At 40.9% G+C, this 72,089-nt stretch overlaps 1 non-coding gene across 1 annotated transcript; it reads left to right on the top strand.

The window, feature by feature from the left end:
• The first annotated feature begins 44,845 nt into the window (after positions 1-44,845).
• LOC149008687 (small nucleolar RNA R71) lies at positions 44,846-44,952 on the top strand. The gene has a single exon (XR_016175351.1). It is a non-coding gene; the product is annotated as a small nucleolar RNA R71 (small nucleolar RNA).
• Positions 44,953-72,089: the final 27,137 nt, after the last annotated feature.

Genomic DNA, 72,089 nt, shown 5'->3' with positions numbered 1-72,089 from the left:
CTAGTCACAAAGTCCATGGAAATATCTTCCCACTTCCAACTAGGAATAGGAAGGGGTTGAAGTAATCCAGATGGAGGTTGTCGAACGGCTTTCACACGTTGGCAAGTCTCACACTTGGCAACAAAATCATCAACATCCGCCTTTAGACCAATCCACCAAAAATGTTCCTTCAAGTCCTTGAACATCTTGGTGCTTCCCGGTGTACAAAGAAAGACCGACCGGTGTGCTTCCTTCAATATTTCTTTCTTAACTTCATCGTTTGCAGGCACACACAGTCTTCCTCTAAACAACAAAGCACCATCCATGGATATACCAAAGTCGGGGTCCGACTCAGGATCCGAAGAAATCTTCTCAACTTTGGTCAAAAACTCTTGATCGTAACTCGCAGAGCAACAATCTTATCTCTAAGACCAGATCTTGCCGTCATGGCAGTAAAGAATAAAATCAGAATTCTCAGTGGACGATTTCCAAATCAAAACTCTCAATAGAAGACCACAATGGTAAACTCAAAGCATTCAAATCCAAAGTCTTCTTCTGGTTCTTCCTACTAAGAGCATCGGCAACAACATTTGCTTTCCCAGGATGATACTGAATATCACAATCATAATCGGAGACTAGTTCCAACCATCTCCTTTGTCTCATGTTCAACTCCTTTTGGGTAAAGAAGTATTTCAAACTCTTATGATCCGTGAAAATGGCAATCTTCTCACCGTAAAGATAATGTCTCCAAATCTTCAAAGCAAAGACAACGGCGGCAAGTTCTAGATCGTGAGTGGGGTAATTCCGCTCATAATCCTTCAATTGCCGAGAAGCATAGGCTACGACCTTGCCATGTTGCATCAGTACACAACCCAAACCAATCTTTGACGCATCGGTATAAACTGTCATACCACCGAAACTATCAGGTATAGTCAAAACCGGGGCACTTGTCAATCTATCTTTCAACTCTTGGAAATTCTTCTCACAAAGCGCGACCAAACAAACTTCTCTTCTTTCCCCGGTCAACTTAGTCATAGGAGCAGCCAACCGAGAAAAGTTCTCAATAAACCTTCGGTAGTAACCCGCCAATCCAAGAAAACTTCTTATTTCCGTTATCGACTTCGGTCTCTCCCAATCAGCCACAGCTTGGACTTTTTCAGATCGACACGAATACCTTCGGCTGAAACTACATGACCAAGGAAAACCACTCTCTTAAGCCGTAAATCACACTTGCTAAACTTAGCAAACAACTTCTTTTCCCGCAACCTTTGCAAAGTGAAACTTAGATGACTCGCATGCTCTTCTTCGCTCTTCGAATAGATCAAGATGTCATCAATGAAAACAATCACAAACTTATCAAGCACATCATGAAATACTCGGTTCATGAGGTCCATGAACACCGCAGAGCATTGGTCAATCCGAAGGGCATGACTCTAAACTCATAGTGACCATACCGCGTTCGGAAAGCTGTCTTGAAGATATCACTAGACTTCACTTTCAATTGGTGATATCCGGACCTTAAGTCAATCTTCGAGAACACAACTGCACCCTTCAACTGATCGAAGAGATCATCGATTCTCGGGCAGCGGATATCTATTCTTGATAGTCAACTTATTCAACTCACGGTAGTCGATGCACAAGCGCATACTACCGTCTTTCTTTTTGACGAACAAGACCGGAGCTCCCCAAGGTGACACACTAGGCTGTACGAAACCTCTATCAATGAGCTCATTCAACTGATTTTGCAACTCTTTCAACTCAAGAGGAGCCATCCTATACGGAGCTTTAGATACCGGTGCAGCACCAGGGACGAGATCAATAGAGAATTCGACATCTCTCGTCCGAGGGCACTCCCGATAGATCATCGTGGAAGACATCAACAAAGTCGCAGACAACTCGACTTCATCGACTCTTTTCTCCACTATACCCTTGCCTTCAGATGAAGCATCATCCACTAGGGCATAGACTTGCATCAAGTGCAGCACAAAGACCTTCTTACAAACCCTTCTCTTTTCACCCCGAAATTCAAAGACCGGACTTCCACAAATATGGAACTGAATCTTCTTTGAGGAACAAAGGAACACAGCTTTGTGGGCTGTCAACCAATCGATTCCCAAAATAACATCGAAATCCTTCATGTCAAGAATCACAAAATTGGCTTCCAAGTTCTTCTCACCAATCAACACAGACATTTAGATAACCTCTTATCTAGTTTCACAACAGACCAGTAGGTGTACTAATCAATAAACAACTAGACAACTTCTCGGGGATTAGGTTAGTCTTCTTGATGAATGCAGATGACATGAACGAATGAGATGCACCCGTATCAAATAAGACAAATGCAGAAATAGAAGCGACTAACAATGTACCCGTAATCACATCATGGCTTGGATCCCGCTCAAGATCGAAATACTGAAAACTCTACCAGAGGGAGGAGCAGGAGCACTCTTCACCACCGGGCAGGTCAAGTCAGGCAGCCGCTTCGGACAGCACGAGCGAAATGACCAGCTTGCTTGCAAGAGAAGCAAACAGATTGCTGGATCCAACAGGGGTGGCTGCAACAGAGGGCTTCGACACAAAAGGCCTTGCACTTGCACTTGCACTTGCACTTGCATTTGCTGGTGGTCGGTTTCCGCCATACCGTTTAAACCGGCCGGCTGCTGCTGAAAACCCGTGTTCGACCTACACTCTTAGCCCGAAAGGTAGGAGTGGGGTAGGGTGTAGGTCTCACATAACGACGGTCATTGCGATCCACCAAACTAGAATTCCTTGATCGCCAAGGCTTTTGCACACGAGCACTTTCCTTCTCTCGTTTCTTCCAACTTCTTCGAGTTCTCGCACCACTTGAGCATAGCTCACTATAGGCTGGACCGTGAGGTAAGCTTTAATGGCAGGGCGCAGTCCTTTGAAGAACTTCTTTGCTTTGGCGAGGTCTTCCTTCAAAGAATCTGAGCAAAGAAATGAAGCTCCTCGAACTTCCGTTGGTACTCCAACACAGATAAAGTTCCTTGAGTCGTAATCATAAACTCAGCTTCCTTCGCATCCTTCACCGCCTCGGGAAAGTAGTTCATACAAAAAGCCTCTTTGAATAACTCCCAAGTTACAACTCCCGCATGCAAACCTTCCAAAACAGACGAGTGGAAATCCACCATGCATCAGCCTTCTTGTTGCAACTTCGCGCCAAAGAAACAAAATCTTCCGAGCTTCCGAGCATTGCAGATGTCGGAAAGCCTTCTCCAACTCACGAAGCCACTTGTTAGGAAACAAGGGGTCCTTGGTAACTCCAAAGAAAAGTGGGTACTTGCATCTTCGTAAAACTCTCCATCAAAGTAGTATGAGGAGTTCCAACTAAAACCTCCCGCATTCAGGATCATGGCATGAGGATTCACATTAGCACCAGCCCGGGTCTCATTATGCAGAGTCATGAAACCCACCAACATCCGGTTGAACCGAGCCGCTTGTCGTCGCATCATATTGCCCATAATATTGGCAATATCTCTCAAACTTCCAACATTCGGGGCACCAGGGATCTCATGAGTACCCCGATCAGCATTTGGTATCCCACCACCTCCATGAGGTACTTCACCACCTCCCCGAGGTACTTCACCACCTCCATGACCACCGGATTCACCACGCCCACTTCTCGTAGTAACCATTCTCGCAAAACCGAGAACATCAAAATACCGAATTTCGAAGATTCAACATAAACCACAAGTCCAAATGATTTGAAAACTTAAATCATGCTCAAATATATCCATATAGTCATCAAACAATATTCCATAAGGCAAAAATCACATTTTCCAAAAATTCAACAGCAAATGAGGTCACCGTGACCATTGGTCGAGTGGTTGGTCGAGTGACCCAACGACCAATCAGCCGACCAATGAAGACAGAAATGCGAAAATTCGCATTATAAGCCTCATTTCCACATTCCAACCTCATTCTAACTTCTTCCAAAGGTGAGAGAGCTCTAGGGAAAATCTCCAAGAGTTCCCACAAGTGTTCTTGAGGTGATTTAGTGCTTCAACAACAACACCACAACACACCATCTTCACAAACAAGGTAAATCTCTCATTCCTCCTTCCATTATCATCTTCTCATGCTTGCATTTCAATAAAACCATGCTTTACTTGTATCCAATGCTAGAAATCATGCTTAGGAATGCTTAGAAACATATTCCCTAGGTTTTAAACACAATACCATGCATAGACAACAAGTTTTAACACATTTGGTGCTCATCTCGCAAAGTTTTATACCGAAATCGATATCTTTAGAAAAATTTCGTTTTCTCTCAAACCGCTTGAAATTTTCGCACGAGATCAAATGCTACATGCTCAAGATGACATTGTAGATAGGTCCATACAATTTGATTTAACCAATTTCAACTTTTCAAAAATCCAATTTTGACCTAAATTGCAAAATCCCCAAATTTCCTTCTTGCTGAATTTTTCGCTTTAATCCAAGTTTTCGATCGATTTTCATCAAACCAACTTCATAGACATGAAATTCCAAGTATTGCGCACATGCTAGTATGTTCAAATCAAATTTCCCCCAAATTTGAAATTTTCCGAAAAATTACGAAAATACCCTTTTTGGCTCAAATCTTAAAATAGCACTAATTGGAAATGTCTCTTGTCTCTTCCACAGATACACCATGCAGAGGGGAGGACGAGGAGGAGGTAGAGGTCGAGGTCGGTCGCATCGTAGGTGCTCTTAGGGGCAGAGGTCGGGTTCCTTTCGAGCCTAGAGAGGAGGTTAGGAGACCGGACATGTTTGACACACCTCAGCCGAGTTTCGTACGAGGCCTACTTCAGCTATTGTAACATCGAGATGGGGCGTCTACTTCATTTACGCCAGCTCGTAGCCTTTAGGATCCGGCAGAGGGTTCGACACTTTACAAAGGACTCATCTCTTCACCGAGGATTTGCCGGTATACCCGGAGCTAGTGAGGTTGTTCTTCAAAGAACCTTACTTACACGGAGGAGGCTCGAGGCCGTGGACATCCACTCGCACTTGTCCTCGTGGAGCAGTGGTCCTCCAGCACTCGGATTCGCTTCTCTACCCGGACACCGGCTGAGATCTTGCAGGTCCCTTACTATCCACAAAGAAGCAGTGTGTGGATACCCGCAGGAGCGGATCCGGACAGCCATCCGATGCCGTACGAGCTTCACGAGATATGCTCTACGCTATGGGATAGCCGTCGATGCTACACACCGTGGACTAGCGGACGGATGACGGGCTCTCGCACGTATTATCGGTCGCATAGTCGGCCGAAACATCATGCCGAAAGCCGGACATCACCATCGGGTCACGTTGATGGAGGCCTTGGTCATCTACCGCATCTACATGGGCTTCGAGATCGATCTCTCCTACATCATTCAGCAAGTCATGCTGGACTTAGTTCTCGCGGCCTAGCATGCGGAACCTTTGCTATGGGAGGCTACTAACTTTGATCTTCGGGCATTTCGGGGTGAGTTTCGAGGATACACCGATGGACACTAGATCACAGGATACCCCATTGGGACTCGGACCATTCGACGATGAGACTACATCGCTTAGAGAGATCTCCTGGTCCGAGAGGGTGAGGATGATGATGAATCGTAGGATGAGGATCAGGGATCGAGGATGGAGGAGAGGATATCGGTCCCGATAGTGATGATCAGGCCGGAGATGATGCAGATATGCGCGAGGCCGAGCTCGTGCATCACGAGTTTCCTTCATCACACTTCGAGGCAGGCGGCCCTTCACATGCGGTTCCGGAGACTTCAGATCTTGGTGCACAGATGAGATCGATGACTTCAATGCTAGAGAGGATGGAGGTCGACAGAGCAGATGTACGAGAGGATGGAGTCACGACAGATAGGATAGAGCATCGTGTGACTCAGCTAGCAGAGGAGTTCGTAGCATACAGAGATCGTAGTAGATCACCTAGATAGATCGTACTTTAGGATTTTCCATTTATGCATTTCAGATGTAATCATTGTAAAAACTTTTGAAATTAATGAAGTTCATTTTGTTTCTCTTTAATTATTGTATGTTATGCACTTTTCTTTTCCTTGCATTAGTGTCATTTGTTCAAGTATAATTATGGTATGTTATTCGTAAATGTTCCCGTTATACCTCAAAGGTCAAGTTTCTAATTCAATGTTCTATTATTCACTTCTAAGAGTAGAAGAGTCATTTCGGATCAATGACTCAGAATGTTCAGTTGTTGTCTTTTGTGGTTAGGATCTCCTCGAACCTTGGGCTCGATACCAATCTATCACGCCCTCCCGGCACCGGTACCCTATCCGGCATACCCGAGAGTGTGATCCACAGCCCGAAGATCGGTATCGAGTGATCAACCTCCCACATAAACAATAACATAATCATGAACAATCATAACAAGTGTGCGGAAGATAAATCATAGATCCAATAATGAAAGAATGAATCATAAACGAATCGTAATAATAGATATAATCGTAGTATCAAACAGATAAGTAAAGTGAAGCAAAAATCCCACTTTACATCCAAATGAAAAGTAGCTCTAAAGAATAAACTAGACAAAATCTAATCCCAAGAGTAAGTACATTGGGTAACTAAATTATTCTCCACTTTATAGACGACATCCTTGTATGTATAGATCTCATAAATAGCACAAGGACGCTTCCACTCAATGGTCGGACTAAGCATCGTACGGAGCATAACCACTGCGGGATCTTCGTAGTAATTGTGGTAACCGCAATCACCTTCCCCGGAGATATGCCTCTTCGCCTTGCGCTTCTTCATAGGGACCGTCATAATACTCAAGACTGCAGGATAGTCTAACAACATTGTACAATAAAGGAATGAGTTTCAAAGAAACCCAAGAAGGCGCTTAAAATCCATAATAACATAAATGGCAGGATTCCGTAACAAACATAAATGCAATATGATATGAGACAAACAATGAATGAATGAATCTAACTCTATGGATGCTGGTCTCTATTGGCATATGCTTTAAGTCATAGCACCGTACTTCTTTAGGAAAGTCCACTCACATCCTCAACCATTTAAGATATCTCGGACCACGGATCATTCCGGTCTTGAGCAGCCGCTCGGACAGTAATGGGTCCTTCATCCTCGGACAACCATGGTAAGGGGTTAAGTCAACACACTCTCTCACAACCATTTGGTATAAGTACCGGCGCATGTCGTGGTGAAACCTAGCCAAATGCAAGTCTTCTACTTGGTTACATCAAGTCGATCCAGATATCTTCCATTCCTCGTCCCCGACGATCCTTTCCGGTATCCTTCACACTAGAGTCAGCGTATCCTATGGCACCGACCAACTCGGACTACGGACTCATCAACCCTATTGATCATCCACATATGGTAAACGGGAAGCTCTCACGTCCTCTCACGGGTTGGTTACCGGTCTTAAGCGCCCGTGAGCCCAAGTCTAACCATATGCAACCCTACCAATAAATGGCCCCCACAATGTGATTCCTGTCCTCTCACGGGTTGGTTACCGGTCTTGAGCGCCCATGAATCCCCATTGCTACCACGGGTCGTTCGGTCTCAATACCCCTCCGATTAGGGTCTGACATAACAGGACATCCTAGCCTAACACTACTAGACAATCCTAGATATGTCATCCAACAGTTTAGGAAGGTGTCCAGAGGGCATCTCCGGAAACATCCCATAATATTCCCGTAGTAGTCCAAGGACAGAAGTGTCGAAAGGACACCTCTCCTTTCCAAACCATACTTAAGCATACACATGCATCAAGTCATATCATCACATTAATGGTAACTTCATATATGGAAAGAAATCAATAATTACAATCACTTGTACAACATTGGTAAGTAAATCATACATGAATCAATTTAATATGAATAAGTAATGCTACTGTAATCAAAGTTATGCAACAGTAGTATATCATTGTAAGAATCTAATTTAGGAAACATATTCATGATATTCAAATATAGAAACTAGATTCATGCTATCTATGTAATTAAGGAAATAACCATCCTTACCTTTTATAACTCGCAAAAAGGATCCTAAGAAATCAAGTAAGATCTTGGCAAACTTGAGAAGAAGGTCCTAAACAAGTATATACAACATATTAGGAAAGATCCCTAACAGAAAATATATCAAAACATCCGAAATGCACCAATTTCGGAGTTGCCGTACTCATTGGTCGAGTGGATTGGTCGAGTGGTCCAAGCGACCAATCAGTCGACCAATGCAGAATGATGAGAGCCTATAAAATCAGAGTTTTAAGATATGAAATCCGAATTTGGTGGTTCAAAAGGGTACTAATCAAGGGGTAGACTACATCAGTAGTATTCTAGCATATAGGGGACCTCAAAACACTAATCAAATCAAGGTATCAAGATCCAAATTAGGAAACAAAAAGTTACCATAATTAACTCAAACATGGATCTTGATGAATTTGAAATAGAAAACAAGGACAAGAACTATAGGAGGATGGATCATTGCTTTCGGTAATTAAAACATGAAAACATGCATAGGTCTTCATGGAATAAGGCTTAGAAGCATAAATCTAAATAAGGAAATAAAACCTACCATATATGTAACTATCATGCATCATGAAGAACACATAGTAAGGTAGAAGAGAACAACTAGAATTCTATGGATTATGGATCATGGAAAGAAAACACAACCATTAACCACTAACATGATCAATGAAAGAAGATCCAAAGAGATCAGAATTCAGATTAGAAGATTAACAGAGATTAAATCATGGTTTGATCATGAATCCTTCAAAAGCTTGCAATGATCATGGTTAAGATCATTGTTCTAGCCTCAAATCCTTAGGATGATCATGAGAACATGTTCAGAGATGTTTGCAACAGAGGATGCAGCATCTCTTCTACTGTCTCAACTCAAAAAGGAAAGAAAAACAAAGATGGAGGAGAAGAAGAGAGAGTAGACATACCTTTTGATGCAAAAAGAAGAGTTCCGACGAAGATCCGTCAAGAAAACACCAAGGATGCAAGAGAGATGACTTGCAGAGGTCTTTGGTTCGTTCCAGAGGGTTTGGAGGCAGCAAATACGAAGTGGACTCGAGGTTGGACTTAAATAGAGCAAGAATCAACCTAATTGCCAAAGACAAGACTCATTGGTCGAGTGGATTGGTCGATCGGCCCAAGCCGACCAATCAACGACCAATGCCGACAAAGAAGGCCAAAACAGGGAATTGAAGGTCCAGATCAAATCCAAACCTAAAGGGGTTTTGCACACAAGTCAAGTGACTTACCTAATAGGTAGAAATGCCTTCAAACCAAGATAGAGAGCACTCCAAGTCCATCAACTAATTAGATCTTCATCAGGATTCAGTTTCCATAAATAGAACCTCATCATCAACTTTCATGGATTCAAAGCCAGACACCAAGTCCTCTACTGGGATGGCCCAAAGCTGACTTCTTACTTTACTTCGGGTCATCGGACCTACAAACAACAAGGTTTCCGGGTCAAGGTTAGGGCTGGGTTTCACAATGGCGTCATCATGAGGTAAACAAACGCCTCTTTCGTCCTCCTCACTAAAGGTGATAGAATCTTCACCATTCAGCTTTTTTTGCTTCTGCGTCTCTCCGGTTCCTACAAATTTGGATTTTGTTTTCAAACTCCGGAGTGATTCGGGCTCTGGTCCCCCGAAGATGGTAAGGATCGGTGACCGAGTAGCTTCAATCACCTCCTTGCCCTTCTTAGACTTCGGAGCCTCCCTTGATCGTTCTGAACTAACCGAACGATCCCTTTTAGGAGCAGCCGCGCGTGGCTCACGTGGCTCCTCCCTCCTTCTGCTAACAAAATTGGACAAGTGTCCCTGAGATATTAATCTCTCAATATCTGCTTTCTGATGACGAAAGTCATTTGTATAATGACCATAGTCCTTGTGGAATCGGCAATACTTTTCTCGATCCTGCTGCTCTCCGGGTTTCAAACGAATTTTAGGCGGCCACTTAAAGATATTTTTTCTTTTGATGATATTTAAAATATCAGCCCGAGGAACATTCAATGGAGTGTACTCACTTTTACCGGGAGACCTTTGGCGCCAAGCCTGAGATTTTCCAACCCGATCACAGACATTTTTCTTTGGCTTCTGCTTCTGCTCATGAGCCTTCTGTTCCTTATTGGAGACTTTATTATCTCCTTGGCGCGCATCTAGAATCTCCATGACTTCAGCCTGCTTCTGGCATCTCTGTACCAACTCAGCATAAGTCACAGGCATATCCTGTAGTAATAACTCCAGGAGTTTCCGATTAGTGAGTCCCGTGAATAGAGCAGTTTTGGCTACTTGCTCATCCAAATTTTCTATCTCCATCGTTACTTTGTTGAATCTTTTCAGAAATTCTCTGATTGATTCATTTTTTCCTTGTCTGACAGTAAACAAAGTTTCCTCTGTCTTTTTGACCTGTATTCCACTCTGGAATCGCCCTATGAATTTGCGCGCCAATTCATCAAAGTTACGATCCTTCTAGAGGGGAGGTTCGAAAACCACTTTTGTGCTGCTCCAGTTAGAGATGAACCAAAAACCCTGCATAAAATTTCATCAAAATTACCTGAAATTGCCATGGTCTGTTGGTAATAGCCAATGTGAGCTGTTGGATCTCTGGAGCCATCGAATGTAGAAAAGGTAGGCAAACGAAAGTTATGGGGAAACTCATATCCCGCAATTGGCTCGCCAAAGGGGGTCATTCAAATGACTAAGTAAATATCCTCAGTTATCCTGCCCTTAGCCAACTGCCCTAATTTCTCATTGATGTTGGCCAATTCCTGACAAATGTGGGTCGGGTGATCTTCAGCGATATGATCACGACCTCGATTAACACGATCATCCCGTGCTATCCGATCATCACGAACAGCCCGTCCTTCCCGAACATTCCGCTCGTCGCGAACTGCTTGATCATTGCGAACGATCCTTCTGACAGTTGGTGAGTGAGTTCTTACCCCTGTATCCAACCTTGTATTTGAATCAGTTGTACTCTCTTGCGGTCTGTCGAACCGATCGTCTTGCCTAGGTTGATCGTCAATCCTCCTAGGTCCTCGGTCTCCTTCACAAAAATTCTGACCGATATTCCGGTCTTCAGCCAATCTTTGATCACGTGGCAACGCACGTCTCCCTGAATCGCGTTGATCAAGTTCTTGTGGTAAAACCACTCGTCTGGTGAGCAGGCGGTGTCACGCCCTCCCAGCCGGGCCCCCCCCCCCCCCCCCCCCCCAGTTATCCCCCCCCCCCAACAACCAACCGCGAGATCCCCCCCCCACAAAAAAAAAAAAAAAAAAAAAAACAACAAAAAAAAAAGCGCGGAAGAAAAACCAAAAACCCAAAAAAGAAAGAATGAATCATAAATGAATCAGAATACTAAATATAATCAGAGTATCAAACAGATAAGTAAAGTGAGACAAAAATCCCACTTTACAACCAGCGGAAAAGTAGCTCTAAAAGAATAAACTAGACAAAACCTAATCCCAGTAACAAGTACATTGGGTAACTAAATTGTTCTCCACTTTATAGACAACATCCTTGTAAGTGTAAATCTCATAAATGGCACAAGGACGCTTCCACTCGATGGTCGGACTAAGCATCGTACGGAGCATAACCACCCGCGGAATCTTCAGAGTAATTGTGGTAACCGCAATCACCTTCCTGGGAGATATGCCTCTTCGCCTTGCGCTTCTTCATAGGGACCGTCATAGTACTCAAAGACTGCAGGATAGTCTAACAACATTGTACAATAAAGGAATGAGTTTCAAAGAAACTCAAGAAGGCGCTTAAAAATCCATAATAACATAAATGGCAGGATTCCGTAACAATCATGAATGCAATATGATATGAGACAAACAATGAATGAATGAATCTAACTCTATGTATGCTGGTCTCTATGGGCAGACATGCTTTAAGTCATAACACCGTACTTCTTTAGGAAAGTCCACTCACATCCTCAACCATTTAAGATATCTTGGATTCTCTCACGGATCATTTCACCGGTCTCGAGCAGCCGATTGGTAAAGGGTCCTTCATCCCTCAGGACAAACCTTGGCAGGGGGTTAAGTCAACACACTCTCTCACAACCATTTGGTATAAGTACTGGCGCATGTCAGGGTAAAACCTAGCCAAATGCAAGTCTTCTACTTAGTTACATCAAGTCGATCCAGATACTTCCATTCCTCGTCCCCGACGATCCTTTCCGGTATCCTTCACACTAGAGTCGGCGTATCCTATGGCACCGACCAACTCGGACTACGGACTCATCAACCCTATTGATCATCCACATATGGTAAACGGGAAGCTCTCACGTCCTCTCACGGGTTGGTTACCGGTCTTAAGCGCCCGTGAGCCCAAGTCTAATCATATGCAACCCTACCAATAAATGGTCCCCACAATGTGATTCCTGTCCTCTCACGGGTTGGTTACCGGTCTTGAGCGCCCATGAATCCCCATTGCTACCACGGGTCGTTCGGTCTCAATACCCCTCCGATTAGGGTCTGACATAACAGGACATCCTAGCCCAACACTACTAGACAATCCTAGATATGTCATCCAACAGTTTAGGAAGGTGTCCAGAGGGCATCTCCGGAAACATCCCATAATATTCCCGTAGTAGTCCAAGGACAGAAGTGTCGAAAGGACACCTCTCCTTTCCAAACCATACTTAAGCATACACATGCATCAATTCATATCATCACATATATGGTAACTTCATATATGGAAAGAAATCAATAAGTACAATCACATGTATATAATTGGTAAGTAAATCATACATGAATCAATTCAACATAAATAAATAATGCTACTGTAATCAAAGTTATGCAACAGTAGTATATCATTGTAAGAATCTAATTTAGGAATCATATCAATGATATTCAAATATAGAAACTAGATTCATGCTATCTATGTAATTAAGGAAATAACCATCCTTACCTTTTATAACTCGCAAAGGAATCCTAAGAAATCAAGTAAGATCTTGGCAAACTTGAGATGAAGGTCCTAAACAAGTATATACAACATATTAGGAAAGATCCCTAACATAAAAGATATCAAAACATCCGAAACAGACCAAATCTGGAGTTGCTGTACTCATTGGTCGAGTGGATTGGTCGAGTGGTCCAGTCGACCAATCAGTCGACCAATGCAGACAGTAGCCTAAAAAAAACAGAGTTTTAAGATATGAAATCTGAATTTGGTGGTTCAAAAGGGTACTAATCAAGGGGTAGACTACATCAGTAGTATTCTAACATATAGGGGACCTCAAAACACTAATCCAATCAAGATATCAAGATCCAAATTAGGAAACAAAAAGTTACCATAATTAAATCAATCATGGATCTTGATGAATTTGAAATAGAAAACAAAGACAAGAACAATAGGAGGATAGGTCTTTGCTTCAGGTAATGGTATCATGAAAACATACTTAGATCTTCATGGAATAAGGCTTAGAAGTATAAATCTAAATAAGGAAATAAAACCTACCATATATGTAACTACCATGCATCATGAAGAACACATAGTATGGTAGAAGAGAACAACTAGAAATCTATAGATTATGGATCATGGGAAGAAAACACAGTAATTAACTACTAACATGATCAACATAGAAGATCCAAAGAGATCAGAATTCAGATTAGAAGTTTAACAGAGATTAGATCATGGTTTGATCATGATTCCTTCAAAAGCTTGCAATGATCATGGTTAAGATCATTGTTCTAGCCTCAAATCCTTAGGATGATCATGAGAACATGTTCAGAGATGTTTGCAACAGAGAATGCAGCATCTCTTCTACTGTCTCAACTCAAAAAGGAAAGAAAAACAAAGATGGAGGAGAAGAAGAGAGAGTAGACATACCTTTTGATGCAAAAAGAAGAGTTTCGACGAAGATCCGTCAAGAAAACACCAAGGATGCAAGAGAGATGACTTGCAGAGGTCTTTGGTTCGTTCCAGAGAGTTTGGAGGCAGCAAATACGAAGTGGACTCGAGATTGGACTTAAATAGAGCAAGAACAACCTAATTGCCAAAGACAGCACTCATTGGTCGAGTGGATTGGTCGACTGGCCCAGTCGACCAATCAGTCGACCAATGCTGACAGTAAGACCAAAACAGGGAATTGAAGGCCCAGATCAAATCCAATTCAAAAGGGGTTTTGCACACAAGTCAAGTGACTTACCTAATAGGTAGAAATGCCTTCAAACCAAGATAGAGAGCACTCCAAGTCCATCAACTAATTAGATCTTCATCAGGATTCAGTTTCCATAAATAGAACCTCATCATCAACTTTCATGGATTCAAAGCCGGACACCAAGTCCTCTACTGGGATGGCCCAAAGCTGACTTCTTACTTTACTTCGGGTCATCGGACCTACAAATAACAAGGTTTCCGGGTCAAGGTTAGGGCTGGGTTTTACAGGCGGAGTGCTTGGCTCACCTCCAAAAGTTGAATCTTTACCTGATCCAATTTATCTTGGAATGTATCAGGAGGATTACGTCCTCCCTTACCACCATCTACCTCGATAGGATTTTGGCTTCCCTGAGGAATATCTGGATTATTCGCGCCAGGGATCTGAACACGGGAAATGCTGTAAAACCCAGCCCTAACCTTGACCCGGAAACCTTGTTATTTGTAGGTCCGATGACCCGAAGTAAAGTAAGAAGTCAGCTTTGGGCCATCCCAGTGGAGGACTTGGTGTCTGGCTTTGAATCCATGAGAGTTGATGATGAAGTTCTATTTATGGAAACTGAATCTTGATGAAGATCGGATTAGTTGATGGACTTGGAGTGCTCTCTATCTTGGTTTGAAGGCATTTCTACCTATTAGGTAAGTCACTTGACATGTGTGCAAAACCCCTTTAGGATTGGATTTGATTTGGGTCTTCAATTCCCTGTTTTGGAATTGCTGTCAGCATTGGTCGACTGATTGGTCGATTGGACCAGTCGACCAATCCACTCGACCAATGAGTGCAGTCTTTGGCAATTAGGTTTTTCTTGCTCTATTTAAGTCCAATCTCGAGTCTACTTCGTATTTGCTGCCTCCAAACTCTTTGGAACGAACCAAAGACCTCTGCAAGTCATCTCCCTTGCATCCTTGGTGATTTTCTTGACGGATCTTCGTCGAAACTCTTCCTTTTCATCAAAAGGTATGTCTACACTCTCTTCTTCTCCTCTATCTCTTATTTTCTTTCCTTTTTGAGTTGAGACAGTAGAGGAGATGCTGCATTCTCTGTTGCAAACATCTCTGGACTTGTCTCTCATGATCATCCTAAGGATTAAAGGCTAGAACAATGATCTTAACCATGATCATTGCAAGCTTTTGAAGGAATCATGATCAAACCATGATCTAGTCTTTGTTTAACTTCTGATTTGAATTTTGATCTCCTTGGATCTTCTATATTGATCATGTTAGTAGCCAATTGCTGTGTTTTCTTTTCATGATCCATGATCTATCAATCTCTAGTTGTTTCTCTTCTACCATACCATGTTTTCTTCATGAATCATGATAGTTACATATATGGTAGGTTTTGTTTCCTTATTTAGAGTTATGCTTTTAAGCCTATTTCCTTGAAGATCTAAGTATGCTTTTCATGATACCTTTACTTGAAACAATGATCCATTCTTCTATTGTTCTTGTCTTTGATTTCTATCTTGAATTCTTCAAGATCCATGGTTGATCTAATTATGGTAACTTTTTGTTTCCTAATTTGGATCTTGATGGCTTGATTGGATTGGTGTTTTGAGGTCCCCTTTATGTTAGGATACTACTCATGTAGTTTACCCCTTGATTAGTACCCTTTTGAACCACCAAATTCGGATTTCATATCTTAAAACTCTATTTTTTTATTCTACTGTCTGCATTGGTCAACTGGACCAATCGACCAATCCACTCGACCAATGAGTACAGCAACTCCAGAATTGGTCTGTGTTGGATGTTTTGGTATCTTTTCTGTTAGGGATCTTTCCTAATATGTTGTATACACTTGTTTAGGACCTTCTTCTCAAGTTTGCCAAGATCTTACTTGATTTCTTTGGATTCCTTTGCGAGTTATAAAAGGTAAGGATGGTTATTTCCTTAATTACATACATAGCATGAATCTAGTTTCTATATTTGAATATCATTGATATGTTTCCTTAATTAGATTCTTACAATGATATACTACTGTTGCATAACCTTGATTACAGTAGCATTGCTTAATCATATTGAATTGATTCATGTATGATTTACTTACCAATTATATACAAAGTGATTGTAATTATTGATTTCTTTCCACATATGAAGTTACCATATATGTGATGATATGAATTGATGCATGTGTATGCTTAAGTATGGTTTGGAAAGGAGAGGTGTCCTTTTAACACTTCTGTCCTTGGACTACTACGGAAATATTATGGGATGTTTCCGGAGATGCCCTCTGGACACCTTCCTAAACTGTTAGATGACATATCTAGGATTGTCTAGTAGTGTTTGGCTAGGATGTCCTGTTATGTCAGACCCTAATCGGAGGGGTATTGAGACCGAACGACCCGTGGTAGCAATGGGGATTCATGGGCGCTCAAGACCGGTAACCAACTCGTGAGAGGACAGGAATCACATTGTGGGGGCCATTTATTGGTAGGGTTGCATATGGTTAGACTTGGGCTCACGGGTGCTTAAGACCGGTAACCAACCCGTGAGAGGACGTGAGAGCTTCCCGTTTACCATATGTGGATGATCAATAGGGTTGATGAGTCCGTAGTCAGGGACTATGAGGACTCTAGTGTGAAGGATGTGAAACCCAGCCCTAACCTTGACCCGGAAACCTTGTTGTTTGTAGGTCCGATGACCCGAAGTAAAGTAAGAAGTCAGCTTTGGGCCATCCCAGTAGAGGACTTGGTGTCTGGCTTTGAATCCATGAAAGTTGATGATGAGGTTCTATTTATGGAAACTGAATCCTGATGAAGATCTAATTAGTTGATGGACTTGGAGTGCTCTCTATCTTGGTTTGAAGGCATTTCTACCTATTAGGTAAGTCACTTGACTTGTGTGCAAAACCCCTTTAGGATTGGATTTGATCTGGACCTTCAATTCCCTGTTTTGGCCTTGCTGTCAGCATTGGTCGACTGATTGGTCGACTCGGCCGTCGACCAATCCACTCGACCAATGAGTGTCTGTCTTTGGCAATTAGGTTGTTCTTGCTCTATTTAAGTCCAACCTCGAGTCCACTTCGTATTTGCTGCCTCCAAACCCTCTGGAACGAACCAAAGACCTCTGCAAGTCATCTCTCTTGCATCCTTGGTGTTTTCTTGACGGATCTTCGTCGGAACTCTTCTTTTTGCATCAAAAGGTATGTCTACTCTCTCTTCTTCTCCTCCATCTTTGTTTTTCTTTCCTTTTTGAGTTGAGACAGTAGAAGAGATGCTGCATCCTCTGTTGCAAACATCTCTCGAACATGTTCTCATGATCATCCTAAGGATTTAAGGCTAGAACAATGATCTTAACCATGATCATTGCAAGCTTTTGAAGGATTCATGATCAAACCATGATTTAATCTTTGTTAAACTTCTAATCTGAATTCTGATCTCTTTGGATCTTCTTTTGTTGATCATGTTAGTAGTAATTACTGTGTTTCTTTCCATGATCCATAATCTATAGATTTCTAGATGTTCTCTTCTACCATACTATGTGTTCTTCATGATGCTTGATAGTTACATATATGGTAGGTTTTATTTCCTTATTTAGATTTATGCTTCTAAGCCTTATTCCATGAAGATCTATGTATGTTTTCATGTTTTCATTACCGAAAGCAATGATCCATCCTCCTATTGCTCTTGTCTTTGTTTTCTATTTCAAATTCATCAAGATCCATGTTTGAGTTAATTATGGTAACTTTTTGTTTCCTAATTTGGATCTTGATACCTTGAGTTGATTAGTGTTTTGAGGTCCCCTATATGATAGAATACTACTGATGTAGTCTACCCCTTGATTAGTACCCTTTTGAACCACCAAATTCGGATTTCATATCTTAAAACTCTGATTTTATAGGCTACTGTCTGCATTGGTCGACTGATTGGTCGACTGGACCACTCGACCAATCCACTCGACCAATGAGTACAAGCAACTCCAGATTTGGTCTGCTTTGGATGTTTTGATATCTTTGCTGTTAGGGATCTTTCCTAATATGTTGTATATACTTGTTTAGGACCTTCTTCTCAAGTTTGCCAAGATCTTACTTGATTTCTTAGGATTCCTTTGCGAGTTATAAAAGGTAAGGATGGTTATTTCCTTAATTACATAGATAGCATGAATCTAGTTTCTATATTTGAATATCATTAATATGTTTCCTAAATTAGATTCTTACAATGATATACTACTGTTGCATAGCTTTGATTACAGTAGCATTACTTATTCATATTGAATTGATTCATGTATGATTTACTTACCGATGTTATACAAGTGAATGTAATTACTGATTTCTTTCCATATATGAAGTTACCATATATGTGATGATATGAATTGATGCATGTGTATGCTTAAGTATGGTTTGGAAAGGAGAGGTGTCCTTTCGACACTTCCGTCCTTGGACTACTACGGGAATATTATGGGATGTTTCCGGAGATGCCCTCTGGACACCTTCCTAAATTGTTGGATGACATATCTAGGATTGTCTAGTAGTGTTTGGCTAGGATGTCCTGTTATGTCGACCCTAATCGGAGGGGTATTGAGACCGAACGACCCGTGGTAGCAATGGGGATTCATGGGCGCTCAAGACCGGTAACCAACCCGGTGAGAGGACAGGAATCACATTGTGGGGGCCATTTATTGGTAGGGTTGCATATGGTTAGACTTGGGCTCACGGGCGCTTAAGACCGGTAACCAACCCGTGAGAGGACGTGAGAGCTTCCCGTTTACCATATGTGGATGATCAATAGGGTTGATGAGTCCGTAGTCCGAGTTGGTTGGTGCCATAGGATACGCTGACTCTAGTGTGAAGGATACCGGAAAGGATCGTCGGGAGGAATGGAAGTATCTCGGATCTGACTTGATGTAACTAAGTAGAAGACTTGCATTTGGCTAGGTTTTACCCCGACATGCGCCAAGACTTATACCAAATGGTTGTGAGAGAGTGTGTTGACTTAACCCCCGCCAAGGTTTGTCCCGAGGGATGAAGGACCCATTACCAATCGGCTGCTCAAGACCGGTGAAATGATCCGTGAGAGAATCCAAGATATCTTAAATGGTTGAGGATGTGAGTGGACTTTCCTAAAGAAGTACGGTGCTATGGCTTAAAGCATGTCTGCCAATAGAGACCAGCATCCATAGAGTTAGATTCATTCATTCATTGTTTGTCTCATATCATATTGCATTTATGTTTGTTCTGGAATTCTGCCATTTATGTTATTATGGATTTTAACTGCCTTACTGAGTTTCTTTGAAACTCATTCCTTTATTGTACAATGTTGTTAGACTATCCCTGTGTGTACTGAGTACTATGACGGTCCCTATGAAGAAGCGCAAGGCGAAGAGGCATATCTCCAGGAAGGTGATTGCGGTTACCACAATTACTCTGAAGATCCCGCGAGTGGTTATGCTCCGTACGATGCTTAGTCCGACCATTGAGTGGAAGCGTCCTTGTGCTATTTATGAGATTTACACTTACAAGGATGTTGTCTATAAAGTGGAGAATAATTTAGTTACCCAATGTACTTGTTACTGGGATTAGGTTTTGTCTAGTTTATTCTTTTAGAGCTACTTTTCCGCTGGATGTAAAGTGGGATTTTGCTTCGCTTTACTTATCTGTTTGATACTCTGATTATATCTATTATTCTGATTCAGTTATGATTCATTCTTTCTTTATTGAATCTATGATTTATCTTCCGCACTCATGTTATGATTGTTCATGATTATGTTATTGTTTATGTGGGAGGTTGATCACTCGATACCTGATCTTCGGGCTGTGGATCACACTCTCGGGTATGCCAGATAGGGTACCGGCTGGGAGGGCGTGACAAAGGATACCGGAAAGGATCGTCAGGGACGAGGAATGGACGTATCTGGATCTGACTTGATGTAACTAAGTAGAAGACTTGCATTTGGCTAGGTTTTACCTTGACATGCGCCGGTACTTAGACCAATGGTGATGTGAGAGAGTGGTGACTTAACCCCAGCCATGGAATGTCCCGAGGGATGCCGGACCCATTACCAACTGATGATGAGTGATTGAGACCTTCCTAAAGAAGTACGGTGCTATGACTTAAAGCATGTCTGCCAATAGAGACCAGCATACATAGAGTTAGATTCATTCATTCATTGCTTGTCTCATATCATATTGCATTTATGTTTGTTCAAATCCTCGCCATTTATGTTATTATGGATTTAATCGCCTTGGTTTCTTTGAAACTCATTCCTTTATTGTACAATGTTTGTTAGACTATTCTGCAGGTACTGAGTATTATGACGGTCCCTATGAAGAAGCGCAAGGCGAAGAGGCATATCTCCAAGAAGGTGATTGCGGTTGTGAAACCCAGCCCTAACCTTGACCCGGAAACCTTGTTATTTGTAGGTCCGATGACCCGAAGTAAAGTAAGAAGCCTCCTATTGCTCTTGCCGTTGGGGTCTTGGTGTCAAGTTCATCAAGATCCATGTTTGGGTTGATGATGAGGTGCTGTTTGTGTCCTAATGTGAGATCTAACCTTAGTTGATGGTTTTGGAGGATCCCCTATCTTGGTTTGAAGGCATTTCTACCTACTAGGTAAGTCACCCCTTGACTAGTACCCTTTGAACCACCAGGTTTGGATTTCATCATCTTCAAACTCTGATTTTTGGCCTTCTTGTCTTCATTGGTCGACCGATTGGTCGACTGGACCACTCGACCAATCCACTCGACCAATGAGTACAAGCAACTCCGAGATTTGGTCTGCTTCGGATGTTTTGCTATCTTTGCTGTTAGGGATCTTTCCTAATATGTTGTATATACTTGTTTAGGACCTTCTTCTCAAGTTTGCCAAGATCTTACTTGATTTCTTAGGATTCCTTTGCGAGTTATAAAAGGTAAGGATGGTTATTTCCTTAATTACATAGATAGCATGAATCTAGTTTCTATATTTGAATATCATTAATATGTTTCCTAAATTAGATTCTTACAATGATATACTACTGTTGCATAACTTTGATTACGGTAGCATTACTTATTCATATTGAATTGATTCATGTATGATTTACTTACCAATGTTATACAAGTGTTTGTAATTATTGATTTCTTTCCATATATGGAGTTACCATATATGTGATGATATGAATTGATGCATGTGTATGCTTACGTATGGTTTGGGAAGGAGAGGTGTCCTTTTGACACTTCTGTCCTTGGACTACTACGGGAATATTATGGGATGTTTCCGGAGATGCCCTCTGGACACCTTCCTAAACTGTTGGATGACATATCTAGGATTGTCTAGTAGTGTTTGGCTAGGATGTCCTGTTATGTCGGACCCTAATCGGAGGGGTATTGAGACCGAACGACCCGTGGTAGCAATGGGGATTCATGGGCGCTCAAGACCGGTAACCAACCCGTGAGAGGACAGGAATCACATTGTGGGGGCCATTTATTGGTAGGGTTGCATATGGTTAGACTTGGGCTCACGGGCGCTTAAGACCGGTAACCAACCCGTGAGAGGACGTGAGAGCTTCCCGTTTACCATATGTGGATGATCAATAGGGTTGGTGAGTCCGTAGTCCGAGTTGGTTGGTGCCATAGGACGGACTCTAGTGTGAAGGATACCGGAAAGGATCGTCGGGGACGAGGAATGGAAGTATCTGGATCCGACTTGATGTAACTAAGTAGAAGACTTGCATTTGGCTAGGTTTTACCCCGACATGCGCCGGTACTTATACCAAATGGTTGTGAGAGAGTGTGTTGACTTAACCCCCTGCCAAGGTTTGTCTCGAGGGATGAAGGACCCATTACCAATCGGCTGCTCAAGACCGGTGAAATGATCCGTGAGAGAATCCAAGATATCTTAAATGGTTGAGGATGTGAGTGGACTTCCTAAAGAAGTACGGTGCTATGACTTAAAGCATGTCTGCCAATAGAGACCAGCATCCATAGAGTTAGATTCATTCATTCATTGTTTGTCTCATATCATATTGCATTATGTTTGTTCCGGAATTCTGCCATTTATGTTATTATGGATTTTAAGCGCCTTCTTGAGTTTCTTTGAAACTCATTCCTTTATTGTACAATGTTGTTAGACTATCCTGCAGTCTTGAGTACTATGACGGTCCCTATGAGGAAGCGCAAGGCGAAGAGGCATATCTCCGGGGAAGGTGATTGCGGTTACCACAATTACTCGAAGATCCCGCGGTGGTTATGCTCCGTACGATGCTTAGTCCGACCATTGAGTGGAAGCGTCCTTGTGCTATTTATGAGATCTACACCTACAAGGATGTTGTCTACAAAGTGGAGAATAATTTAGTTACCCAATGTACTTGCTACTTGGGATTAGGTTTTGTCTAGTTTATTCTTTTAGAGCTACTTTTCCGCTGGATGTAAAGTGGGATTTTTGCTTCACTTTACTTATCTGTTTGATACTCGATTATATCTATGTATTCCGTTTCGGTTATGATTCATTCTTTCTTTATTGGATCTATGATTTATCTTCCGCACTCTTGTTATGGTTGTTCATGATTATGTTATTGCTTATGTGGGAGGTTGATCACTCGACCCCCCCCCCCCGCGCAAAGGATACCGGAAAGGATCGTCAAGGCGGGTGGCGATCCGGATCCGACTGATGTACTAAGGAGCTTGCATGGCTAGGTTTCCTTGACATGCGCCGGTACTTAGCCAATGGTGTGTGGGGTGATGCTTCCCCGCCTGGTGTCCCGGGTGCCGGCCCATTCCAACGTGTGGTGTTGAGCCTTCCTAGAGTCGGTGCTTGCTTAGCTGTCGCCAGAGCCGCTACATGGTTAGATTCATTCATTCTTGCTTGTCTCTATCTTTGCTTTTGTTTGTTCATCCGCCATTTTGTTATTATGGTTTCGCCTCTCGGTTTCTTTGAAACTCATTCCTTTATTGTACAATGTTTGTTAGACTATTCTGCGTGTCTGCGGTATTATGCGGTCCCTATGAAGGCGCGGCGAAGAGGCATATCTCCAAGAAGGTGATTGCGGTTACAACAATTACACTGAAGATCCCGCGAGTGGTTATGCTCCGTACGATGCTTAGTCCGACCATTGAGTGGAAGCGTCCTTGTGCCATTTATGAGATTTACACTTATAAGGATGTTGTCTATAAAGTGGAGAACAATTTAGTTACCCATTGTACATGCTACTGGGATTAGATTCTGTTTAGTTTATTCTCTTTTAGAGCTACTTTTCCGCTGGTTGTAGAGTGGGAGTTTGCCTCACTTTACTTATCTGTTTTGACACTCTGATTATATCTAGTATTTTGATTTATTTATGATTCATTCTTTCCTTATTGGATCTATGGTTTATCTTCCGCACTTTTATTATGATTGTTCATGATTATGTTATTGTTTATGTGGGAGGTTGATTACTCGATACCTGATCTTCGGGGTGTGGATCACACTCTCGGGTATGCCAGATAGGGTACCGGCTGGGAGGATGTGACAATTGCGCTGTGCAGCGGCTGCTGCTGATCTAGTCACCATGGCTTTTCAAGTCGTTTCCCACAGATGGCGCCAAATGATGCGTCCAAAATCTGCTCAGCCCTTAGATCTCCTCGTGATGACCTGCAAAACGAAAGCGTCAGATGTGGCCCGACCGCGGGGGTTGGGAGTCCACCTCCGAAGGCTAAGTCAGTTGATGAACTTAATCACAAACGGTTCTGCTAGAAGCACAGAGCTAAGGAATAAAGAACTGGGAAAGGTGATCTAGATTGTAAGCCGCGGATAGTTTACGTCTATCAGTATGTATCTGAATCTGAGTCTTAGATTGTGTGTTTTCGATCCCCTCACCTCGTATGGTAGTGAGGTTTATATAGAGTGTACCTTCGAATCTCCTTCGTTGGATGCACTTGAGCCTTCTTCGGGTAGTCGTTGGATCTTAACAGTTAGATCCGTTGAGCAATAGACTTCTACTAGTTTGGACTAGTAGAGGACTCCTGAGATAACCCTTTAGGTTATGTGATGATTATCCCTTCGATAATGATTAGCCGCAGCCGTCAATTCGAGTCTGCCATCATTAGGGTAATTACCTAATCCATAAGTAGGATTAGGGCGTGCTTGTAGCTGAATAAGTTTTCTTCCTCAGCAAGCCATCTTCTGGAACCGGTTCCCTCGGGAGCAAGTCGGTTCCCTCTGTCTCGACCGGGGTCGAGGGTCGAACCAGGTATGAACCCGGTCTGATCATAATTTCTCCATATCAATGGTAACTTCATAAATGGAAAGAAATCAATATATAACTTGCATATAATTGGTAAGTAAATCATACATGAATCAAGTTAACATAAACAAGTAATGCTACTGTAATCACGACTATGCAACAATAGTATATCATTGTAAGAATCTAATTAAGGAAATAAACTAACAAGATTCAAATATAGAAACTAGAACATGCAATCTATGTAGTTAAGGAAATAACCATCCTTACCTTATATAACTCGCAAAGGAATCTTAGGGAATCAAGTAAGACCTTGACTAAACTTGGGAAGAAAGTCCTAAACAAGTGTATACAACATATTAGGAAAGATACCTAGAAGGAAAGATATCAAAACATCCAAAACAGACCAAATATGAGGTTACTGTACTCATTGGTCGATTGACTTGGTCTACTGTCTCAGTTGACCAATGAGTTGACCAACGAGACAAGTGGCCTTAAAAAATCAGAGTTTTTAGAATATGAAATCGAATTTGGTGGTTCAAAAGGGTATTAAACAAAGGGGAAACTACAATGGCAGCATACTAGTATATAGAGGACTTCAAAACACTAATCAAATCAAGTCTTCAAGTTATAAATTAGGAAACAAAAAGTTACCATAATTAGATCAATCATGGTTCTTGAAGAATTCATGGTAAACATCATGGACAAGAACATTAGGATGATGGATAACTGATTGTGAATAAGAAATCATGAATAACATGCATAGATCTTCAAGAAAATTAGATCTAAGACTAAAGAACATGAATCTAAATAAGGAAAGCGAATGAATACCAGTTTTCCTTCAAAAGCGAGTGATGATCTTGATGAAGATCATCCACCAAGCTTTAGATCCTAAGGAAAAGAGAGGGAAAGAGTATAGTGATGGTTGCAATAGAGATACAACATCACTACTACTCTCTTCAATCAGAAAAGGAAATAAAAAATAATGAAGAATCAAAGATGAAACACAGAAGAGGATGATCACATACCTTTTTGTGTAAAAGCACGAGTTTTGACGAAGATCCGTCAAGATAATCACTAAGGATGCAAGGGAGATGACTTGCAGAGGGCTTTGGTACATTCAAAAGAGTTTGGAGGCAGAAAATATGAAGTAGACTCGAGATTGGACTTAAATAGAGCAAGCAAAGACCTAATTAGCAAAACAGAACCCGTTGGTCGATTGGATTGGTCGATTGGTCCAGTCGACCAATGAGTCGACCAATCAAGACAGCAAGTCCAAAACAGGGAAATGAAGGCTCGGATCAAATCCAAATATAAAGGGGTTTTGCACACACACCAAGTGACTTACCTAGTAGGTAGAAATGCCTTCGAACCAAGACAGAGAGCACTCCAAGTCTATCAACTAATTGGATCTTCATCAGGGTGCAGTTTCCATAAATGGAACATTACCATCAACACTCATGGATTCAAAGCTAGTCACCAAGTCTTCAACTAGAATGGCCCAAAGTTGACTTCTTGCTTTACTTCGGGTTGTCGAACCTACAAACAACAGGGTTTCCGGGTCAAAGTTATGGTTGGGTTTCACAAATAGAGCAAGCAAAGACCTAATTAGCAAAATAGAACCCATTGGTCAATTGGATTGGTTGACTGGTCCAGTCGACCAATGAGTCGACCAATCAGAACAACAAGTCCAAAACAGGGAATGAAGGCTCAGATCAAATTCAAACATAAAGGGGTTTTGCACACACACCAAGTGACTTACCTAGTAGGTAGAAATGCCTTCGAACCAAGACAGAGAGCACTCCAATTTCATCAACTAATTCGATCTTCATCAGGGTGCAGTTCCATAAATGGAACACTGACATCAACACTCATTGATTCAAAGCCAGTCACCAAGTCTTCCACTAGAATGGCCCAAAGCTGACTTCTTGCTTTACTTCGGGTTGTCGAACCTACAAACAACAGGGTTTCCGGGTCAAGGTTAGGGCTGGGTTTCACATTCTGCCCCCCTTAAAGAAATTTCGTCCTCGAAATTGAAAGCGTACCTGTGCTTCCAAAGAGGTGAGGAAACTTCTCCTTCATATCTTCTTCCTTCTCCCTAGAAGCTTCTTCAGGGGTATGGTTCTTCCACCAAATCTTCACCAAAGGAATGGTGCGATTCCGTAGCTGCTTGTCCTTCTTATCCAAGATTTCGGCTGGTTCTTCATCATAGGTAAGATCGGCACTAAGTCCTTCAGTTGCTTGCTGTAAAATGTGTTCCGGATTCTCTATGTATTTCCGAAGCATCGAAATATGAAACACATTATGAACTCTAGCAAGAGGCGGAGGTAATGCCAATCGATAAGCAACAGGTCCAACTTTCTCCAAAATCTCAAAAGGTCCAATGAAACGAGGGCTAAGCTTTCCCTTAACATTGAATCTCATTACACCCTTCATTGGTGAAACCTTCAAGAAAACTTTCTCTCCAACTTGAAATTCTAAATCAGTCCTTCTCTTATCAGCATAAGATTTCTGTCTTGACTGGGCAGACTTAATCCTTTCTCTGATCATATCAACCATCACACTCGTAGCTTCAATCATCTCAGGACCTAAGACCTTTCTTTCACCCGTCTCAGTCCAGTACAATGGTGTCCTACAAGTATTACCATACAAAGCCTTGAATGGAGCCATGCCTATTGTTGCTTGATAACTGTTGTTATAGGTAAACTCAACCAAAGCTAAGTGTTCATCCCAAATTCCACCCATATCCACAACACAGGATCTGAGCATGTTTTCCAAGGTCTGAATTGTTCGCTCAGATTGTCCATCTGAGTGTGGGTGATGAGCTGTACTCAAATTCAATTGGGGTCCCAAGGCCTTATGCAAACTGTTCCAAAACCTTGAGGTAAACCTAGGATCACGATCGGAGACAATACTCATTGGCACTCCGTGCAAACGAACCACATTGTCCATATAAAGCCTAGCTAGCTTATCCAGAGTATGAGTGATCTTCATAGGAATGAAATGGGCTGATTTGGTCAACCTATCAACAATCACCCACACAGTGTCATTGCCTTTACTTGTTCGAGGTAAGCTTGTCACATCCACCCAGCCGGTACCCTATTTGGCCCGGGATGTGATCCACAGCCTCGAAAATCCATAGTTCAGGGACCACACCATCCACATCGACGATAACACAATCATGAACAATCAATATTAAGCTAAACAATTAATAATAATAGAATTCAGAAATGAGATACCAAAGATAATCAGAGTGCGGAAATAAATATCTTATCAGTTAAAATTAAGAAGGCAGTGAGCGGAATCCACTTCTTCAACCAAGCGGAAAGTGAGGTCAAAACTAGTTAATTACAAGTCTCAAGTTATAAGGATAAATTGAAAGTTATTACAATTCCTTCAAGTTTAACAGGCACAAAAGAAAGGGGGTGGGCAGCTACGCATAAGTCTCCTCCACAATAAATAAGTTCTCTTCAAAAGTGAAGACCATGGAGATCAAACATGGCCGCTCCCACACTACCCAAGGGCTAACCTTGATACGCCGAAGGATCTTCTTCGGTACCGTCACCAAAGTCTTCATGGTAGCTAGCCTCCGGATAGTAGTATGGGGTATCCGGATCCGGCTCGGGGAACATACCATTAGAATAATCACCTGTAGAGTAGTCTAACAAAACATTGCAACAGAAAAAGGAATGAGTTCAAAAGAACTCAACAAGGTAACTATGCTGGTCTCTATGGTAGACATGCTTTAAGTCATAGCACCGTACTTCTTCGGGAAGGTCCGCTCACACCCTCAACCATTTAAGATATCTTGGGTTCCCTCAAACATTTAAAATATCTTGGGCAGCCGGTTGGTAATGGGTCCTGCATCCCTCAGGACAAACCATGGCAAGGGGTTAAGTCAACACACTCTCTCACAACCATTTGGCATAAGTACTTGCGCATGTCAGGGAAAAGCCTAGCCCAATGCAAGTCATCTAGTCAGTTACATCAACTCAGGTCCAGATACTTCCATTCCTCGCCCCGGGCGATCCTTTCCGGTATCATTTCCACTAGAGTCACGAATATTACTCACCGGACTCATCAACCCTATTGGTTATCCACATATGGTAAACGGGAAGCTCTCATGTCCTCTCACGGATATAACTCACCGGTCTCGAGCGCCCATGAGCCCAAGTCTAGCCATATGCAACCCTCCAATAAATGGCCCCCACAATGTGATTCCCGTCCTCTCACGGATATAACTCACTGGTCTTGAGCACCCGTGAATCCCCATTGCTACCACGGGTCGTTCGGTCTCAATACCCTTCCGAATCGGGTCTGATATAATAGGGGTATATCTTAGCCAAACACTGCTAGACATCCCTAGGTATAACAACCAATGATTCGGGAAAGCGTCGATGGGCATCTTCGGAGAACATCCCATACTATTCCCTCCGATGTCCAAGGACAAAAGTGTCAAAAGGATACTCCCCAATCCAAAACCAAACTTAAGCAAACACATTCTCAGAATAGTCATGACATACACAACCAGCAGTTCATTATATACAAGAGAATGTAAAAGCAAAAATCAGATTAGGCAATAATAAGTAATTCATATATCATGAATAATAAAAAGACAATATAAACAAGTGCTACTGTTCCCACAGTAGGAGATCAGAATTAAAGTACAACAACAGTAAGTAATCTCATAGTTTCATAAAGTAGAAACCAGAGAACAAGCAATCTATGTAGTTAAGGAGTTAACTGTCCATACTTTCTAACTTGGATAGGATCTTAAAGAACCAAGTATGATCTTGACTAAACCTGAGAAGACAATCCTAAACAACTGCATACAACATGTTAGGAAAGATGCATAAAGGAAAAGATCATAAATCAATCGAAACAGACCATGCATGAGGTTGCTGTACTCATTGGTCGATTGATTGGTCTGCTGGACCAATCGACCAATGAGTCGACCAATGCAGATAGTGGCCTACAAGAATCCGAATTTTGAGAATCAAGAACCGAATTTGATGGTTCAAAAGGGTACAAATCAGAGGGAAATTATCATGGTAGTATTCTAGGGTATAGATGATATCAAATCATAAATCAAATCAAGTTCCCAAGTTGTAACCTAGGAACAAAAAGGTTAACCTACTAGGTTAAACATAGATTATGAGGGAAAAATATTATAATCAAAGATAAAAGAACTAGGATATGAAGATTACAGATATAGTAAAGAAAACACATTGATTGGGTTACCATGATCAAACTAGGGGTTCTTGGTTTGATTCCAGAAAATTAGGGTTTCACCCTTTTTGGTTCCCTCGGAAAAATAATTGAGAGCTCTGGATGAAGGGAGATAAATTGTTAGCCAAAAATAACAAGAAGGGTCATTCAATGATAAAGTTTAGGTTCATATAAATTTTACCCAAGAGGTTTCCCTCACACAAGGGAGGTTACCAAAAGTTCTCCAGATGATCACACAGGTTAGGGTTTCAAAGGATTAGGGTTAGGGTTTCGAAGATTCCACTGGCTGAGGTTAAGATCATGATGATGGTCATGGATCTTAAAGAACATGATGAGATCATGGAATAGATGGTTGCAAGAGTGCATCATCTTCTTCCTGATCTCAACGAAGAACAGAATTAAAGAAAGAAAATCAGAGATGGAAGAAAGAGTGAGTGAAATCATACCTTTGCTGTAGGAGGATGAAGAATTCTTCAAGTCTTTGTGAGAGATCACCAAAGAATGCTAGGGAATGGGTTAGATTAGGGTTCTAACTCGTTCCAGAGGCTTATGAGGCAGATGAGGCAGAGTATTCCCAAGATTAGACTTAAATAGAAGAGACAGGTTTCAAATTTCAAAAACAGAATCAATTGGTCGATTGATTGGTTGATTGGTCCAATCGACCAATGAGTCGACCAATCAAGACAACAACTTCAAAATGTGGATTTGAAGGCCCAGATCAAGTCCAAACATCAAGGGGTTTTGCACACACCTAGAGTGACATACCTAGGAGTTAAAAATGCCTTTGAATCAATACAGAGACCACTCCAAGACCATCAACTAATCCAATCTTCATTAGGGTGCAGTTTCCACCATTGGAACATTGGCATCAACACTCATGGATTCCAATCCAGCCATCAAGTCTTGAACAGAAATGGCCCAAAGATGACTTCTTGCCTTACTTCGGGTCACTGGACCTACAAATAACAAAGTTTCCGGATTAGGGTCAGGGCTGGGTTTCACACACTGTGTGGGTGATTGTTGATAGGTTGGCTAAATCAGCTCATTTTATTCCTATGAAGAGCACTCAAACTTTGGATAAGCTAGCTAGGCTTTATGTGGACAATGTAGTTCGTTTGCACGGAGTGCCTATGAGTATTGTTTCTGATCATTATCCTAGGTTCACCTCAACGTTTTTGAACAGTTTGCAAAAAGCCTTGGAAACCCAAATGAATCTGAGTACAGTTCATCATCCACAGTCTGATGGACAATCTAAGCGGACAATTCAAATCTTAGAAGACATGCTTAGATCTTGTGTAGTGGATATGGGTGGCATTTGGGATGAACTCTAGCTTTGGTTGAGTTTGCCTATAACTACAATTATCAAGCAACAATAGGCATGGCTCCATTTAAAGCTTTGTACGGTAACACTTGTAGGACGCCTTTGTATTGGACCGAGATCGGTGAAAGAAGAGTTTTGGGTCCAGAAATGATTGAAGCTACAAGTGCGATGGTTGACATGTTTAGAGAAAGAATCAACTCTGCCCAATCTAGACATAAATCTTATGCCAACAAGAGAAGAACCGATTTAGAATTTCAGATTGGAGAGAAAGTCTTTCTCAAAGTATCACCTATGAAGGGGGTGATGAGATTCAATGTTAAAGGAAAGCCTAGCCCTTGTTTCGTTGGACCTTTCGAGATTCTGGAGAAGGTTGGACCTGTTGCATACCATTTGGCCTTGCCCCCATCTCTTGCTGGAGTTCATAATGTGTTTCATGTTTCGATGCTTCAAAAGTACATAGAGAACCCAGAACATATACTACAACAAGCACCAGAAGGACTCAGTGCTGATATTTCCTATGATGAAGAGCCAGTCGAGATCCTAGACAAAAAGGACAAACAATTGCGGAATCGCACCATCCCTTTGGTGAAGATTCGGTGGAAGAACCATACCCCTGAAGAAACTTCATCGGAGAAAGAAGTAGACATGAAGGAGAAGTTTCCTCATCTTTTTGGAAGCACAGCTATGCTTTCAATTTTGAGGACGAAAATTCTTTTAAGGGGGGAGAATGTGAAACCCAGCCCTGTCCTAACCCTGACCTTGACCCAGATCCCTTGATGTGTGTAGGTCCTAAGACCTAGAGTGGTGGAACAAGAGACTTGTGGGCCCTCGTACTTGAAGACTTGTTGTATGATTAAGAGCCCATGGATATTGACAATGAAGCCCCTTACTTGGATACACTGGTCGGTGTTCAGGAGAAACTGCACCTAGAAGAGGGGAAGCCTAGTTGAAGTGCTTGATGCACTTCTGATCTTATTTCGAAGGTATTTCTCTACTCTAGACTTGTTCATTGACTTGTAGGAGAAAACCCAACTCAATTTGGATCAATCTAACCTTTCATTTCCCTGATTCAAGCATGCTATTTGGATATTCCTCTCTCTATTAAAGTGTTTCTTGTGTTTTGAACCCTATTTTACATTTCTAACTTGCTAAGAACGTGGGAGCTTCCCAAAGCACCTCCTTGGTAGTGGTGAAGATTATTCCCTTCCAATCATTGCAAATCATTGTTCCTTGTCTCCATTGACACCTATAAGGTATGATTCATCACTCTCACTCTCTATCCTACTCTTTTCTTTTCTTGCTGTTGCAACCTTAGAGTTGATGCTGCAACCTTGCAACCATCACTCCAAGTGTTCACTCTTAGCTAATCATTGATCTCATTCCATTTCCATTGATGCTATGCCCTCATTTAAATTCTTGCATATGCATTTCTTTAAATTTCTTCTCAACATCATGTATTCTTGTCCTAAACTGAGGTATATAGTGTGCTATGTCTATGTTCTATACTAGCATATGATTCTAATCCAATTCCTATCAGTTCCCCTAGCTAATTCCTTCATTTCCAATGCAATTGCACTTGATTTCAATTCATGCTATGATTCTTGCATTCAGAACATAAGGTTTCAATTTGGGGGTTCCTAATTAGACCATTAGATTGTGTTAATTACTTGATTAATAGTGTTCTTATACTATTAGAATGAATCCCTCCAAGTTTCGGATCGATCCGAGCCCCGGAAGATCAATTTTGGGCCAAAAATCACTATTCAGCCCTGACACTATTCACTTGGTCGATTGGGTCAGTTGACCAATCAGTCAACCAATTGATTGCTGAATTTTGTACTTCATCGATTTGATCAGTTCGACCTCCGATTTTCCCGATTTCTTTTTTAATCTTTCATTTATGTTTATCTAGGGTCTTAATACCATATTTGGATCATTCTTTTGTGGCCTTTGGATTATCATCATCGCGGCTTAAGGTAAGGATGGTTAGACCCATATGACATAGACTATGTGATTATTACACTGATGTTGGCAACTTAGTGGGCTTAGCTTATTAGTTGTTTTTAGACATCATATGACTGCTGTAATTACCTTATGACAATAGCACCATGTTTATTTACATTGCTTATCATGTCTATTCATTCTTGTCATTTACTTATACACTTGATCATGTGATGTTATGGTCTATCTTTCAATATGATGATGTATCATGTATGTATGATATGATGAACTGAGAATGTGATTGGATAAGTATGATTTGGGATTGGGGAATGTCCTTTTGACATTTCTTTCCTTGGACATCGGAGGGAATAGTATGGGATGTTCTCTGAAGATGCCCATCGACCCGAATTATGGGATGACATACATAGGACTTGTCTAGATGTGTTGGCTAGGACATCCCTGTTGTATCAGATCTGAATCGGAAGGGCATTCAGACTAAATGACCTGTGGTAGTAGTATGGTTTGATGGGCGCTTAAGACCGGTAACCACCCCGTGAGAGGACATAAATCATACTACGAATACCCGAAAGGGGCAATTTATTTGTAGGGTTGCAAATAGCTAGACTTGGGCTCACAGGCACTCAAGACCAGTAACCAACCCGTGAGAGGACGTGAGAGCTTCCCATCTACTATTTGTGGATGACCAATAGGGTTGGTGAGTCCGTAGTCTAGGACTACGCTGACTTTAGTGTGAAGGATACCATAGAGGATCACCCAGGGCTTGGAATGGACTTATCAAGATCAAACATGATATAACTAAGTAGATGACTTGCATTAGGCTAGGCTTCACCTTGACATATGCCACTACTTAGACCAATGGTGATGTGAGAGAGCGGTGACTACTTAAACCCCGACCATGAATTGTCCCAAGGGATGTGATATGGAGAAAATATGATCGAACCGGATTCATACCTTGTTTGATCCTCGACTCCGGTCGAGACAGAAGGAATTGAATCGCTCCCGAGCGAACCAAATCCGTAAGGTGGCTTGCTGAGGAAGAAAACTTATTCAGCTACAAGCATGCCCTAATTCAACTTATGGATGAGGTTAATTACCCTAATGATGGCAGACTCAAATTGACGGCTGCGGCTAATCATTATCGAAGGGATAATCATCGCATAACCTAGAGGTTATCTCAGGAGTCCTCTACTAGTCCAAACTAGTAGAAGTCTATCGCTCAACGGATCTACTTGATAAGATCCAACGACTACCCGAAGAAGACTCAAGTGCATCCAAAAAAGGAGATTCGAAGGTACCCTCTATATAAACCTCACTGCCATACGAGGTGAGGGACTCATATTCAAATACATACTAGTAGACGTAAACTATCAGAGGCTTACGATCTAGATCACCTTTCCCAGTTCTTTATTCCTTAACTCTGTGCTTCTAGCAGAGCCGTTTGTGATTAAGTTCATCAACTGACTTAGCCTTCGGAGGTGGACTCCTGACCCCCGCGGTCGGGCCACATCTGACGCTTTCGTTTTGCAAGTCATCACGAGGAGATCTAAGGGCTGAGCAGATTTTGGACGCATCATTTGGCGCCGTCTGTGGGAAAGACTTGTAAAGCCATGGTGACTAGATCGGCAGCAGCCGCAGCAGCCGCTGCACAACGCGATTCCGGTGTTCAGATCCTTGGAGTGAATAATCTAGACGTTCCTCAGGGAAGCCAAAATCCTATCGAAGTAGATGGTGGTCAGGGAGGACATAATCCTCCTGATACATTCCAAGATCAATTGAATCAGGTAAAGATTCAACTCTTGGAGGTGAGCCAAGCACTCCGCATGCTCACCAGACGAGTGGTTTTACCACAAGAGCCTGACCAACGCGATTCAAGGAGGCGCACGTTACCATGTGATCAATCGCATGATCAAAGATTGGCTGAAGACCGGAATATCGGTCAGAACTTTCGTGAAAGTGACCGAGGACCTAGGAGAATTGACAATCAACCTAGGCGAGAGGATCGGTTCGACAAACCGCTGGAAAGTACAACCGATTCAAATACAAGGTTGGACACAGGGGTGAGAACTCACTCACCAACTGTTAGAAGAACCAGTCGTGATGATCGAGCAGTTCGCGACGAGCGGAATGTTCGGGAAGGATGGGCTGTTCGTGATGATCGAATAGCACGTGATGATTGTGTTAATCAAGGTCGTGATCATATCACTGAAGATCCCTCGACCCAGATTGGTCAGGAATTCGCCAACATCAATCAGAAATTAGGGCAGTTGGCTAAAGGAAGGATGACTGAGGATATTTACTCAGTCATTCGGAAGACCCCCTTTGCCGAGCCAATTGCGGGATATCAGTTTCCCCATAACTTTCGTTTGCCTACCTTTTCTACATTCGATGGCTCCGGAGATCCAACGGCCCACATTGGCTATTATCAGCAGACCATGGCAATTTCAGGTAATTCTGATGAAATTTTATGAAGGGTTTTTGGTTCATCTTTTACCGGAGCAGCCCAAAAGTGGTTTTCGAACCTCCCATCTAGAAGGATCATAAACTATGATGAATTGGCGCGCAAATTCATAGGGTGATTCCAGAGTGGAATACAGGTCAAGAAAACAAAAGAAACCTTGTTTACTGTCAGACAAGGAAAAAGCGAATCGATCAGAGAGTTTCTGAAAAGATTCAACAATGTAACGATGGAGATAGAAAATTTGGATGAGCAAGTAGCCAAAACTGCTCTATTCACTGGACTCACTAACCGGAAACTCCTGGAGTTATTACTACAGGATATGCCTGCAACTTATGCTGAGTTGGTACAGAGATGCCAGAAGCAGGCCGAAGTTATGGAGATCCTAGATGCGCGCCAAGGAGATAACAAAGTCTCCAATAAGGAACAGAAGGCTCCTAAGCAGAAGCAGAAGCCGAAGAAAAATGTCCGTGATCGGGTTGGAAAAACTCAGGCTTGGCGCCAGAGGTCTCCCGGTAGAAGTGAATATACTCCATTGAATGTCCCTCGGGCTGATATTCTAAATATCATCAAAAGGAAAAATATTTTGAAGTGGCCACCTAAAATTCTTTTGAGACCGGAGAGCAAGCAGGATCAAGAAAAGTATTGCTGATTCCACAAGGACTACAATCATTATACAAATGACTGTCGTCATCTGAAAGCAGATATTGAAAGATTAATATCTTAGGGACACTTGTCCAATTTTGTTAGCAGAAGAAGGGAGGAGCCACGTGAGCCACGCGCGGCTGCTCCTAAAAGGGATCATTCGGTTAGTTCAGAATGATCAAGGGAGGCTCCGAAGTCTAAGAAGGGCAAGGAGGTGACGGAAGCTACTCGGTCACCGATCCTTACCATTTTCGGAGGACCAGAGCCCGAGTCACTCCGCAGTTTGAAGACAAAATCTAAATTTGTCGGAACCGGAGAGAAGCAGAAGCGAAAGAAGCTGAATGGTGAAGATTCTATCACCTTTGGCGAGGAGGATGAAAGAGGCGTTTGTTTACCTCATGATGATGCCATAGTCATCAAGGTAGAGATTGCACGTCGGGAAGTGCATAGAGTTTTGGTTGATACAGGGTCTGCAGCTGACCTAATTTCTTATGAAGTGTATAAAAAACTGAAGGTGGATGAGGACTTAATGGAGCCTTTATCCACACATCTATATGGTTTTGCAGGGTCGTTTGCGGTGGCGGAAGGATCTGTCCAGTTGGACTTATCTATTGGAAGTTTTCCTAAGGAAACAACCGTCCGAATTAATTTTTTGGTGGTTCGGGAACTGCCAGCTTATAATGTTATCCTTGGGCGACCATCTTTATCCAAGATAGGTGCTATTGTTTCGACAAAACACCTGAAGATAAAATTCCCGACTAATATGGGAATTGGTCAAGTTTCCTCTGACCAGGGGATCTCTCGGCAATGTTACGTTGCCTATTTAAAAGACAAGGAGGGCTCGAGGAAGGCGACTGCCCTACCTATAGAAGTTCGAGATGATCGGGAAGTGGCAGAAATGCAAAGGCCCGAACCAGTGGAGAAGCTGGAGCAAATCCAACTGTGTACCGAGGATAAGAAGAAGATTACTTATATCAGGTTTGAACAGCTAGAGGAATTCAAAGATGAGTTGAAGTTATTTTTCAACAGAATAAAGACATATTTGCATGGTCTGCTGAAGACATGCTAGGAATCGATCGGGCTGTCGCAGAGCATAAACTCTGAATAGATCCGAAAGTGAAACCAGTGATACAGAAAAGGAGAAATTTCTCCATTGAAAAGTATGAAGCCGTTCGGGGCAAAGTTGAAAAACTGAAGAATTCTGGTTTCATAGAACCAATTGAATGCCCAACTTGGTTAGCTAACGTGGTGATGGTAAAAAAGGCAAATGGGAAGTTGAGAATGTGTACAGACTACACAGATCTCAACAAGGCTTGCCCTAAAGATTGCTATCCGTTGCCTCGGATTGACCTCTTGATAGATGCGACTGTAGGATATGAAACTCTAAGTTTCATGGATGCCTACTCAGGGTATAATCAGATCCTTATGAATAAGGAAGATGAGAAGTTTACGACTTTCATGATTGATCATGAAAGCTACTATTACAAAGTCATGCCATTTGGCCTGAAGAATGCAGGAGCTACATATCAGAGGGCCGTCAACAAGATTTTTAAAGATCTGATAGGAAAGAATGTTGAAGCTTATGTTGACGACATGCTTGTGAAGAGCTTTACAAAAGCAAATCATATTGCAGATTTGACTGAGGTATTCTCAGGACTGCGAAAATATCAAATGAAGTTGAATCCAGAAAAGTGCGCCTTTGGAGTTTCCTCAGGCAAATTTTTGGGCTTCATGGTGTCACAGAGAGGTATTGAGGCTAATCCAACCAAAATACAGGGCTCGATTGATATGGAGGCTCCCAAAATTGTTCGTGATGTGTAGTGTTTAATAGGGAGAGTTGCCACTTTGAATCGATTCATCTCCGAGTCTGGAGAAAAGTGTTTGCCTTTCTTCAAGGCACTCAAAGATTTGAGGGGCAGCAAGGAAGCAAAATGGACTGAAGAATGCCAAGAAACCTTTCGAGGAGTTAAAAGAAGCACTCGTACAACCGCCGATCTTGTCCCGACCAGAGAAGGGGGAAATATTACAGCTATATCTAGCGACATCCTTTTTAGCGGTCAGTGCAGTACTTGTTCGTGAGAAAGATAAAAAACAGTGGCCTATAGGAATGAGCTACCATCATCTCCACAACCCTCACATAATTTATCATTTGAGGATAAGGTACTAAAAGCACTTAGTGGACTAGAGCAAAACACTCAATTGTTACATTCTCATTCTCAATCCATTAACAAATTGGAAACCCAACTTGGTCAACTAGTTGATGTCATCAGTAGGAGGGAGGTTGGTCAGTTACCTAGTCAACCAATAGGTAACCCTAATCATCAAATTGGGTATAGGAAAGAACAAGTCCAAGCAATCTCTGCTGTGACATGCAGTGGGAAGGAATATTATGCACTTTTGCCTACTCCTAAGCCATTGCCCATTGATCTTGAGAGTCGAGAAGAGGTTGATTTGACCATGAGACTGGTAATGATGCACACAAGCCTAGTAAAGAAACACCACCTGTGAGTATTCCCCATCAATTTCCTTGTAAAGGGTTGCACATTCCGATTGTAGAGGGTCCTACTCCTAAATCTTACACTCCCAAAGCCTCCTTCCCTGAAGCTCTTGAGTCCTCAATTCCAGATTCTAGAAAGAATGTATCTTTAAGCCCAAATAGAGGTGAAGAGTGCTTTGCAATTAACTTTATTGATGAGGTAGTGGTTGATTATATTCCAAACATGCTTATTGATGATTCCCTACAACATTGCTTGCCATTTGGGGAATCTAACCTGAATATTGAAGAAGTCAACACATTGTTGGACTCTTCCACTTCTTTGGAGCAGTCATCATTCACATTTAGATTTGAGCCTCCACCTCCATTGGCTGCTTCTTACTGAGTCTGGCTGAAGACTCTAAACTTAGCGCTTTATGGGAGGCAACCCATATGTTTAGATATTATTTCTTGTTCTTTTTTCCTTTATTTTCTTTGTTTGTTGTTAGATTTTACTGCTGCGTGCTCTATCATGAGTTCAAACATCGGGTACACTCTTTCCTCTATTTGTTTCTATTATTTTTTTGCATGCACTGAGGTCATTGCATAATTTAAGTGTTGGGGGGGGGGTGTCAACTCAAGTAAGACTTGTTGATAGTTGGTAGAGCATTGTCACAAAGATAAAAAGTGCCCAATTTTTTCTGGCTTTGGTAAGATAAATGTTTTAATTTCTTGCTTAGATACAAAATAAGAGTTTAAGTGTTTTAGAAATCCCATCTGATGTAATGAACACCCTCTTGAGAGAATAGTAATGGTGTTTTACATTTTGAGACCGAGGTTGAATCGAAAAATAGGAATTCCAGGTAGTCCAAAAGGTTTGACCATCTAGTTATCTTGTATTGCCTTGTGCTTATGGTGACAAGTCCAATTTTAGACTATTAAATGTGAAGTAAATTGAAGTATAATGTGAAAAAAGAAAAAGAAAAAAATGCTGAAGTTTAAAGGTTAGACCTCCTTCTTAGTAACCGGGTCTCGGTGTCACCAACATCGTGCCTCGCGTCAAACAGTTGGGGTGTCTTTGGTCCAGTCTTGGCCTGTAGCCTATTTGGCTTGAATAAGTAAGTTCGAGGGGTATTCTACACCTAGTCCCTTAAAGCCATCTGGCTTGAGAGCGGCTGACCCAACACTCGTTACATAGGCCATCTAGAAAGCTTAAGAGGCAAGACATTGCACGACTAGAACTGTGACCATTAAAGAAAGAAGTGAATTAATGTGCTTATAAAGGTGAAATGTCTAAGAAGGTCAATATTGCTTAGATCTTGAGTTCTTGGTATTATTTCGTACATAGTTTAGTCTTATCTGAGGGTGAACTGGTAGACTAAAGATAAGAAGAGACTTCTCGATTGAATTGTTTGCCTAGAGCTAGACTCAAGAAAGGGTGTAAGAGCTTAAGTGTGGGGGTGCCTATATTCCCTTTAATCTTTAGTGGCGTGTCTTTGTCTTGGAATCTATCTTTCTACTCTTACTACTGCCAGAATAATTAGAAGAGCACTTAAGAATTTTGTGTGTATATTCTCTGCAAACACTCACGAGACACAACTCGTCCACTAGGGTAACCTAGGGGTTTAAAGGCTTGTTGCACATGCTAAGTGCAACCGTGATTCCTACGAAAGTGAGTTAGGTTTTCTTTATTTATTTTCTGTATTAGTTTTATTTTTTTGTTTTGCTCGAGGACTAGCAAACACTCAAGTGTGGGGGTATTTGATAAGCATGCATTTACCATTATTTATTTGATTTAATTCCCCATACTTATTTAATTAAAGAGAGCTAATTGAGTATTTTTGTGTATTTTTCAGGAATAAGGAGATTTTGGATATTAGAGATAATATGGAGTAAAGTTGGCAAATATATTAGATATTGGTGGATTTTAAATCATGGCATTCAATCTTGCTGCTCAAGAAATAATGAAAAGTGAGATCTTAGCCAAATTGGAAATAGGTGGAGGTCTAAGGAACAAAATTGGTAATAAATATGAAAATCGGGTAAACAGACCTACCTTCAGTATTTTGGGCATATCTCTCTCGTATGAGTTTGGATTTCGATGATTCAAAATACTATGAAACGATATTGAAAATATCTACAACTTTCCAGTTTTGAGTTTTTCCAAATTTCGAAAGAATAAAGGTCAAATAGACAGGTAAAGAGAGGGGATTCATTGTGTGCGGGAGACATAAAAGAGAAGCCAACCATAGAAAAGAAGACGGCGAATGCGGCTCTCATCTCTCTCATTGCTGAAGAAGAAGACCACATCTCTCTCTCTCTCCTCCTATGTTTCATCTTTATTTTTCTTATGAACTTTGTAATAATGAGTAGCTAGTTCCTTTGCTTTGGGATGTAGATGAACCATGCTTATTTCATTAAGTTGATTGTTCTATATCTTCTAGTTGATTGTGTTTGAGTTTGGCCAAAGATGTTCTATAACTCAGCAAACTAAGCGTGCAAATCTTCCGCGAAGGACGATAGTCTTGCGATGATAGGGCATATCTAGGAAGACCATCCCTAATTTACTTTGAAGTGTAGAGTTATATCGGTTAGGGAAAAGCATTGGGGATTCGAAATCCCAAAGATCTTCACATATTCATAGTTAACGTTTTTGCATTAATTAATAGATTTAATTTAAATTAGTTTTGTTGAATTCAATCTTAGTAACTTAGGCTTTTAGTTCCCCATAGTTCGACCCCGTACTTTCTGCTTGCTAGATTAGTATAGGATTTTATTTTTGATCGTGTCGCTAACCAATCAAAAATAAAATCCTATACTAATCTAGCAAGCAGAAAGTACGGGGTCGAACTATGGGGAACTAAAAGCCTAAGTTACTAAGATTGAATTCAACAAAACTAATTTAAATTAAATCTATTAATTAATGCAAAAACGTTAACTATGAATATGTGAAGATCTTTGGGATTTCGAATCCCCAATGCTTTTCCCTAACCGATATAACTCTACACTTCAAAGTAAATTAGGGATGGTGTTCCTAGGTATACCCTATCTTCGCAAGACTATCATCCTTTGCGGAAGCTTGGTACGCTTAGTTCGCTGAGCTATAGAACATCTTTGGCCAAACACAAACACAATCAACTAGAAGAGATAGAACAATCAAATTAATGAAATAAGCATGGTTCATCTACATCCCAAAGAAAAAGAACTAGCTACTCATTATTACAAAGTTCCTAAGAAAAATAAAGGTGAAACATAGGGAGAGAGAGATAGAGAGATGTGGTCTTTTTCTTCAGCAATGAGAAAGATGAGAGCTGCATTCGCCGTCCTCTTTTCTGTGGTTGGCTTCTCTTTTATGTCTCCCGCACACAATGAATCCCCTCTCTTTACCCGTCGATTTGACCTTTATTATTTAGGAATTTTGAAAAACTCAAAACTGGAAAGTTGTAGATATTTTCCATATCGTTTCATAGCATCTTGAATCATCGAAATCCAAGCTCATACGAGATAGATATGCCCAAAATACTGAAGGTAGGTCTGTTTACCCGATTTTCATATTTATTACCAATTTTGTTCCTTAGACCTCCACCTATTTCCAATTTGGCTAAGATCTCACTTTTCATTATTTCTTGAGCAGCAAGATTGAATGCCATGATTTAAAATCCACCAATATCTAATATATTTGCCAACTTTACTCCATATTATCTCTAATATCCAAAATCTCCTTATTCCTGAAAAATACACAAAAATACTCAATTAGCTCTCTTTAATTAAATAAGTATGGGGAATTAAATCAAATAAATAATGGTAAATGCATGCTTATCAAATACCCCCACACTTGAGTGTTTGCTAGTCCTCGAGCAAAACAAAAAATAAAACTAATACAGAAAATAAATAAAGAAAAACCTAACTCACTTTCGTAGGAATCACGGTTGCACTTAGCATGTGCAACAAGCCTTTAAATCCCTAGGTTATGCTGGTGGACGAGTTGTGTCTCGTGAGTGTTTGCAGAGAATATATACACAAAATTCTTAAGTGCTCTTCTAATTATTCTGGCAGTAATAAGAGTAGAAAGATAGATTCCAAGACAAAGACACGCCACTAAAGATTAAAGGGAATATAGGCACCCCCACACTTAAGCTCTTACACTCTTTCTTGAGTCTAGCTCTAGGCAAACAATTCAATCGAGAAGTCTCTTCTTATCTTTAGTCTACCAGTTCACCCTCAGATAAGACTAAACTATGTACCAAATAATACCAAGAACTCAAGATCTAAGCAATATTGACCTTCTTAGACATTTCACCTTTATAAGCACATTAATCACTTCATTCTTTAATGGTCACAGTTCTAGTCCGTGCAATGTCTTGCCTCCTAAGCTTTCTAGATGACCTATGTAACGAGTGTTGGGTCAGCCGCTCTCAAGCCAGATGGACTTAAGGGACTAGGTGTAGAATACCTCTCGAACTTACTTACTCAAGCCAACTAGGCTACAGGCCAAGACTGGACCAAAGACACCCCAACTGTTTGACGCGAAGCACGATGTTGGTGACACCGAGACCCGGTTACTAAGAAGGAGGTCTAACCCTTAAACTTCAGCATTTTTTTTTCTTTTTCTTTTTTCACATTATACTTCAATTCACTTCACATTTAAATAGTCTAAAATCGGTCTCAACTTGTCACCATAAGCACAAGGCAATACAAGATAACTAGATAGTCAAACCTTTTGGACTACCTGGAATTCCTATTTTCCGATTCAACCTCGGTCTCAAAATGTAAAACCCATTACTATTCTCTCAAGAGGGTGTTCATTACATCAGATGGGATTTCTAAAACACTTAAACTATCATTTTGTATCTAAGCAAGGAATTAAAACATTTATCTTACCAAAGCCAGAAAAAATTGGGCACTTTTTATCTTTGTGACAATGCTCTACCAACTATCAACAAGTCTTACTCGAGTTGACACCCCCCCCACACTTAAATTATGCAATGAGCTCAGTGTATGCAAAAAAATAATAGTAGCAAATAGAGGAAAGAGTGCACCCGATGTTTGAACTCATGATAGAGCACGCAACAGTAAAACCTAACAACAAACAAAGAAAATAAAGGAAAAAAAACAAGAAATAATATCTAAACATATGGGTTGCCTCCCATAAAGCGCTAAGTTTAGAGTCTTCAGCCAGACTCAGTAAGAAGCAGCCAATGGAGGTGGAGGCTCAAATCTAAATGTGAATGGTGACTGATCCAAAGAAGTGGAAGAGTCCAACAATGTGTTGACTTCCTCAATATTTAGGTTAGATTCCCCAAATGGCAAGCAATGTTGTAGGGGATCATCAATAAGCATGTTCGGAGTATAATCAACCACTACCTCATCAATAAAGTTAATCGCAAAGCACTCTTCATCCCTATTTGGGCTTAATGATTCATTCTTTATAGAATCTGGAATTGAGGACTCAAGAGCTTCAGGGAAGGGGGCTTTGGGAGTGTAAGATTCAGGAGTAAGACCCTCTACAATCGGAATGTGCAACCCCTTACAAGGAAATTGATGGGAAACACTCACAGGTGGTGTTTCTTTACTAGGTTTGTGTGCATCATTGCCAGTCTCATGGGTCAAATCAACCTCCGCTCGACTCTCAAGATCAATGGGCAATGGCTACGTGTCACAATAGAGACTGCTTGGACTTGTTCCTTCCTAGACCCAATTTGATGATTAGGGTTACTTATTGGTTGACTAGGTAACTGGCCAACCTCCCTCCTACTGATGGCATCAGCTAGTTGACCAAGTTGAGTTTCCAATTTGTTAATGGACTGAGAATGAGAATGCAACAATTGAGTGTTTTGCTCTAATCCACTAAGTGCTTTTAGTACCTTATCCTCAAATGATGAATTATGTGAGGGTTGTGAAGATGATGGTTGCTCATTCCTATAGGCATTTTGGTGCATATTAAATGGAGGCGGCCTATAAGGTATTTGATTAGAGGGATTGGGCATTGATTTTCACCATCCTGGGTTGTAGGCATTGGAATATGGATCATTACCCAATTTAGAGACTCCTTGGGCCAAATGTGCATGCTCCTTAACAAACTCAGGGTATTGTGTAGCCAAATAGCAGTCAGTGCAATGATGGGATAGGCTAGAACATAAAGCACATGCTTCAATCTGATTAGGTGGAGAAGAACTTGTAGGAAGTGGAGATGGGGTTTGTTGTCCTAATGACAAGAGATAATCCAATTTCTTAGATAATAAGTCAACCTTAGCACTCATCTCAATGGTAGGATTGATCTCATAGAGACTGCTCCTCTTTGGTGGCCCAATGGATGGAATCTCAGTCCTAGCTGCTGAAGCATGGTGTTGGGAGGTTTCACTAAGGGTCTTAAAAAGTTCCCATGCCTCATTCTCATTCTTGTGCATGAAAGTCCCACCACAAGAAGAATCAACCATTTGCCTATGTCGGTCTCTAAAGCCATCATAAAAGCATTGAACCAATTGCCATTTAGGAATAGCATGATGGGGGCACTTTCTAAGCAATTCTTTTAATCTTTCCCAGGCCTCATGAAATTGTTCTCTTTCTTGTTGGGAGAAACTCGTTATCGCTCTCCTAATGCTATTGGTATGGCCAATGGGAAAGAACTTTTTAAGGAACTCCTGTTGCATTTCTACCCAAGTGGAAATTTCAACATTGTCCAAAAAATGAAGCCAATGCTTAGCTTTATCTCTAAGGGAGAATGGGAAAAGAAGTAACCTTAAAGCATCAACTGAGAGGTTTTGAATTTTAATCGTGGAAGACACCTCTAAAAACTCATCTAAGTGCTTATAAGGCTCTTCATTGGCATGTCCATAAAAAGATGGTAGCATTTGAATCACACTAGATTTGATCTCATATTGAGCTGCCTCTATGTTAGGCAACTTAATACAAGAAACCGGAGTATATATCGTTGGAATGAAATGCTCACTCAAAGGCCTCATTGGATGCTCATAGTTTGCCATGGTTCTTTGCTTTCTAAGGTTGGCCAAAGTCTCTTCTAACTCTAAGTCAAGTGGAGTCAACTCAGGGTTTAGGGACCAACGATCATGCATGCACACAGAAGAATAAAAAAAAGAATAAGCTAAATAAGGAAAATTAAAAGAAAATAACTATAGCAAAAGGGAGAGTTTAGGACGTACCTAAAGCGCAATCCACGTGATCTTTCGAACAAAAGTTACACATGTGGGATTTGAGGGATGGGGATTTTTAAAAATTAACCTAAACAACCCAATCTAATGCAAATATTACAATTGAAAAGTCTTAAATACAATTATATCTAAGAAAGAAAAGATAACAACCTAAACTAATTATCGAATCGCTACTTTTGCAGTTACCTACAAAACAAAAGAAAAAGAGATTAGTTAAATAAGCAAAGAAAAATTAAAAAATTAAAAACACTAAAATTACTCTAAAAATTATGCCTAATTGACAAAAATCAATCCTAGCAACCGTGCTTTGGTTCCCCGGCAACGGCGCCAAAATTTGATCGTGTCGCTAACCAATCAAAAAAAAAATCTTATACTAATCTAGCAAGCAGAAAGTACGGGGTCGAACTATGGGGAACTAAAAGGCTAAGTTACTAAGATTGAATTGAACAAAACTAATTTAAATTAAATCTATTAATTAATGCAAAAACGTTAACTATGAATATGTGAAGATCTTTGGGATTTCGGATCCCCAATTCTTTTCCCTAACCGATATAACTCTACACTTCAAAGTAAATTAGGGATGGTCTTCCTAGGTATGCCCTATCTTCGAAAGACTATCGTCCTTTGCGGAAGCTTGGCACGCTTAGTTCGCTGAGCTATAAAACATCTTTGGCCAAACTCAAACACAATCAACTAGAAGAGATAGAACAATCAAATTAATGAAATAAGCATGGTTCATCTACATCCCAAAGAAAAAGAACTAGCTACTCATTATTACAAAGTTCCTAAGAAAAATAAAGATGAAACATAGGGAGAGAGAGAGAGAGATGTGGTCTTCTTCTTCAGCAATGAGAGAGATGAGAGCTGCATTCGCCGTCCTCTTTTCTGTGGTTGGCTTCTCTTTTATGTCTCCCGCACACAATGAATCCCCTCTCTTTACCCGTCGATTTGACCTTTATTATTTCGGAATTTGGAAAAACTCAAAACTGAAAAGTTGTAGATATGTTCAATATCGTTTCATAGCATCTTGAATCATCGAAATACAAGCTCATACGAGAGAGATATGCCCAAAATACTGAAGATAGGTCTGTTTACCCGATTTTCAGATTTATTACCAATTTTGTTCCTTAGACCTCCACCTATTTCCAATTTAGCTAAGATCTCACTTTTCATGATTTCTTGGCAGCAAGATTAAATGCCATGATTTAAAATCCACCAATATCTAATATATTTGCCAACTTTACTCCATATTATCTCTAATATCCAAAATCTCCTTATTCCTGAAAAATACACAAAAATACTCAATTAGCTCTCTTTAATTAAATAAGTATGGGGAATTAAATCAAATAAATAATGGTAAATGCATGCTTATTACCGATTTACTATGTGAGCCACGTATTGCTAGATGCGGAGACACGATATTCGCAGATTGAGAAGCAGGCTCTGGCTCTCATGATGGCCGCCAGGAAGCTAAGGCCATACTATCAGGCTCATCCAATTGAGGTATTTACAACTTTTCCTCTCAATAAAGTTCTTAATAAACCTGATTTATCTGGAAGGATGGTGTCCTTGTCGGTTGAACTCAGCGAGTTCCAAGTGAGCTTTAAGCCCAGAACCGCAATCAAGGCTTAGGCGTTAGCCGATTTTGTAGTAGAAACTACTGCACCAGTGGAGTCCCCCATTGAGGATCCCATTATACCAACCACTTGTGAGGTATATGTGGATGGTTCGAGTAATAAAGATGGAGCAGGATCTGGAATTCTATTGAAAAGTCCAGCAGGATTTATTATTCGATATGCTTTGAGGTTTGCATTCGGAGCAAGTAATAACGAAGCAAAATATGAGGCTCTGATAGCTGGACTTTGGTTGTCAAAATCATTGTCTATTGCAGATGTTACTATTTATAGTGACTCTCAACTTATAGTCAACCAAGTCCAGGGGGAGTATGGTTTTAAAGAACTACGCTTGCAGAAATATCAAGAGATAGTGCAGGCATTTCAAAACCAATTTCGGAATTTGAAGATATCTCAGATTCCGAGGACTGAATATTCAGTGGCAGATGAGCAATCTCGACTAGCCAATGCCAAAGAAAAAAATCTAGACCCTTCGGTCTATATTGAAGAGATAACATTTCCAAGTTATCATGAGAAAGAAATTTCTTATATTGAAGCAGAGCATTGCTGGATGGATCCGATAATTGAGTATCTGAGAGATGACAAATTACCTGAGGATCCGAAAGAGGCAAGGTTGATCAAGATACGATCGGCGAGATTTGTCATTCAGAATGGGAGACTATACAAAAGATCTTATTCTGGACTCCTTATGAGATGTATAGGCCCCGAAGGAGCAAAGTCAGCTTTGGCTGAGGTTCATAAAGGAATTTGTGGAGCTCACATGGGTGGACGAGCCTGGCCCACAAAATTCTAAAACTTGGGTTATATTGGCCTAAGATCCAAGAGACTGCTATAGAGTATGTTCGTCGATGTGGCAACTGTCAAATTCATGCTACAGTATTGAAGCGCCCAGCGGAAACCATGACTTCAATTCTAGATCCCATTCCCTTTGCGATGTGGGGAATTGATATCATGGGCAAATTCACCAAAGCGTCAGGCGGACGGGAATATCTGATAGTAGCAATTGATTACTTCACGAAATGGGTTGAAGCCAGTGCACTGGCAGCAATTACTGAGAAAAAAGTGGAGAAATTTGTGCTTGAGTCAATCATATATCGCTTTGGGATTCCAAAGATTATCGTCACTAACCATGGTACTCAGTTCGACTGTCCGCAATTTGACCGGAACATATATGATCAAGCATCGTATGTCCTCAGTGGCATACCCCCAGAGCAATGGACAAGTAGAGGTTATTAACTGAACACTATTGGAAGGAATAAAGAGAAGACTCGAAGCTGACAAGGCTTCTTGGGTCGAAGAACTTCATAACGTACTGTGGGCTTATAGAACTACGGTTCGAACACCCAGAGGAGAAACTCCATTCAGGTTAGCATATGGATCCGAAGCATTGGCTCCGGTGGAGATAATGGCGGGGACATTATGGGATCGAGAGTTCGAGGAAAAAGCAAACGAGCAGGGACTACTTGATAGTCTTGATCTGTTGGACGAAGTTCAGGCAAATGCAATAGCACGAACTCAACATTATCAAAGAAGGATAGCGTCTCATTATAATACTCGAGTGAAGAATCGTCAGTATTTAGCCGGAGATTTGGTGTTGAGAAACACCTTAGCTTCCGACCCGTGTCATCAAAGAAAATTGGACCCTTCATTGGAAGGACCTTATATGGTTGTAAAACCAGTTGGTTCAGGAGCTTACAGGTTGAAGAACATCAACACCCAGAAAGAGTTGGATCGTTCGTGGAATGCCAGGCATCTCAAAAAATTTTATCCTTGATGATGATTTCAATTTTGTTCGTGATGTAAACATTTTCAACTCAATCAATACGATTTTTGGCTTTTAACAAATTATCTTTTGATTGGGGGGCATCATACACCACATTCAAGAACGAGATCCAACTATAAGGCATCGGATGAAAATCCGTCTGGGTCCTTCAACACTTATGGAATTTTTTTCGGAATTTCTTAAGTCGAGGCATCGGATGAAAATCCGAGTGAGTTCCTGCCGCAAGGCGTCGGTTTGAAACCCGAGTAAGTTCCTTCAAGACTTATTGAATTTTCGAATTATCCTTAAGTAAAGGCATCGGTTTAAAACCCGAGTGAGTTCCTTCTCAGACTTATTGTATTTCTCCGGAAATCCTTAAGTAAAGGCATCGGTTTAAAACTCGAGTGAGTTCCTTTTTAGACTTATTGTATTTCTCCGGAAATCCTTAAGTAAAGGCATCGGCTTAAAACCCGAGTGAGTTCCTTGTCAGGCTTATTGTGTAAAACCCAGCCCTAACCTTGACCCGGAAACCTTGTTATTTGTAGGTCCAGTGACCCGAAGTAAAGTAAGAAGTCAGCTTTGGGCCATCCCAGTGGAGGACTTGGTGTCTGGCTTTGAATCCATGAGAATTGATGATGAAGTTCTATTTATGGAAACTGAATCTTGATGAAGATCGGATTAGTTGATGGACTTGGAGTGCTCTCTATCATGGTTTGAAGGCATTTCTACCTATTAGGTAAGTCACTTGTTATGTGTGCAAAACCCCTTTAGGATTGGATTTGATCTGGGTCTTCAATTCCCTGTTTTGGAATTGCTGTCAACATTGGTCGACTGATTGGTTGACTGGACCAGTCGACCAATCCACTCGACCAATGAGTGCTGTCTTTGGCAATTAGGTCTTGCTTGCTCTATTTAAGTCCAATCTCGAGTCTACTTCGTATTTGCTGCCTCCAAACTCTTTGGAACGAACCAAAGACCTCTGCAAGTCATCTCCCTTGCATCCTTCGTGATTTTCTTGACGGATCTTCGTCAAAACTCTTCCTTTTGCATCAAAGGTATGTCTACACTCTCTTCTTCTCCTCCATCTCTGATTTTCTTTCCTTTTTGAGTTGAGACAGTAGAGGAGATGCTGCATTCTCTGTTGCAAACATCTCTGGACTTGTCTCTCATGATCATCCTAAGGATTAATGGCTAGAACAATGATCTTAACCATGATCATTGCAAGCTTTTGAAGAAATCATGATCAAACCATGATCTAGTCTGTGTTTAACTTTTGATTTGAATTCTGATCTCCTTGGATCTTCTATATTGATCATGTTAGTAGTCAATTGCTGTGTTTTCTTTTCATGATCCATGATCTATCAATCTCTAGTTGTTTCTCTTCTACCATACCATGTTTTCTTCATGAATCATGATAGTTACATATATGGTAGGTTTTGTTTCCTTATTTAGATTTATGCTTTTAAGCCTATTTCCTTGAAGATCTAAGTATGCTTTTCATGATACCTTTACCTGAAGTAATGATCCATTCTCCTATTGTTCTTGTCTTTGATTTCTATCTTGAATTCTTCAAGATCCATGGTTGATCTAATTATGGTAACTTTTTGTTTCCTAATTTGGATCTTGATGGCTTGATTGGATTAGTGTTTTGAGGTCCCCTTTATGTTAGGATACTACTGATGTAGTTTACCCCTTGATTAGTACCCTTTTGAACCACCAAATTCGGATTTTATATCTTAAAACTCTGTTTTTTTAGGCTACTGTCTGCATTGGTCGACTGATTGGTCGACTGGACCAGTCGACCAATCCACTCGACCAATGAGTACAGCAACTCCAGAATTGGTTTGTGTTGGATGTTTTGGTATCTTTTCTGTTAGGGATCTTTCCTAATATGTTGTATACACTTGTTTAGGACCTTCTTCTCAAGTTTGCCAAGATCTTACTTGATTTCTTAGGATTCCTTGCGAGTTATAAAAGGTAAGGATGGTTACTTCTTTAACAACATAAATTGCATATCTTAGTTTCTATATTTGAATCTTGTTAATTTATTTTTTAAATTAGATTCTTATAATGTTATACTACTGTGGTACTATCTTGATATCAGTAGCATTACTTAATCATATTGAATTGACTCATGTGTGATTTACTTACCAAGTATATAGAAAGTGATTGTAATTATTGATTTCTTTCCATATATGAAGTTACCATATACGTGATGATATGATTTGATGCATGTGTATGCTTAAGTATGGTTTGGAAAGGAGAGGTGTCCTTTTGACACTTCTGTCCTTGGACTACTACGGGAATATTATGGGATGTTTTCGGAGATGCCCTATGGACACCTTCCTAAACTGTTGGATGACATATCTAGGACTGTCGAGTAGTGTTTGGCTAGGATGTCCCGTTATGTCAGACCCTAATCGGAGGGGTATTGAGACCGAACGACCCGTGGTAGCAATGGGGATTCATGGGCGCTCAAGACCGGTAACCAACCCGTGAGAGGACATGAATCACATTGTGGGGGCCATTTATTGGTAGGGTTGCATATGGTTAGACTTGGGCTCACGGGCGCTCAAGACCGGTAACCAACCCGTGAGAGGACGTGAGAGCTTCCCGTTTACCATATGTGGATGATCAATAGGGTTGATGAGTCCGTAGTCAGGGACTATGAGGACTCTAGCGTGAAGGATACCAGAAAGGATCGTCAGGGACGAGGAATGGATGTATCTGGATCTGACTTGATGTAACTAAGTAGAAGACTTGCATTTGGCTAGGCTTTACCCTGACATGCGCCGGTACTTAGACCAATGGTGGTGTGAGAGAGTGGTGACTTAACCCCCAGCCATGGAATGTCCCGAGGGATGCCGGACCCATTACCAACTGATGATGAGTGATTGAGACCTTCCTAAAGAAGTACGGTGCTATGACTTAAAGCATGTCTGCCAATAGAGACCAGCATATATAGAGTTAGATTCATTCATTCATTGCTTGTTTCATACCATATTGCATTTATGTTTGTTCTGAAATCCTGCCATTTATGTTATTATGGATTTAACTGCCTTACTGAATCTCTTTGAAACTCATTCCTTTATTGTACAATGTTTGTTAGACTATTCTGCAGGTACTGAATATTATGACGGCCCCTATGAAGAAGCGCAAGGCGAAGAGGCATATCTCCAGGAAGGTGATTGCGGTTACAACAATTACACTGAAGATCCCGCGAGTGGTTATGCTCTGTACGATGCTTAGTCCGTCCATTGAGTGGAAGCGCCCTTGTGCCGTTTATGAGATTTATACTTATAGGGATGTTGTCTATAAAGTGGAGAACAATTTAGTTACCCATTGTACTTGCTACTGGGATTAGATTTTGTCTAGCTTATTCTCTTTTAGAACTACTTTTCTGGTGGTTGTAGAGTGGGATTTCGCCTCACTTTACTTATTTGTTTTGACACTCTGATTATATCTAGTACTCTGATTTATATATGATTCATTCTTTCCTTATTGAATCTATGGTTTATCTTCCACACTTTTATTATTATTGTTCATGATTATGTTATTGTTTATGTGGGAGGTTGATTACTCGATATCTGATCTTCGGGCTGTGGATCACACTCTCGGGTATGCCAGATAGGGTACCGGCTGGGAGGATGTGACAGATTGTATTTCTCCGGAAATCTTTAAGTAAAGGCATTGTTCTAAACAACTAAGACCTAGCACAATAGCGATTCAAGTGGCTAGCAAAGTTCAAGATGAAGTTAATTTCTTATTTCTTCAAAAAACCAGAAGAGGCCGGTCTCAACATCAAACATAAGATTACAAGTGCTGGATAGAATCTTCGGTCTAAAAAGAAAGTCATCATCGATGATCATTAAGAAGTCATACAAGATCGGCACAACTTTGCTAGAACAAACACATGAGTCAATCATTGGTATGGATTCAAGGAAAAGAAGAGGAGAAATGAGGATTACAAAAAACATTTCAGTATGTATAAAATCCTCCACAATTTCATACTCTTTGTCCAGTTTGTCCAAGAGAAGTATGGTCTTCGACCAAACTTGCATTCAAGGCGAGCTCATCATAATTGAATCCTTCCAAGGGAGAATAAACAGGAGAATCTTCCAGATAATGCATAATATCTAGATCGGAAGGCGGATGATCAATCTTATCTTTGGTCCAGTCAGGAGGAGGAAGGCCCAGGTTGGTAAATACTTCAGGATGGCAAACAACACTGTAGGGAGTTGTATCAAAATGAGGCTCCTTCCTTAATATTGATTCCCATACTTCGTTCTCACCATCCCGGTATGCCTGAAAGTTATAAGCATTCAGCATATCAACAAAGGGCTTACTGTGTAAATACTTGAAGACGCAGGCTTTGCGAACATCAGTTGGAAGGGATTCGGGCAAAGGAACGACAACTTGCCTTTAGGGTAACGTTTCAGATCCTTTGGCTCCTGACTTTCCAACTCCTCATTCCAGTTGCCGGATCTTCTCCCTGGCATCATCCAAGTCTGACCGAAGACAATCGATCACGGAATTCTTTTCTCCTGCAAACTCCCAAGCTAGTTTCCTAAGGCGAGCAATCTCAACATCTTTAGCTTCAGAGATTTCCCGAAGCCTGGAAACTTCATTGCTCAACCTATTGAGCCTAAAGGCCGCTTCCACTTGGTTGTGGATGTTACCAGTATGACTCCTGCAAACAACTTCCGAGTTAAAAAGGAGCAGAAGAGTAATATTCAGAATCAAAAGATAATGAAGAAAGACTCACATCACTAGTGACTTCATAAAGACTTCATTTGGAAGATTGGAAAGAACTGCGCTCTCAGAAGTCATTCGAGCAGCAGTGCACCATTCCAACGCTCTATCAAACTCGTTTGACACTAATTCGGGTGAAGGATGAGAAGGATGAGCTACACCAAGAGAAGGATGAGCTGCATCACTTGTCACCCGACGGCGCTTCCTGGTGGCAAAATCCTCCAACTCCAAAGGAGAGGAGGAGCATGCCAAACAAGCACTGGAATTGGAAATAGGAGCAGCACCTTCTGGGACCACACCTTCATCAGACGCCAACATAGTTGCCTCAGATGCCCAAAGAATCTTCTTCGGGGGTGCACGGACAGTCTCTGCAGAAGGGGCGTCAGCAGCGCCATCAACAACGGAGTGATCAAGATCTTCCTAGGAAAGACGAGCGATCACTTCGGGCAGAAGAGGCGTAAGGACGGCATCAATAGAAACTGTGGGAATCTGACTTGAAGATTCACCAACAGTAGTCGCCTTACGCTTGGAGGATTCACTAGCTGAAACCACCTCACTGGCCCCAACCACCGCCAACGGAACGATTTTCTTAGAAGTTTCGCTCTAATAAAGTTCGGATTGATTCTGGGAGCCACTGTATACACAGAAAAAACCGTATCAGTACAGATATCCAACAACAACAGCAACAAGGGAAAACCCTAGTTCTCTGTCAAATACCCAAACCCGATTAACTAAACCCCAAGTACAACTACTTTGCAGTTTACTCAGGGGGAAAGGGGAAAGAGATGAGTGATCAAAAAACTCACTTGTTCAGAAGTTGATAGAGTTATTGTTGGAGTACGAGGAATACGGAAGCAAGCAGGACGGAATGTTGCTTTAGCAAATCTAACTTGCAGATAGCAGGATAGATGGAGAGTACCCACAAAGGCTTTAAATAGCCTCAGGTATTAAGACGACGGTTGAGAGCTAAAGACAACCAATGGCCCAAATCGAGACGCTTCGAAATCCGCAACAAGCAAGATCAACGGTCGAAGGGAGGCCACATGGAAACATGTGAAGGCGAGCACCTGATGCAAGAATACCTCCAACTGTCGCACCGCCATTGTGATAATGGATGTATTACCGATTCATTGGAAACAATGAATGGTATACTAAGGCAAGGAAACGTTTGGACTTCGCAGATACCAAAAGGGAAACGTGTGGACTTTGCAGTAAATGAAGGAGTGGGGAAGATTAATGCATCTTTCCAAAACGTATAATCATAATATCTTTACAAGATTATTATTCGTCAAAGAATGTAAAGTTAAATGATAAGTTTTATCATTTATATTTTGATATTCAAGACAAGATTTCAGCAGGAGACGAGGAAATAGTAAGGCCAACATGAAAAAGAAGTGTCTATTCATTAGCAAGGAGGTCAATCTTTACAAAAAGAAAAAAGATAACTCCCTAAGCCTCTTCTTCATTGTTGCCCGAGGAGCCTTGGTCGGGAGGACTTTTCTCAGGATCCTGAGAAGAGCCTTCCTCAAGATTAACGTTGTCAGAGTCCTCTTTAGCAGCAGCTTGTGACTCGGCTTGTAACTTTTCCTCTAGAAGTGCCGGCTCGTCAGCCAGATATGCCTCATATTGTGGGTCAGCTGGAAAAGGATCATCTTCTTCCCGAGCCCAGTCTGGGAGATCCATGCCTAATTTCCCGAAGACCTCTTTATGGCACACCTCACGAAAGGGAGCAGTATCGAAGGAAGGGATTGATGCGAGAATTCGCTCCCAAACATCATTCTGCCCCAAGCGATAAGCTTGGACGTTGTAGGCACCCAATAGCTGGGAGAAAGGTTCGCTATTCAGGTACTTCCGAACACAATCCTTCCGAAGCTCTGGCTTGATGTGCTCGGGCTTGCTGGGAATAGCCAACTTCAAGTATTCTTCGTTTTCTATACATTTAAATTCAAGTCTGTCATCGAACAACGTGGCAGCTTCTTTTTGCTTTTTGGCTTCGCGCTTGGCAGCAAAAGCACGAGCCTTCGAAGCATCAAGAGCCTCCTTGAGGGAGATCACTTCTTCCTCATGCTTTCTTTGCAGCTTCTAAGGTAGCGGCAGTCAGCCGGTCTATCTCAGAATTGGCTTTGGCCAAATTCTCTTCACAAGTCTGCAGCAAAGAGCTATTGCGGCCAACCCGGCTCAATGCTTCCATGTGTTGATAGAAGCTCAACACAACATTCCTGGGAAGGCGGATATTATCAGAAGAAGTCATAAGAAATTGTGAATAAATAAGTAAGCAAGAAGACAGGTACCTTGTGGATTGACTAACAAGGGCAACGTCATCCAGGGTTTCAAATTCCTAGCGATCAGAAGGAACAAGACTGAGGGAGCTCCACTCTGCAGCTTTCTCAGGATCCTGTGTCACCCTGTCGGTCAACTTCAGGGTCCACTGGGGGGTGAAGACCTCCTCACAATCCGCATAATTTTTGGATTTTTTATGGGAGGAAGCATCGACTGTATCATGCCTCCTTTTGGTTAGGGCGGAGGAGGAAACGTTAGACCTCTCCACCATTGGCTTCTTCCCTTTACCCGAAGCATCAGCCACGGGCCTGATATTTCTGATACCCCTATAGGAGGGGTCGGGAGAGGGAACAGAAGCCTCATGATCAACGGTCAAGGCTCTAGGCGATCGTTGCTCGGCTGTCACAACGGCCCTAGCGGCCTTCACTCGCAGGTTCTCGAGGTTCTTTCTTGGAGGCACTGCAAAGAAGAGTGTCACATCCTCCCAGCCGGTACCCTATCTGGCATACCCGAGAGTGTGATCCACAGCCCGAAGATCAGGTATCGAGTAATCAACCTCCCACATAAACAATAACATAATCATGAACAATAATAATCGAAGAGCGAAAGATAAACCATAGATCCAAATAAGGAAAGAATGAATCATATATAAATCAGAGTACTAAATATAATCAGAGTGTCTAAATCAGATAAGTAAAGTGAGGCGAAATCCCACTCTACAACCAGCGGAAAAGTAGTTCTAAAAGAGAATAAACAGGATAGAATCTAATCCCAATAGCAGGTACAATAGGTAACTAAATTGTTCTCAATCTTATAGACAATATCCCTATAAGTATAAATCTCATAAACGGCACAAGGGCGCTTCCACTCTATGGTCGGACTAAGCATCGTACGGAGCATAACCACTCGCGGGATCTTCAGTGTAATTTTCGTAACTGCAATCACCTTCCTGGAGATATGCCTCTTCTCCTTGCGCTTCTTCATACGAGCCGTCATGATATTCGAACACAGTAGAATAGTCTAACAAACATTGTACAATAAAGGAATGAGTTTCAAAGAAACTCAAAAGAAGCGATTAAATCCATAATAACATAAATGGCAGGATTACAAAACAAACATAGATGCAATATGGTATGAGACAAACAATGAATGTATGAATCTAACTCTATATATGCTGGTCTCTATTGGCAGACATGCTTTAAGTCATAGCACCGTACTTCTTTAGGAAAGTCTCAATCACTCATCATCAGTTGGTAATGGGTCCAGCATCCCTCGGGACATTCCATGGCTGGGGGTATAGGTCACCACTCTCTCACATAACCATTGGTCTAAGTACCGGCGCATGTCAGGGTAAAGCCTAGCCAAATGCAAGTCTTCTACTTAGTTACATCAAGTCAGATCCAGATACGTCCATTCCTCGTCCCTGACGATCCTTTCTGGTATCCTTCACACTAGAGTCCTCATAGTCCCTGACTACGGACTCATCAACCCTACTGGTTATCCACATATGGTAAACGGGAAGCTCTCACGTCCTCTCACGGGTTGGTTACTGGTCTTGAGCGCCCGTGAGCCCAAGTCTATCCATATGCAACCCTACCAATAAATGGCCCCCACAATGTGATTCCTGTTCTCTCACGGGTTGGTTACCGGTCTTGAGCGCCCATGAATCCCCATTGCTACCACGGGTCGTTCGGTCTCAATACCCCTCCGATTAGGGTCTGACATAACGGGACATCCTAGCCCAACACTACTAGACAGTCCTAGATATGTCATCCAACAGTTTAGGAAGGTGTCCAGAGAGCATCTCCGGAAACATCCCATAATATCCCGTAGTAGTCCAAGGACAGAAGTGTCAAAAGGACACCTCTCCTTTCCAAATCATACTTAAGCATACACAAGCATCAATTCATAACATCACATATATGGTAACTTCATATATGGAAAGAAATCAATAATTACAATCAACTTGTATATAACTGGTAAGTAAATCATACATGAGTCAATTCAATATAAATAAGTAATGCTACTGATATCAAGACAGTACCACAGTAGTATAACATTATAAGAATCTAATTAAAGAAATAAATTAACAAGATTCAAATATAGAAACTAAGATATGCAATTTATGTTGTTAAAGAAGTAACCATCCTTACCTTTTATAACTTGCAAAGGAATCCTAAGAAATCAAGTAAGATCTTGACAAACTTGAGAAGAAGGTCCTAAACAAGTGTATACAACATATTAGGAAAGATCCCTAACAGAAAAGATACCAAAACATCCAAAACAGACCAATTCGAGTTGTTTGTACTCATTGGTCGATTGGATTGGTCTACTGCCCCAGTCGACCAATGAAGACAGTAGCCTACAAAATCAGAGTTTTAAGATATAAAATCCGAATTTGGTGGTTCAAAAGGGTACTAATCAAGGGGTAAACTACGTTAGTAGTATCCTAACATATAGGGAACCTCAAAACACTAATCGAATCAAGTCTTCAAGATACAAATTAGGAAACAAAAAGTTACCATAATTAGATCAATCATGGTTCTTGAAGAATTCAAGATAGAAATCATAGACAAGAACAATAGGAGAATGAATCATTGATTCAGATAAAGATATCATGGAAGGCATACTTAGATCTTCAAGAAAATAGACCTAAGAGCATAAATCTAAATAAGGAAACAAAACCTACCATATATTTAACTATCATGATTCATGAAGAAAGCATGGTATGGTAGAAGAGAAACAACTAGAGATTGATAGATCATGGATCATGAAAAAAAAACACAGCAATTGACTACTAACATGATCAATATAGTAGATCTAAGAAGATCAGAATTCAAATCAAAAGATGAACAAAGACAAGATCATGATTTGATCATGATTCCTTCAAAAGCTTGCAATGATCATGGTTAAGATCATTGCATTAGCCATTAACCCTTAGGAAGATCATAAGAGACAAGTCCAGAGATGTTTGCAATAGAGAATGCAGCATCTCCTCTACTGTCTCAACTCAAAAAGGAAAGAAAAACAGAGATGGAGGAGAAGAAGAGAGTGTAGACATACCTTTGATGCAAAAGGAAGAGTTTTGACGAAGATCCGTCAAGAGAAACACCAAGGATGCAAGGGAGATGACTTGCAAAGGTCTTTGGTTCGTTCCAAAGAGTTTGGAGGCAGAAAATACGAAGTAGACTCGAGATTGGACTTAAATAGAGCAAGCAAGACCTAATTGCCAAAGATAGAACCCATTGGTCGAGTGGATTGGTCGACTGGTCCAGTCGACCAATCAGTTCAACAACTCCTAAACAGGGAATTGAAGATCCAGATCAAATCCAATCCTAAAGGGGTTTTGCACACATATCAAGTGACTTACCTAATAGGTAGAAATGCCTTCAAACCATGATAGAGAGCACTCCAAGTCCATCAACTAATCCGATCTTCATCAAGATTCAGTTTCCATAAATAGAACCTCATCATCAACTCTCATGGATTCAAAGCTAGACACCAAGTCCTCCACTGGGATGGCCCAAAGCTGACTTCTTACTTTACTTCAGGTCACTGGACCTACAAATAACAAGGTTTCCGGGTCAAGGTTAGGGCTGGGTTTTACAAAGAGCAAGAGTCAGAATTGAAGACGTATCACTTCAGTAAAATTAAAAGATGATGGTTAGAAGCTCACAATGAGCCAAGCCCCAGTACTGAAGAATGGAGTTATACTCCACCTCAAGTGTCACATCCCACCCCAAATCCACCCGGGGGTACCCTATCTTGGGTTACTCGGGAGTGATCCACAGCCCAATAGATCCAGTTTAGGAACGATCATATCCACTTATCACAATAACATAATCAAAAGCAAGAACAATTTATAGTATTCAAGTAATCTAATAATAAAAGTTAAGAAATGATCACAGAAGGATCACAAAGAACATCAGAGTGCGGAATAACAAGTACCACATCAAAAGACAACTATGCGGAAGGTAGATCGAAATAAGGTAAAGGTTACAACCAAATCTCCAAAGAAGGAAAATAAAAAGGTAAGCAACTAAGTTACAGTTTCTTCTAACTTATACAATGTCTCCTCAATAACATAATCATAAGAAACTAAGCCAAGTGGATCTACTCCTGACAAATATGAGTCTTGAACTGATAGCCTTCACTGATGTAGTCACCGTAGCCAAAGTGGTATGAGTCACCAACTTAGTCCTCAAAGTGTTGACCGTCACAGTCAACAGTAGGAGTACCTGCAGAAAAGTCTAACAAAATATGTTGCAAAAAGGAGTGAGTTCAAAAGAACTCAGCAAGGAAATTTATTCCATAATACATAAGCCATATGATATCAATCATGAAATGATGCAGATGATATGAGACATAAGATGCAAATATGATTTTAACTCTAAGTATGCTGGTCTCTATGGTAGACATGCTTTAAGTCAAAGCACCATACTTCTTTAGGTAGTCTCAGTCACTCATCACTGGGGGGAATTGGGTCCTGCATCCCTCTCGGACAAATCCATGGTTGGGGGTTTCGGTCACCACTCTCTCACATCACCATTTGGTCTAAGTATTGGTGCATGTCAAGGTATAGCCTATCCCAATGCAAGTCATCTACTTAATCATATCATGTCAGTTCCAGATACGTCCATTCCTCCCCTCTCGGGATCCTTTCCGGTATCCTTCACACTAGAATCACGGATATTACTCACCGGACTCATCAACCCTATTGGTCATCCACAAATGGTAAACGGAAAGCTCTCACGTCCCCTCACGGATCATTTCACCGGTCTTGAACGCCCGTGAGCCCAAGTCTAGCCATTTGCAACCCTACCAATAAATGGCCCCTTCCGGGTATCCGCAATGCAATTTATGTCCTCTCACGGAGTGGTTACCGGTCTTGAGCGCCCACAAATCCACACTACTACCACGGGTCGTTCGGTCTCAATGCCCTTCCGAATCGGGTCTGATATGATAGGGACATCCTAGCCATACATCTAGACAAGTCCTATGTATGTCATCCAATGATCCAGGAAAGTGTCGATGGGCATCTTCGGAGAACATCCCATACTATTCCCTCCGATGTCCAAGGACAGAAGTACTAGTAGGGACAGAAGTACCAGTAGGGCACTCCCCAATCCCTAATCATACCTAAGCAATCACATCCTTATTTCCATCCATTACATATCAACAATACATTATCATATTGAAAATATGTCATAACATCTCATAATACAGTGTATAATGTCAACAATACAGTATCATATTGACTTAAAGCATGTCTACCATAGATGACCAGCATACTTAGAATAAAATCATATTGCATTATATGCTTCATATCATCTGCATCATGTTATGATTATCTTGTGGTTTATGTGTGATGGAATAACATCCTTGCTGAGTTCTGTTGAACTCATTCCTTTTCTGTTGCAATATTTTGTTAGGCTATTCTTCAGGTGATTACTCTGATGGCACCCTCCCTGAGGCGGACCCGGATACCTCATACTACTATCCGGAGGCTAGCTACATTGAAGAATTCGGTGACCATACCGAAGAAGATCACCCGGCGTACCAGGGTTAGCCCTAGAGTTGTATGGGAGCAGTCATGTTGGATCTCCATGGTCCTCACCTTTGAAGAGGACATATCCATTTTGGAGGAGACTTATGAGTAGTTACCCCTTCTTTTTGTGACAGTTAAACTTAGAAGAATTGTAATAACTTTAACTTATCTTCATAACTTGAGACTTGTACTTAACTAGATTTTGACCTCACTTCCGCATGGTGAAGGAGTGGATTCCGCCCACTACCTTCTTAAATTATCTGATTTGATATTTATTTCCGCACTCTGATTATCCATGATATCTTATTCCTGAATTCTATTTTATTGATTGTAGCTTAATATTGATTGTTCATGATTGTGTTATTGTCGATGTGGCTGATGTGGTCTCTGAACTATGGATCTTCGGGGCTGTGGATCACATCCCGGGTATGCCAGATAGGGTACCGACTAGGTGGATGTGACACCAGTAAACTTACTGATTCAGTGAGGCAAAAGCTTGAGAGCAAGAAGGCGCGAAGCAGACGACAAAGGTTCAAATTCCGAATAGGAATAATGAAACCTACGAAGACAACGAACCGCTTTTAAAAGCACCCGCACGAGTGTTCGGGAATCTGAACGATCGAGATTGATTCAAAATCAACGATCGAGATTAGAAGACGTTTTGAAAGTTTGAACTCACGAATTCGAAACAGGCTTTCGAAAACCGTCGCTTGGATTACGTGAGCCACGACAGATCGACTGCAAGAAGACACGTGGCTTTACCCTCACAACGGTCGAGGAAAAGTGACCACCGCATTAAATGTGATATGACATTTAATGGAACACGCAGAGACTATTGCCTGACAAAGAACCCAGTTAAAAACCAAGCCCTCGGGATCGACCGAACGCTTGGTCTGGGGGGCTCGTGATATGGAGAAAATATGATCGAATTGGGTTCATACCTGGTTTGATCCTCGACTCCGGTCGAGACAGAAGGAATCGACTCGCTCCCGAGCGTACTGAATCCGTAAGGTGGCTTGCTGAGGAAGAAAACTTATTCAGCTTCAAGCACGCCCTAATTCAACCTATGGATTAGGTTAATTACCCTAATGATGGCAAACTCGAATTGACGGCTGCGGCTAATCATTAGGGAAGGGATAATCATTGCATAACCTAGAGGTTATCTCAGGAGTCCTCTATTAGTCCAAACTAGTAGAAGTCTATCACTCAACGGATCTACTTGATAAGATCCAACGACTACCCGAAGAAGGCTCAAGTGCATCCAACGAAGGAGATTCGAAGGTACACTCTATATAAATCTCACTGCCATACGAGGTGAGGGACTCAGATTCAAATACATACTGGTAGACGTAAACTAACAGAGGCTTACGATCTAGATCATTGATGAGCACATTTATGTGTGAAATCTTAGGGCATAAAGCATGCATTTTATACACTTAGAGTGGAGTTACCTTGGGTTTTATGTTGTTTTTGCAGATTTTAGGACTTTTCAAGATTTAAGCAAATATTTGGAATTTTTGGCTTGAATCATGCTATTTTACACGTCAAGAAGTTCATCCAAATTCTCAAATGCGAAATGGGCCCGATCTGGAGCATGATGGGCTAGAGATGTGTGATTATGGGCCAACTCTGAAATATTGAAGAGATAAAGAAGGCAAATCTGATCTACGGCTGAGATTTTAAATTAAATCTACAAAGATATTATTGAGAGAGTGCAAATGGAAAAGAGTCCTTGCATACCTCAATATCTTATTTCCTATCTTGGATTTAATTAAAGAAAGAAAAAGAGGAAAAAGAATTATATTCAGAAAGAAAAAGAGGAAAAATCCCGTTTTTGAATGCCTTTGTTCAGTTTCGATCAAACCCTTCATCGAACGGTCATCCGATGTCCGATTGTGCTGATGTTTGGAGGAAAGCTTCACAACTACTTAAACCTCAAATCCAACGGTGGAATTATCCATCTGATCTCTCTAAGTCGGCGCAATTACTACGTCAAAACCCTAATTGGCTGAGTCAGATAGAAACCCTGAGTTTTATTCAAACTTAGCCTTGCTTCATATCTCATGTAAACTCCATAAAAGGAGATCATATTCCATCAAAGGAGAACGTGTTCTAGAGCTTAGTAGAAGCATTCTTTCTTCTCTCTTCAGTTTATTTAGATTTTCTCTAGTTTCTTTGCTTGCATTAGTGAGATTTAAATTTCTAGATTCAATGTTTAGGTTTAATCTTTTTATGTAATGCAATTCAAGTTCAAGCTTCTTCAAGTTCAAGCTTCTTCAAGTTCAAGTTTCAGTTTTTTTAGATTCGTTTTTCTCTGGGTCTAGCAATTGCAGATTTAGATCATTCTAGATCTAGATTTGGTTGTTAGGGTTGGTTGAGATTCGAATCGTTTGTTCAATTCGCAAGTAAGTAACCTTCTTTATTAATCTTCTCTCCTCCCTCCATTCCCGCTTCTATCTACCCCTCCATATTCTTAATTTAGGATTTACTTTCAGCATATTTATTGTTCTCCCTTCCCCTGGATCCTTGATCAGAGATGTCTACAGTCGTGCCTCTCTTTGGTTAAAGCTTCATTTTCCTTTTATTGCTTTGTTTATTGGTTTGTTATTTACTTTCTGTTATTTACTTTCTGCCTATTCATTCATCATCTCGGACCACATAACTGGAGCAAGCCTACAGTCGTGCCTCTGCTTCTGGTGACGGGTGGTGTTGCATCTGCATTTTAGCTATTTCCTTTTCTTTTTATTGCTTTGTTTATTGCTTTGTTATTTACTTTCTGTTATTCACTTTCTGCCTATTCATTCATTATCTCGGACCACATAACCGGAGCAAGCCTACAGTCGTGCCTCTGCTTCTAGTGACGGGTGGTGTTGCATCTGCATTTTAGCAATTTCCTTTTCTTTTTATTGCTTTATTTATTTCTTTGTTTATTGCTTTGTTTATTGCTTGCATTTTTTTCCCCGTCTTTTATTTATGCATTGATTGTGTTTAATTTATTTTTCGTTTCAATTCGATTGCATTAGACATATAGATTAGGATCGTTTAGTTTAGTTAATTAGTTAACAAAAATTGAATCATTCCACTCTCACATTACTATTAAGAAGTTCAATTCTAAGTGGCATATCTCCCTGAGATCGACCTGTTAGCTACACGATACCGTGCGCTTGCGGTTACTTTTAAATTTCACAAACAATCACCTTTCCCAGTTCTTTATTCCTTAGCTCTGTGCTTCTAGCAGAGCCGCTTGTGATTAAGTTCATCAACTGACTTAGCCTTCGGAGGTGGACTCCCGACCCCCACGGTCGGGCCACATCTGACGCTTTCGTTTTGCAGGTCATCACGAGGAGATCTAAGGGCTAAGAAGATTTTGGACGCATCAGGATGTAGGACCCAATTCCCCCTGGCTTGAGTGATTGAGAGCTACCCAAAGAAGTATGGTGCTATGACTTAAAGCATGTCTATCATAAAGACTAGCATATTCTGTCACATCCCGCCCTAAATCCACCAAGGGTATACCCTATCTGGATTACCTGGGGAGTGAATTACAGTCCCGCCGATCAAGTTTAGGAACGATCATAGTCACTTAGCACAATAATATAATCAAAAGCAAGAACAATTCCTTGTTTCCAAATAATTTAATAATAAAAGTCAAGAAAGTACCTCAGAAGGATTCACAAATAACATCAAAGTGCGGAAAGGATTTCATTAGTATAAACAATCAAGTGTGAAAAGGAGGGAGGAAACCCATCCTATAATATTAGCGGAAGATGAAACGACTAAAAGTAAAGGTTACAACTGATTCACCAAATAACAAGTGAAACAACTAAGCTATAGTCCCAACAATTCAAATAAAAAGGTTAAAAAGGGAATGAGGCGACATCCCATCCCTAACACACAAATATAAAACTGAACTGCTACAAACAAGTCCCGATCTCGGTCTACTCGTCTTTATCAACTGGTTCATCACCACCAATATGATACAAGTCTTCAACTCGGCCTCCAGAGGATTGACTGCCACAGTCAACAGTGGTAGTACCTGCAGAAAAGTCTAACAAAATATGTTGCAAGAAGGAGTGAGTTCGAAAGAACTCAGCAAGGTAGTCATTCCATAAAATATAAACCATATGATACAAGCCATAACATGATGCAATATGATATGGAACACATGATGCAAGTATGGTTCTAACTCTATGAATGCTGGTCTCTAAGGTAGACATGCTTTAAGTCATAGCACCATACTTCTCTGGGTCGTCTGTCACTCTCCCGTTCCATATCTTGGGAATGCCCAGGGAATATCGGTAAAGTCCTCAAAAAAAAACCATGGTTGGGGATTTAGTCACCACTCTCTCACATCACCATTTGGTATAAGTATTGGCGCATGTCACAGTAAAGCCTAGCCCAATGCATGTCATCTACTCAGTCATATCAACTCAGATCCAGATACGTCCATTCCTCGCCCCCGACGATCCTTTCCGGTATCCTTCTCACTAGAGTCAGCGTAATCCCGGATTACGGACTCATCAACCCTATTGGTCATCCACAAATAGTAAACGGGAAGCTCTCACGTCCTCTCACGGGTTGGTTACCGGTCTTGAGCGCCCGTGAGCCCAAGTCTATCCATTTGCAACCCTACCAATAAATGGCTCCCACAATGAGATTTATGACCTCTCACGGGTTGGTTACCAGTCTTGAGTGCCCACAAATCCCCACTGCTACCACGGATCGTTCGGTCTCAATGCCCTTCCGATTCGGGTCTGATACGACATGGACACCCTAACCAAACCACTAGACAGTCTATGTATGTCATCCAATAACCCGGGAAAGAGTCGATAGGCACCTTCGGAGAACATCCCATACTATCCCTCCAGTGCCCAAGGACAGAAGCGTCAATAAGACACTCCCCAATCCCAAGTTATATGTAGGCAATCGCATATTCAAGTTCATCACTTCTCATGCATCCAATACATCTTCATAATACAAGTTGAATCATGATATTGAAATAAATCATCATAGACATAAGTAAACAAGAATAGTAATGTAACATGACAAGAGTATAAAGATTTCAATACTACTGTTCTAACACATAAATAACAGTTTTATAAAGATTAAAAGTAATCAAGAGATTCTATTCCTAAATAAGAACATAAATCATAAGTTGATGATCTATATATTTATGGAGATAACCATCCTTACCTTAGGTTGAGTTGATGATGAATTGAGAATACCAAGAATTAGTCCAAAAGAATTGTTAAGACCCTAAACAAACATCAATAATAAGTTAGAGAAGAAGTCGGAAAGATCGGATGTCAAACGGATCAAAACAAAGCAAGGTTGCTGTCAGCAACAAGTTTGGTCGATGGTCTTGGTCGATGGTATCGACCAAAAGGATAGACCAAAATTGTCTTCGGGACAGAATAGTGGATTTTGGGGATTTTGGTCCTAAATGGGTCTTCCGGAGTTCGGATCGATCTGAAACTTGGAGGGATGATTAATAACAATGTAAGAACACTACCTAGAAAGTATTATCACAATCCAATGGTCCAAATGAAAACCCCCAAATTGAGGTCCTATGTTCTAAAGACAAGAATCCTAGCATTCATGAGAAATTGATGTAATTGAAAGGGAAGCTAGAGAATTAGTTGGGGAATAGGTTAGGAACATGATTACAATCATTTGCAAGCCAGAGATTAGACTAATCATACTCCACATCTCAGTTTAGTATAAGAAATCAAGTTGTTAAGCAAGAAATCATGGTAATGTATATGTAAGGATCAAGATGCAAGTGAAGCATAGCAAGAATGAAGGAAAAGCAAGTATAAATGGGAAGAGACGTTCATGGTAAGGTGTTTGCAAGGTTGTAGCACCTTGGCCATGGTCTCATCAGTAAAAGAAGAAGGGAAGTGAGTAGAATAGAGAGCAAGAGAGAGAATCATACCTTAGAAGATGGTATTTGGAGAAGAGAGACAAGGATTCTTGTAGAAGGTCATCACCCAAGCTAAGGAGGAGCCTAAGAGGAGCCTTCCCACATTCTTAGGTGTTGAAATGAGTAAAATATCGTTCTAGGTTCGAGGTTTCACTTAAATAGAGGAAGGAATATCCAAAAAGCATCATTTTCTCGATTCTAGGCAACTTTGGTCGATGGTCCTTGGTTGATGGCATTGACCAAAGAGCATCGACCAAAACAGGTAACAGGTTTCAGTAGAAAATCCAGAAATAGTTCAGCAACTTCGAATTGGGATTCGGAGAGCTATACAAGGTCAAATTGAGTGAGGTTTTCTCCTACAAGTCCATCAAGAAGTTTAGTTTCCAGAAATACCTTTGGATCAAGCATTAGAGTTCATTAGGTCCACCAACTAAGCTCACCTTCTTCGATGCGCAAGCAGGATTTACCAGACATAGTTCAGCAACTTCGGACAGGGATTTGGAGGGCTATATGGGGTCAAATGGAGTGGGGTTTTCTCCTACAAGTGTGAAATCCAGCCCAAACCTAGCCAGGACACCCTATCTATTTTGGGTGAAGAAAGGTTAGTTTAATGTTACATCTTGAAGTTGGACCTTGATTTCAGTGTTTTGTCTCCTTCTTCTCTCTTTTCTTCTTCTTACTGTTCTATCTTGATGTTTTGATTTTGGAGAAGGTGTTACACTACTATAACTACCTATTATCTAATCTCCTTATGTCTTAGAGTGAACTCCCAATCACTCTATGCATTCCTTGAAACCACATGGTGAATCTCCTCAATTCTTCACTAATTTTGATCAAGTTTTGGACAGCATGATCATTCTACCGTAGCTTCTTTTCTAATTAATGTTTAACATGTTTGATCTTAGCCTTACTGCTATTTTAATGTATTTCATCTCTTTGAATCAATTCCCCTTTCTTTCTAGCCATTATAGCCTTCTATGTTGACCATTGATATAAGCATTCTAGTAAGTTTCTATTTTTGATTCCTCTCATTCTAGGATTAGTATTCTTTTGATTTTCTATTTAGTTATTCTTGCCTCTGATATGTTCTTGATATTCCATTAGAGAGAAGCCTTGTTCTCTTTAATTCTTCCCTTGAATCCATGGTGAGTTTGCTATGAGAACCATGTTGTTTCCAATTTAGAAACTCATGTTCCCAATTTATAAAGTACTGAGTTTTGGACCATGGATGATGTCAAATTCATGCTAGATAGTCTTAGTATGTTTGTGTGAAGTTCCCTTTCGAATTTCGGATCAATCGGACTTCAAACGAAGAAGTTATGACCAAAACAGTGCAATCTGTACCTTGCTGTCTTCATTGGTCGACTGATTGGTCGACTGGGCCAGTAGACCAATCCAATCGACCAATGAGATCTGTTTTCCAGACTTAGGTCTTTCTTGCTCTATTTAAGTCCAATCTCGGGATTAGTTCGTCTCCTCTGCCTCCTAAGCCTCTGGAACGAGTTAGAACTCCATTCTAATCAATTTCCTTGCATCCTTGGTTGATCCCTCGCAAGAACTCAAGTAATCTTCTTCCTCTTGCATCAAAGGTATGTCTACACTCTCTTCTTCTTCTCCATCTCTATTTTTCTTTCCTTTTTGGGCTGACATAGTAGAGAAGATGCTGCATTCTCTGTTGCAAACATCTCTCTACTCATCCCTCATAATCTTCCTAAGGATTAATGGCTAATGCAATGATCTTAATCATGATCATTGCAAGCTTTTGAAGGAATCATGATCTAGATCATGATCTTGTCTTCGTTCATCTTTTGATTCAAATTCTAATCTTCTTAGATCTGTTTTATTGATCATATTAGTAGTCAATCGCTGTGTTTTCTTTACAAGAGTTGTAACCTATCAATCTCTAGTTCTTTCTTCTTGATCATACCATGCTTTCTTCGAAAACCATAACTAATAAATTTATGGTAAGTTTTGTTTCCTTATTTAGATTCATGTTCTTCAGTCTTAGATCTATTTTTCTTGAAGATCTATGCATGCTTTTCATGATTTCTTTATCACAATCAATGATACATCATCCTATCGTTCTTGTCCATGATTGTTACTATGAATTCTTCAAGAACCATGATTGATCTAATTATGGTAACTTTTGTTTCCTAATTTGTAACTTGAAGACTTGATTTGATTAGTGTTTTGAAGTCCTCTATATACTAGGATACTGTCATAGTAGTTTCCCCTCTGTTTTGTACCCTTTTTGAACCACCAAATTCGGTTCTATATTTTAAAAACTCTGATTTTGAAGGCCACTGTCTCTATTGGTCGACTGAGACAGTAGACCAATCCAATCGACCAATGAGTACAGCAACTCCAGATTTGGTCTGTTTTGGATGTTTTGATATCTTTCCTTCTAGGTTTCTTTCCTAATATGATATATATACTTGTTTAGGACCTTCTTGCCAAGTTTAGGAAGATTCTCCTTGATCCTTGGAGATTCTCTTCAAGTTATATAAGGTAAGGATGGTTACTTCTATAATAGCATAGATTGTGTGATTTTAGTTTCTATATTAGAATCTTTCGGATTTGTTACCATAATTAGATTCTTTTATGAATATATTACTGCTGTATTTACTTCAATTACAGTAGCATTATTTACTTGCTTTCTTTAGTTTATGAAAGTCTTTATTTGTCAACTGTATATGAGATGAATCTTATTATGGTATATTTTCTATATACTGTAAATGTGTATGATATGATTGATTTGTGATTGTGATTGATTAAGTATGGTTCGGGAAGGAGAGGTGTCCTTTCGACACTTCCGTCCTTGGACAACTACGGGAATATTATGGGATGTTTCCGGAGATGCCCTCTGGACACCTTCCTAAACTGTTGGATGACATATTTAGGACTCTCTAGTAGTGTTTGGCTAGGATGTCCCGTTATGTCAGACCCTAATCGGAGGGGTATTGAGACCGAACGACCCGTGGTAGCAATGGGGATTTGTGGGCGCTCAGACCGGTAACCAACCTGTGAGAGGACAGGAATCACATTGTGGGGGCCATTTATTGGTAGGGTTGCATATGGATAGACTTGGGCTCACGGGCGCTCAAGACCGGTAACCAACCCGTGAGAGGACGTGAGAGCTTCCCGTTTACCATATGTGGATAACTAGTAGGGTTGATGAGTCCGTAGTCAGGGACTATGAGGACTCTAGTGTGAAGGATACTGGAAAGGATCGCCAGGGGCGAGGAATGGACGTATCTGGATCTGACTTGATATAACTAAGTAGAAGACTTGCATTTGGCTAGGCTTAACCCTGACATGCGCCAATACTTAGACCAATGGTGATGTGAGAGAGCGGTGACTTAAACCCCAGCCATGGAATGTCCCGAGGGATGCCGGACCCACTACCAAAAGGCGTTTTGTGATGAGACCTTCCTAAAGAAGTATGGTGCTATGACTTAAAGCATGTCTGCCAATAGAGACCAACATACATAGAGTTAGATTCATACATTCATTGTTTGTCTCATACCATATTGCATTCATGTTTTGCTTTGAAATCCTGTTATTTATGTTATTATGGATTTAACTGCCTTACTGGGTTTCTTTCGAAACTCACTCCTTTTGTACCATATCTTTTGTTAGACTTCTCTACAGGTTTGGAATACGATGACGGTCCATATAAGGAAGTGCAAGGTGAAGAAGATGAAGAAGAGCCAACTGAAGATGTGGATTAGATTTCTCTTGTTTCTTCTAGACTTATCTTTTACTTTACCTGTATTAGCTTAGAGCTTTACTTAGATTTCGATCTACCTTCCGCATATGTTGTGAAGTATATTTCCGCTATACTCTACAGATGTCATTTGATTTGGTATCTTGTTAATTCGCACTCTGATAGTCTGAGTGATTCTTTTGAGATCTTTTCTTGAATTTTATTATTAACTTATTAGAATACAATGATTTGTTCTTGCTTTTGATTTGTTATTGTGCTAAATGGATATGATCGTTCCTAAACTTGATCTTTTGGGCTGTGGATCACACTCTCGGGTATGCCAGTTAGGGTACCGGCTGGGAGGATGTGACAACAAGTCCATCAAGAAGTCTAGTTTCGGGAAATATATTTGGATTGAGCACAGGAGTTCATTTGATATTTCAACTAATTCACCCCTCTTCGGTGCGCAGATTCAAAACTAACACTGACAATGCTCTCAAGTGAGGGGCATCATCGTCAATGTCCACGGGCTTGGGTTCCAACACCAAATCATCAACCAAAAGGGTCCACAAGTCTCATTTCCCCCACTTTGGGTTTTCGGACCTATAAACATAACAGGTCCCGGGCCGGGTCAAGGTTTGGATAAGGCCAGACATTACAGATCTACCCTAAGGGAAAGGTCTGACATGGCTTCCTAAGGTTTTCAAAGATAATAATATTGAAATTAAAGTCCAACTTTTAAAGTCTAACATTGAACCAGTCTTTCTATATCCCAAAATAAATAGGGTGTCCGGGCTAGGTTTGGGCTGGATGTTACATATGTAGAGTTAGTATCATACTTTATCATATGTTTCATATCATCTTGCATCATGTTATGATTTGTATCATATGGCTTATGTATTATGGGTTAACTACCTTGCTGAGTTCTTTTGAACTCATTCCTTTTTGTGCAATTGTTTTGTTAG

This window comes from Hakea prostrata, chromosome 8 (assembly GCF_041222555.1).
Source record: "Hakea prostrata isolate BN-2017 chromosome 8, UWA_Hpros_2, whole genome shotgun sequence".
Taxonomy (NCBI): Eukaryota; Viridiplantae; Streptophyta; class Magnoliopsida; order Proteales; family Proteaceae; genus Hakea; species Hakea prostrata.
The sequence above is the reverse complement of the archived record's forward strand: the minus strand, read 5'-3'. Positions and strand labels throughout refer to the sequence as shown.